Genomic DNA, 72089 nt, shown 5'->3' with positions numbered 1-72089 from the left:
TCCATATCCTTTTCAACAGTAAATACTGATGCAAAATATTCATTTAGTATCTCCCCCATTTTCTGTGGCTCCACACAATGGCCGCCTTGCTGATCTTTGAGGGGCCCTATTCTCTCCCTAGTTACCTTTTTCTCCTTAATATGTTTGTAAAACCCCTTTGGATTCTCCTTTATTCTATTTGCCAAAGCTATCTCATGTCCCTCCTGATTTTGCCCTCCTGATTTCCCTCTTAAATATACTCCTACTTTCTTTATACTCTTCTAAGAATTGACTCGATCTATCCTGTCTGTACCTGAAATATGCTTCTTTCTTTTTCTTAACCTAACCCTCAATTTCTATAGTCATCCAGCATTCCCTATAGTTACCAGCCTTCCCTTTCACCCTGACAGGAATGTACTTTCTCTGTATTCTTGTTATCTCATTTCCGAATGCTTCCCATTTTCCAGCCATCCCTTTATCTGCGAACATCTGCCTCCAGTCAGCTTTTGAAAGTTCTTGCCTAATACCGTCAAAATTGGTCGTTCTCCAATTTAGAACTTCAACTTTTAGATCTGGTCTATCCTTTTCTATCACTATTTTAAAACGAATAGAATTATAGTCACTGACCCGAAAGTGCTCGCCCACTGACACCTTAGTCACCTGCCCTGCCTTTTTTTCCCAAGAGTAGATCAAGTTTTGCATCTTCTCTAGTAGGTACATCCACAAACTGAATCAGAAAATTGTCTTGTACACACTTTAAAAATTCCTCTCCATCTAAACCTTTAACGCTATGGCAGTCCCAGTTGATGTTTTGAAAGTTAAAATCCCCTCCCGTAACCGCCATATTATTCTTACAGATAGCTGAGATCTCCTTACAAGTTTGTTTCTCAATTTCCCTCTGATTATTGGGGCGGTCTATAATACAATCCAAATAAGGTGATCATCCCTTTCTTATTTCTCAGTTCCACCAAATAACTTCCCTGGATGTAATTCCGGGAATATTCTCCCTTAGCACAGCTGTAATGCTATCCCTTATCAAAATGCCACTCCCCCTCCTCTTTTGCCTCACTTTCTATCCTTCCTGTAGCATTTGTATCCTGGAACATTCAGCTGCTAGTCCTGCCCATCCCTGAGCCATGTTTCTGTAATTTGTATGATATCCCAGTCCCATGTTCCTAACCATGTCCTGAGTTCATCTGCCTTCCCTGTTAGGCCCCTTGCATTGAAATAAGTGCAGTTTAATTTATTAGTCTTACCTTGTCCCTGCCTGCCCTGACTGTTTGACTCGCTTCTGTTCTCAACTGTAGCCGTCTCAGATCGATTTCTTTCCTCACTATCTTTCTGGGTACACACCCCCCCCCCCCCCACCCCCACCTCACCCCCACCTTAGTAGTTTAAATACTCCCAAGCAGTTCGAGCAAATTTCTCTGCCAGTATATCAGTCCACTTACAATTTAGGTGCAATCCGTCCTTCTTATACAGGTCACTTCTACCCCAGAAGTGATTCCAATGATCCAAAAATGTGAATCCTTCTCCCATGCACCAGCTCCTCAGCGATGCATTCATCTGCTCTATCCTCCTATTCCTGCCCTCACTAGCTCGTAGCACTGGGAGTAATCCAGATATTAATCCTTGAGGACCTCATTTTTAAAATTCTACCTAACTCTCTGTAATCTCCCTTCAGTGACTCAACCATTCAGAGACACAAGAACAGAGCACTGCAGGACACCACTCAACACAGGCATCCAGGCAGAATGCTTAACATCTACAACCACTCTCTTCCTTCTGTCAGCCAGCCCATTCTGAATTCAGATAGCCAAATCTCCCTGCATCCCATATTTCCTGATATTATGAATGAGCCTACCAAAGGGAACCCTATCAAATGCTTTGCTTGAAGTCCATATACACCATATCCACTGCTCGACCATCGTCGATCTCTCTTGACCGGTCCTCAAAGAACTCAATAACATTTGTGAGGCATGACCTGCCCCTCACAAAGCCATGCTGACTTCCTTTAATCACAATATGCTTTGCCAAATAGTCATAATTCCTCTCCCTCAGAATCTTTACAAAACTTTGCTGACCACAGATGTAAGACTGGCTGGTCTGTAATTGCCAGGATTTCCCTATTACCTTTCTTGAAAAGAGGACCAACTTTCGCCTCCTTCCAATCTTCTGGTAAGACTTCTGTGGAGAGTGAGGAGGAAAATATCCTCGCCAGCGGATAAGCAACCTCCTTTCTCACTTCCCGGAGCAGCCGAGGAAAAATCTGGTCTAGCCCTGGAAACTTATCAATCTTAATGTTTTCCAAAATGTCTAACACATCAACTTCACCAGTCTTGATCTGGTCAAGACTGTATCCCAGGTCTCTAAGTTTTCATTTACATCAAGTTCCATTTCCTTGGTGAAACCCGAAGCAGCAAAATCATTTAGGTCATTCCCTATCTGCTCAGACTCCACACCCAAGTTCCCTACGCTATCACTGATCTGCCCTCCCTTCTCCCTGATCATTCACTTATTCCTCACGTATGACTTCCATTGGCTGGGGTACCAATCCATCGAACACCGTCGTCCCAAGCAGCCTACTCTCCCCCTATTGGTTGAAACCTTCCATCAATCATTCGACTCCTGCAAGCTCAGGCATGCACAGCACTGATTTCATCCTGGAATGTCTGTGCACCTGTGTGGTTGTTATTTCAGCAGCTTCTTCAAAGCTGTGTTTGGGTCTTGCCTCCAGTTGTACCCATTAGTTAGAATGGGTTGGAGATAATTATTCAATATTTTATTGTGATTTTACAGCAAGAATGATTGCGGGAGAGAGCGGTTCTGGGACAGGGGTTTATAATTTAGGAAGTACAAGATGAAAAAGTCCGCAGAAACTGGAATTGTCCTTTTCTGATTTCTCTGCTTCACTGTCAGTGAAGAGATTTGACATCTCCTGTTGCAGAGACGAGAAGAAGAACGTTTGGATCATTAACCCCAACGAACCATCGGGTCAATCAAGATCTGATAGAATCACTCCAACATCAGGTCGCCGAACATCACCGACCCCTGATTGTGAAAGGAGGAATGTTTGTTCATTTTGTCTGAAGACAAAGATTTCAAACACTGGTGAGAGTGGAAAAGCACTGAGATACTGAAACACATGAATGGGAGTGTTCCAGTGAAGTGACTGTGGAAAGAGCTTCCACCAGTTACACAGACTGACGAAACATTGCACCACTCAGAGGAGAAATTGTACACCCGTTTCCTATCTGGATAAGGATTGAACTGATTCTTCAATCTGACGTTGCACGAAGATACTGGGTCTACGAGAAAAAAAATGTAAAGGTTTGGAGTGCAGCAAGGGATTCAGATTTCCATTCAAGTTGAAGGTTCTCACCGCAAACACTCTGGGTAGAAACCATTTAACTGTTCCAAGTGTGAGAAATGATTTGCCAGTTATTAACTTTAAAAATAAACCAGTGTTATCACGCCGGGAAGAAATCGTTCATTTGCAGCACATGCGATGCCACATTCATCTGATTTGCATTCAAAGCAGAAAGTTCACACTTAGGAGAAAAAATTCATTTATTTCTGAGTATGGCAAAAGTTTCACTCAGTGATCCCAAATAGGTTCACACCAGACAACTCACACTGGAGAGAGACCATTCTCCTGTCCCGCATGTGGAAAGGGATTAATACCGTTATTCAACTTTCATCAACACCAGTGTTATGAAGATGTAGAAGTGTACTGTACCTCTAAGTCGATGAAGGACTTGGCTAGCACACCAAGTGCTGGAGAATGTACAATGTAACACTTGGTTCAGAACAGATTTGTGTTGCTATGAAACAAAAATAAATTTGAATTCCGTCAATCAGTTTAAGTAAAATACTAAATTCCAATCATGTTTGAATTTGACAGTCTTTAAACCCAATGACACATTCCGATGCTTTGGGGATATAAGACCATGGAAGATTGAAGATTTGGGAGGAGAACTGCCAAGCTACCAGCGCACAAAGAATACCTGAAAGGTAGCTATCTTAAAGGTACGTTTATCGATGAAAACCTTTGAAGCAGAATCCCCGAGAAGAAGAAAAGCAGATAGGAATACAGAGAAGAACTGGAAGCTGCCTGGTTTCGAGATAAGAACCCTGTTTTTAAAACCTTAACCAGGGGTTTTATCGGACTAGTATTATAGAAGGGGACGTAAAAGATGAATGATTTGCAACTAGTTTCTAGTTAATCTTTCTTTGTTATCATTTAAGAAAAAAAGTTGTTAATATCTATTTTAATTATTTTTTGGCCTCTTGAAATTTTACGGAATGGTATACTGGATAAATCTGTGTTGCTGGATAATAATGAGCAGGAGGGTTTACTCCATGTCGTGAAATTCTGGGGGCTCGGATCAGTGATTTGAACTGATTTAGACATATTTGAATAGAGTTGAAGGTACAACGATTCCCAGCAGATGTAAATACTTGCACGATAGAGTCCGACATCTTTAATAAAATGTAGGTGAGGCGATTTGTTTAACATCAGCAACTTGTGGTTGATTAAATTAGAAGTGAAATGAATTGGTTCTTAAAATTGCTAAAGAGGGTCTGAGATTTAAAACATGATTCTCAAATTTGCCAGCAAAGATTAGGAGGAAAGAAAAAGGCCATACTTTTCGAATTAACAAATAAGTCAGATTTAGATTTAACCAAGGACAAAAGAAAAGCTGAAACTATCAGGGAATTACGCAAGCACTTAAGCGAGTTACAGAAACAGACAAGTGCAGTAGAGGTAGAAAAAATAAATTGCAATTGAGGAACATGGCCTTCGAAGATAAATAGAGAGAGACAGAGTTAAAAGATAGAGGGAGACAGAAAGGGAAAGAGAGCGAAGAAAGCAAAAGAGAGCAAAGGGAGGAAGAAAGGCGAAAGTGAAGAAAGGAAGAGAAAAAGAAGGAGAGGAAGAGAGGGAGGGAGGGGGAAGAGAGAGAGAGGGAGGAAAAAGAAGGAAGTTCATGGCTGAGCAACAAGAGAGAAAAATTGATCTTCAGAAGTTGCGACTTAATCAGCAAATTTTAGCTGACAGGATGGAGAAGGAAGTCAAAACTCTGCCACATTTTGATGAGAACTATGTTGAAGCCTTCTTTAATTCAAGAAATGAATCGGCAGATGGAGCGTTCCAAAGATTTATGGGTAATGTTAGTTCAGATTGAACTGGAAGGCATAGCAAGTGAGGTATTTGTCGCACTGGCAAGAACTTACATCCGGATAATAAAATAAACCCAAGAGGTTCTCAAGGAGGTAAAAGGCGTCTGGTGTTTCGACTGTTTTAAAGTGGGAAACGTAAATTCATAGTGCTGATCGTTAAAGAAAGGCTTTTTAGTAAAAGATGCGGTAGCATTTAAGCCTCTGACATTAATGAAGGTTGTAAACTATACCCAAGAATATCGAGGAGCTGCAGGAGAGTGCAGAGCTTTGGCAAGTGCTGGATGTGGAAAGAACTCGCCTATGTGGGTAAACGTTACTCAGAGAGAACATGGGGAGAAGGACAAGAAGTTATAATTTTGAGAGATACACAACCTAACCTGTCCCTGTGAGTAACAGATGACAAAATATGTTTTCTTTCTGATATATTACATGAGAGTATGTAAATCTGTGGGATTATATGGACATAATTTAGCTTTTGCCGATATAAAATCAGGTTGAAGTGCCAACTCAAGAGTGGAAGTGATTGAAAGAGTGATAGTACCAAGAATTCAGTTGGTTCTTGGGAATGATCTGGCAGGATCCAAGGTGGGAGGGGCACCCATTCTTGTGGGAAGCTTAAGGAAGACCAAGAAACTAAGGAGGTAGAACAGAAAAATCCTGGTATTTTCCCAGACTTTGTGATGTACCAATCCCGCTATCCTAAGTCAAGGTCTGAAGTGAGAAGTAAAGAGAAAGATGAGTTGAGGTTCAGTCAGTGGATACCCTATTTGATGTAATATTGCAGGAAAAACCAGAACAGGCAGAGGGTCAGACAAAAGTGTTCAATCCTGGAAGGTTATGAGTCTAGCAGCAGCAAAATAAGATGATAAAATAAATATATGTGGCTGTGTACTCTTAACATGGGGCAGAGAGTATTTAGGAGGGTTATCTGAAAGGGGGAGTCTTAAAATGGATATGGAGACCACAGTTAGTTAGTGCAGTGAGGAACTGGGCCAAATTGCACCAGATTGTCTTGCTGGCAGCATACAGACAGGATCGCACATGAACTATCTGGAGTAGTTCATCCAGGTGTACGAAAGACTCAGACAAAGGTACGAAAGCATTTTTTTGGCCTGGAATGCACAAGGATATTGTTAACTTTTGCTGTCCGTGTCATACATGCCAAATTGTAGGTAAGCCACAGGCAGTAATAAAACCAGAACATTTGTTGCCAATTCACACATTTGAAGAACCTTTCAAGTGGGTTTTAATTAACTGTGGAGGTCCTGTCCCGAGAACTAAAAGTGGGAACCAGTACTTGTTAACCATAATGGATGTGCCTACCAGATTTCTGGAGGCAGTTCCATTGTGGAGTATCAAGGCAAAAAAAGTGGTCAAGAAGTTAGCAGCTTTCTTCACTTGGTTTTAGCCACCCAGAGAGATTCAGTAAGATTAAGGGGCAAATTTTACTCCGAGGCTATTGAAGGAGGTTATGGATAGCTTAAGGATACAGCACTTTAAATCCACTGAGTATCATGCTGAATCCCATGTTGCTTTCGAAAGTTAGCATCAGACCTTGAAGAACATGTTGAAAGCATACTCTCGGGACTACCCGAATGATTGGGATGAAGTTATCCCATTGGCATTATTTGCCATGAGAGAATACCCAAAAGGATCTACTCACTTCACTCCCTTTGAGTTAATAATCGGTCATGAATTGAGAGGCCCGTTGAGTTAATGGAAACAAAAACAATGACAGAACCAGAGTCGGAGATCTCACACTTAATATATGTCTCAGAGGTAAGGGAGAGATTAAATCGAGCAGTTGAGTTAGCTAAACAGCACCGAAAGAGGACACAGTGAGAATACAGCAGGTGGTCGATAAATGATCAGAGACTGACATTTTCCCGAGGGGATAACGTGTTAGTCCTGTTACCAGTGATAGGAGATCGCTTCAAAGCCAGGTTTAGTCCCAGTCAACTCCAGAAAAGTTGAGTGGGATGATCTAACGAGTATAGATGCCAGATAGACGACAAACGTATTGGGTATGTCATGTGAATATGTTGGAACTGTGAATATATTCGAGAGAAAGCATTGGAGAAACAGATGTTCGTTACTCCCCCCAGGGTGATGAATCAAATCGAGATGATGTGAATTTGGAGGTGCCTAAAATAGATTAAAAACTGATGAAGTTCCCGAGGAATGGGATAGGTTAGTGAGATATATGTCTCAGGAGCATAAAACGAAGTTGAAAGATTTGTTCTTTCAGTTGACAGGCATATGTAAGAATCAGATAGGAAGAACTAATGCTATTGTACATGTAGTAGAGGGAGGTAATACTGCTCAGATAAAGTGATACCCTGATCAGCTTAATTCTTTCAAAGCTGGACCAGATCAGATGGCGGTGGAGGCCATGTCCGACGATGACATCATCGATCCAAGGTAGAGCGAGTGAAGTTTGACAATCATTTAGTTCCAAAACTGGACGGGACTCAACATTTCTGATGGATGGTAAGCACCATCAAAAGATCAGACTCATATCCAATTGCTAGATTGGAGGACTGTATCGAGAATGCTCGACAAGCCAGTTACATCACCAAGTTGGACATAATGCTTGATTGCTGGAATGTGCCTGAATCAGCGATGGCAAAAGAAATTTCTGCGTTTGTAACTCCAATGTAACGTATCAGTTTAAAGTGATGCCCTTTGGAGTGACGAACACACCCACCACATTCCAAAGACTCATGGATACAGTTGTGGCTGGATTAACAAACAGTGCAGTCTACTTGGACGATCTTGAGTAACTCCTGCAAAGATCACGTGGTGGTACAGTTGGCGGAGTTCTTTGAGTGACTGCAAGAAGCATAACTGGTATAAACTTAAATAAAACGGAACTCGCAAAAGCTGAATTAATATTCTTGGGGCATAACATCATAGAAGTTACAGAAGGTTAAATGATGTAATGTAAAGACGAAGGCCATCGAGGAATTCCCACAACCAACTTCGAATAAAGAGGTCCTTCAATTTGTAGGACTTAGAGGATTCTATCGAAAGTTCGTTCCACACTTCAGGAGTGTTGTGGCACCGTTAAGTGATTTGCTGAAGAAGAACACAATGTTTCGGTGGCCACAACCATGCCAGGCGGCATACAATCATTTGAAAACCATATCAAGGTTGTCAATTTTTACTTTAAATAGTTATTGGTTTCTCTAATCTTTACAGATTACTGTACGGGATATGTCATTTCTGGGTTGCTGGGTTGAAATAAGCAGGAAGGCTTACCCCGTGTCGTAACATCAGGGAGAAAAAAAACGTTCACCTGCTTTGACTGCTGGAAGAGCTTCGTTCAGAAATCCAAATTATGTGAGCACCACAGAACTCACACTCGAAAACAACCCTTCGTCTACTCTAATTCCAGGATTTGATTCACGAGGTCATTTACTTCACTAAAGCACCAGTTAACTCACACTGGAGAGAAATCGTTCCCCTGCCCAGAATGTCGAAAGGGATTCACTCAGTAAACAAACTTGCTCCAACATCAGAGAATTCACACTGGAGAAAATCCATTCAAATTCTGAGTATGGGAAGAAATTCACTCAATTAGCAAACTTAAAATCACAACAGGGAACTCACAGTGGAGACAACCGTTTATTGATCGAAGTGGAGGAAGGGATTTTCTCAGTCTTCTAAGTTATGTAAGCACCAGCGAACTCATACTCGCGAGAAACTGCTCACCTGCTGTGACTGCGGGAACAGACAAATTCCATTATCTCACCTGCATCAATATCAGAGAACCCAGACTGGATAAATACTATTCACCTGCAGTGACTGCGGGAAAAAGTCACTCAGTCATCACACTTACATTCACACAAGTGAACTCACGCTGGGAAATAAAACCATTCACCTGAAATTCAATAGTTAGAGGAACGCACCAGAGATCCTGCAGTCGCAAATGAGACTTCTGTGTGCTCGTTTCCGGGAGTCAGGGTCAAGATTGTCTCGGTTGAGTTTATTGGATTTTTCAGAGAGAACGTGAGCAAACAGAAGTCATCGTACTAAATGACGTAGCTAGGGAAAAAGGACCAGAAAGAAGTGTGCAGGAAGTTAGGTTGGAAGCTGAAAACAGGATGCATAGAGTGGCAATCTCAGAAATGCTATTGGTGCCAATAGCGAGTGAGACTAAGAAGAGAAAGGGAGTGAATTTGAACACGTGGCTGCGGAGCTGTTTTAGGAGAGAGGGCTTCAGAAATGTGGATCATATCTGCAGGGATGAGACTTGTACCAGGATACCAAATATCCTGGGTGGGAGGCTCTTCGAGCTTTTTGGGAGTGTTTAAATTAGGTACAAATCAGGTGATCAAATGGGCAGTGACCAGCCGGATACAGCGTGCAGAGAGTTTATGAGCAGGGCTAGACAGTTGATAGGGCACTGTGATTGTTTTAATGTGTCTATTTTAACGAAAGAAGTGCCAGTAATAAGGTTAATGAACTTAAATTGGAGACACAATGTTGTGGCCATTACGGAAACTTATATAACCATCGGAGGTCCCACCGTTTTGATGACAGAAAAGAAATTGGGAGGGAGGTAAGAGGTGGGGCAATGACATTGCAAAACAGAAATAGCATTATAGCTGCAGAAAAAAGTCGTTGAGGAAGGTTTGGCTACTGAGACATAATTGTTGACAGTCAGAAACAGGAAAGGAATATTGACATCACTGGGGGTTTCTAAAGACCCGCGAAAGTAACGGAGGCTCGAGTGAACCAATTGGGAGATGGGAAACAGATTTTGGAAAGGTTTAAAATTAACGAGTTTGTTGTCCTGGGTGATTTTAATTTCCCTAATATCGATTGGAACCTCCTTCATGCAACTAGTTTTGACACAGCAGTTTTTGTCACGTGTGTCCAGGAAGATTTCCCAACTCAATAAGTAGATAGGGCGACGAGAGGCGAGAGCACATTGAATTTTCTTGTTGGCATTGAACAATGTCAGATGTCAGACTTCTCGTTTGGAGATCATTTGGGTGATTGTGATCACAACTCCCTGTCCTTTACTATAGTAATGGAGAAGGACATGGGAAAGTATTTAATTGCGGGGGATGGGGTGGGGAAATTACGGCAGTATTAGATAAGGACTGTGCAGCATAGGCTGGGAGCAGATATTGTCAGATAAATGAACGTTAGAAATGTGGAGGGAGCACTTGCTGATAGTGCTGGATAGTTTTGTCCAACTGAAGAAAGGGAGCGATGATTGGTTAACCTTGTATGACAAGAGATGTGTAACATTCCGTACAAAGGAAGAAAGAAGCTTACTTACGATTGAGGAAGCAAGTATCAGACAGGGCTATGAACATTATAAGGTAGCCAGGAAGGAACTGAAGAATAATTTGGAGAGCTAGAAGGGGCATGAAAGAGCCTTGGCAGGTAGGATTAACTAAAACTCCAAGGTGTTCTACACTTATGTGAGAAACAAGAGCATGGCCAGTGATCGGGTAGGGCCGATCATGGATAGTGGAGGGCAGTTCTATGTCGATGTGGAGGAAGTAGGGTGGTTCCATAATGAATGGATGTGACAAAACACATTGCTGAAGTCGAGCAATGGATCTGGTGTATGTGGATTTTAACAAGGCTCCCCATGATAGGTTCATTCAGAAAGTATGGAGGCATGAGATAGAAGGAAATATGATGTCTGCATAACGAACGGGCTTTCCCATCCAAGAGAGAGTGTGGTAACAGATGGAACGTATTTCAGCCTGGAGCTTGGATCGGAGTGGAGTTCTGCTGTGATCTCTTCTGACTCTTCCGATCTTCGTGATTTTTTAAAAAGTGACCTGAATGAGGAAGTGGAATGGTTTGTCAGTAATTTAGCCGATGTCGCAAAAGTTGGTGGAGTTATGGATAGTGTGGAGGGCTGTTGTAGGTTAAAAGAAGACATTGACTGGCTGGAGAGCTGTGCTGAGAGGTAGCAGATGGAGTTGGACCTGTAAAATATATGAAGTTATTCATTTTGGAAGATCGAGTTTGAATGCAGGTTACAGTGTTAAAGGCAGTAATCTTGGCCATGTGGAGGAACAGAGGGATCTTGAGTGTTATAAAGGTGTAGGTGCGTACTGCACCTGTACAAGTGACTGAAAGCTAATTCGGATTTAGAGAGACACACACAGTGTGCTGGAATGATTTAAAGTGTAATACTTGATTGTGAAACCAATTGTGCAGCTGAGTTCCCATAATATGGGTGGCACTTTGGCACAGTGGTTAGCACTGCTGCCTCACAGTGCCAGAGATCCGCGTTCAATTCCCGCCTCAGGCAACTGTCTGTGTGGAGTTTGCACATTCTCCCAGTGTCTGCGTGGATTTCCTCCGGATACTCCAGTTTCCTCCCACAGTCCAAAGATGTGCAGGTAAGGGTGAATTGGCCATGCTAAATTGCCCATAGTGTAAGTTGAATAGGGGAATGGGTCTAGGTGTGTTGCTCTTCGGAGGGTCGGTGTGGACTTGTTGGGCTGAAGGGCCTGTTTCCACACTGTAAGTAATCTAAAATTATAAAAACAACTTCAAATTCGTCCAATCAGTTTACACTATGTCCCAATTACCAACATTCAATCAAGTATGAGTTTAATATTTTGACAACATCAGACCAATGCAAAGAAGCAATGTTTTGGGTATTGAACAGGACATTTTGAACAGTTAGGGAGAGAACTACCAGGAAAACCAGCAAGTATAGTTTGTAAGCCTAATAGCTTTCCGAAATGTATCTGTTCATTTGAAAGTCCTGTGAAGCAAAATACTGAATAAAAGACGACAGAGGAAAATATATACCGGAAGAAACAAAGAGAATATTCTGAGCTGGCTGTTTTTGAAAGTACATTTTTTATACATCTCAATTGTGTTTTTTTTGTCGGACCAGTATTGCTTAGTAGGGAGATAAAAGATGGCTTTCACAGAAAGAAACTGTGAATAATTGCTGGTTTTAATATTCTCTGATGGGCGTATGCAACAAAATAATTAAATTTTACTTTAAATGGTGACCATTGTAATGTCTTTGCCACTCGAAGTTTAACACATTATGGCACGAGGTGAGCTTCTCTCTGTGTTGTGCTTAAATTAGCAGAGCGTTTACCCCGTGTCATAATATTGGGGTCCATGTCCTTACATCCCAAAATGTTGTCACTCAAGTCGATAAGATTGTTAAATATGTTTATGGTGTGTTGGCTTTCAGTAGCATAGGGCTTGAGTTTAAGAGTCGCGACATTCTGCTGCCGGTAGGACCACACTTGTGCTGAGTTCTGGACGCCTTATTAAAGGAATGTGGAAGCTTTAGAGCAGGTGAAGACGAGATTCACCAGTATGCTACCTGAACTGGAGTACATGTCTTAAGATGGAAGGTCGCAGAAATGAGGGTTTTGCTCATTGGAACGAAGAAGGATGAGTGCTGACTTGATAGCTGTGCATAAGATGATGAGAGGCAAAGATAGAATGGATCGCCAGAGACATTTCCCCATTGTTGAAATGGCGATCACTAATGAAAATAATTTTAACAGTAATTTGAAGAAGGTTTCAGGAAAATGTCAGAGATTGGTGCTTTACTCAGAGAGTGGTTCATGTGTGGAATGCAAGGCGAGAAGTTTTAGTGATGTCAGATACATTGATACATTTAAGTGTCTCTGAGAGAGACACATGGGCGATATAAACTTTAAGTATGTTGGTTAGCTTGTTTTTAGAGTAGGATCAAAGGTCGGAAACACATCGAGGGCCGAACACCCTGTGCTGTGCTGTACTGCTCAATGCTTTATGTTAGCTTTGTTGCAGAACTGTGGCTCAGTAGTTAGCACTGCAGCCTTATAGCGCCAGTTACTAAAGTTCAACTCCAGCCTCGGGCGACTGTCTGTGTGGAGTTTGCACGTTCTCCCCATGACTGCGTGGGTTTCCTCCGGGTACTCCGGTTTCCTCTCGCAGTTGAAAGGTGAGCAGATTAGATGAATTCGCCATGCTAAATTGCCCATAGTGTTAGGTGCATTAGTCAGACGGACATGTGTCTGGGTGGGTTACTCTTTGGAGGGTCGGTGTGGACTTGGGCTGAAGGGCCTGTTTCCACACGGTAGGAAATCTAACCTAATCTATGTTCCATGTTCTCATTGCAGAAAAAAAAATCACTCAGTCACAAGTGAACTTGGACTAGAGAAAAAGCGTCCGAATGACTGAGCATAAGAAGACCTTCACTCAGTTATGTCTCTTACGTTCACAACGGAGAACTCACGATAAGCTGCGCTCTGTTGGGAAGATGATATCATATCCAGAGTGAGAGACAGTTGGAGTGAGTAAATAGTTCGGGGAATTTGGAGGCAATGTTGAATTTGGTTCTCGGGACAATAGATGGCTTTTGCTCCCTTTTGAACTTGTTGTTATTTTAAATGATGTATTGATGCCCAGAATGAGCAGTATGCAAAGAGTGAGTCACAGACAAACAAGGTAACCTCATTGGTTGATTATAACTACTAATTTGACTGTCTGCCATAGTTACTTTCAGATTGAAAATAAATAGGGTACATAATTGTAGGCGACAAACGGAAAGATCAATCGGATTTTTTTTTTCCAAAAATAATTAAACAAAGAATGAAGTAAATAAGATGGCAGTGCAGAATCGGGTAATGTGTTGTACCTGTATGATGTGGGACCTAGAAGACACCATTGTGGCTCTTACTGACCACATCTGCAGCAAGTGCTGATTGCTAGTGGAACTGTGGATCAGATTTGATGAGCTGGTGTCTAAGCTTCGAATTCTATGACACATCAGGGAGAGGGAGAGTTACATGGGTGCTGCATTTCGAGAGGACTCACACCTCTTCGACTAGTTCACTCAGTGATCAAGGATGGAGGATATGACCACAGCCAAGGACGGTAGAGGTATCCATGAAGTTAGCAATTAAGGAGGCTGAGCCCTTGACCGCGTTATGCAGGTTTCAAATTCTTGCTCCGTCTGTGGATGAGAGAATGGGGCTGTAAGGAAGAGGTGAAAAGTAACCAAATGGCCGTTCTACAGGAACTATTTAAGATAGGAAACAAATACTTGTAATCAGGGAAAGTATAGTCAAGGGTATAGACACAATAGCCAGGATCAAGAATCCTGAAGCAATGTTTCCTGCTGGTGCCTCATTTAAGGGCATCTTATCTGGGTTGCAAAGGCACACAGGGTGGAATGGGAAAGACACATTTGTCGAGGCCAGTTAGATACCACCAATGTAGTTACAGAGACAGGGAAGAGATTCTGTTGAGGGAGTATGAGGCATTAGTACGCTAAGTGAAAAAAGCAGAACCAAAAGGGTAACTTTGAACAGTGCAGCACATTACAGACCTTTTGAACATCGAAGTTGTCCTGACCTTTTATCATACTCTAAGATCAGAAAAAACTGCATACCCTTCATCGTGATATCTTCTAAGTGCCTTCCCAAGAGTCATTTAAATGTCCGTAGTGTATCTGACTCGACTACCACTAATGACAGTGCATTCTAGGCACTAACCACGCTCATTGAAATGAACCTACTTCTAACATCTCTCCTGAACATTCCTCCAAAAAAGTTAAAATTACGGCCCTCGTGATAGACATTTCCACTGTGGGAGAAAACATCTCTGGCTATCCAGTCTGTCTAAACGTCTCAACAACATGTCCACCACTAAAACGTCACACCTCATCCTTCTTCACTCCAATGATAAAGACACTACCTCCCTCAAGCATTGTTTAGAAGACATGTTCTTCATTTTCAGTAAGTCTTTCCTACATTCCCTCTAAAGCTTCCACATAATGAGGCGAACAGAACTGAACACAATGTAACATAGAACATAGAATATTACATTGTTCTGTGTTCGGCCCTCGATGTTGCGCTGACCTGTGAAATCTATCTGAAACCCATCTGATCTTTCGATTCCATTCTCGTAATACAGGGAGAACTAGCCATTTGGATACAGAACTGGCTCAAAGGTAGAAGACAGAGGGCGGTGGTGGAGGGTTGTTTTTCAGACTGGAGGCCTGTGACCAGTGAAGTACCACAAGGATCGGTGCTGGGTTCTCCACTTTTTGCCATTTACGTAAATAATTTGGATGCGAGCATATGAGGTGCAGTTAGTAAGTTTGCAGATGACACCAACATTGGAGGTGTTGTGGACAGCAAAGAGGGTTACCTCAGATTACAACAGGATCTGGATCAGATGGGCCAATGGGCTGAGAAGTGGCAGATGGAGTTTAATTCAGATAAATGCGAGGTGCTGCATTTTGGGAAAGCAAATCTTAGCAGGACTTACACACTTAATGGTAAGGTCCTAGGGAGTGTTGCTGAACAAAGGTACCTTGGAGAGCAGGTTCGTAGCTCCTTGAAAGTGGAGTCGCAGGTAGATAGGATAGTGAAGAAGGCGTTTGGTATGCTTTCATTTATTGATCAGAGTATTGAGTACAGGAGTTGGGAGGTCATGTTGCGGCTATACAGGACATTGGTTAGGCCACTGTTGGAACATTGCATGCAAGTCTGGCTCCTTTCTATCGGAAAGATGTTGTGAAACTTGAAGCATTCAGAAACGATTTACAAGGATGTTGCCAGGATTGGAGGATTTGACCTACAGGGAGAGGCTGAACAGGCTGGAGCTGTTTCCCCTGGAGTGTTGGAGGCTGAGGTGTGACCTTATAGAGGTTTACAAAATTATGAGGAGCATGGATAGGATAAATAGCAAAGTCTGTTCCCTGGGGTCGGGGAGTCCAGAACTAGAGGGCATAGGTTTAGGGTGAGAGGGGAAGATATGAAAGAACCTACGGGGCAACTTTTTCACAAGGTGTATGGTACGTGTATGGAATGAACTGCCAGAGGATGTGGTGGAGGCTGGTATAATTGCAACATTTAAGAGGCATTTGGATGGGTATATGTATAGGAAGGGTTTGGAGGGATATGGGCCGGGTGCTGGCAGGTGGGACTAGATTGGGTTGGGATATCTGGTCGGCATGGACGGGTTGGACCGAAGGGTCTGTTTCCGTGCTGTACATCTCTATGATGCTATGACTCTATATGCCTACCTATTGACCATTTAAATGCCCGTAAATTTGGCGAATCTGCAACTGTTGCAGGCAGTGTGTTCCATGCCTCGACTCCGCTCTGTGTAAAGACATTATCTCTAAAATCTCTCCTATCTCTATCTCCCCCCGACTTCCCAGCGAATCATCGGAAAGATCCCATTCTTCCCATGGGATTTATCAGTCTTCCCACCTTCTAGAATTTCTGACACCTCGTCCTTGTGATCCTCAATCCTATTTAGTCCAGTCGCCTGTTTCACAGTATTCTCCTCGACAACATTGTCTTCTTACAGTGTGATTGCTGACGAAAAATATTTTGTTTAACGCTTCCCAAATCTCCTCAAATGCCATGCACAATATTCCAAGTGTGATTAAGCCAGGGGTCTATGGAGATGTAGCATAACATCTTGGCTTTTAAACTCAATCTCCATCACCATTAATGAAAGCAAACACACTATACGCCTTCTTAACAATACTATCAACCAGGTCAGTAAGATCCCTCTGTTTCTCCACACTACCAAGATTTCTGCATTTAACAATGTGTTCTGCATTCAAAATCGAAAATCCAAAGTGAATCACTTCGTGCTTTTCTAGGTTGAACTCTATCTGCCACTTCTCAGCCCAGCTGCGCATCCTGTGAATGCCCCTTTACAAACTATACCATCCATCCACACTATCCACAACTCCATGAAACTTCGTGTCATTGGCAAAGCCTTCCATTTCCTCGTCTGAGTCATTTCTAAAAATCACAAAGCGTAGAAGGCCCAGAGCCGATCACTGCTGAAGACAACTGTAACTGAGCTCCAGGCTGAATGCTTTGCATCTAACAGCACCCTCTGTCTTCTGTGGGCCGGCCAATTCTGTATCCAGACAGAGAGGTTTCCCTGTATCCCAATGCCTCCTTACTTACTGAAGAAGTCTACATCAGGAACCTTGTCAAACGCATTGCTAAAATCCATGTACACCGCATCGACTACTCTGCCTTCTTCAACTGTTTTGTCACATCCTCAAAGAATTCAAGAAGGCACGTCATGCATGATCTGCCCACCACAAAGCCATGCTGACCATCTCTAATCAAACTATGATTTTCCAATTAATCATAAATCCTGTCTCGCGGAATTCTCTCCAAGATTTTGCCCATCACAGACATAGGATTGACTGATGTGTAATTCCCAGGAATGTCCCCATTCCCTTTCTTGAACAAGATAATAACATTTACCATCCTCTAATAACGTGTTCGCACACCAGTGGACAGTCAGGATGCAAAGATCATCTTCAAAGGCGCAGGAATCGCTTTACTCACTTCCTGTCACAACCTCGATGGTATCCGATCTGGCCCATATAGTATAGATAAATATAATGTATCTATCCGTATGTTTTTCAAAATCTTCGCCAATCCTCCTTCTTAACATCAACTTGTTCAAGTCTATCAGTCTGTTTCACGAGGTCCTCTGAGGTATCTCAGAGTAGTGAATACTGAAGCCAAATATACATTAAGGGCCTCCTCTACTTTCTCTGACTCCAGGCAAAACTGCCCTCTACTATCCCTGAATGGTCCTACCCTCACTCTGGCCATCCTCTTGTTCCTCAGGTAAGTTTACAACGCCTTAGGATTTTCATTCATTCTACCGGCTAAAGCTTTCTCATGCCCCCTTCCAGCTCTCGTGAGCCCATTTTTCAGTTCCTTCATGGTTACATTGTACCCCTCTAAAGCCCTTAATCTTATGTAAGCTTCTTCTTTCACTTGATTAGATGCCTGACATCTTTGGCACGCAGTTTCTACCATGCCTTCCTTGCCTCAATGGGACAAGCCCATGCTGCAGGTGCTTCCCAAGCAACTTCCACATTGCTGTTGTACGTTTCCCTGAGAACATATGCTCCCAGTTTGGGCGCCCCAGTTTCAGCTTAATTGCATGGTAATTCCCCCTCCCCCAATTAAGTACATCGCCATACTACCAGCTCTGACTCTTATCTTCGATCATAAGAAAGGTCAATACTGGACTGAGGATGGTGGACTTAAATGCATGCAGTATATGAAACAAGGTAAATGAGATTGTAGCAAAGATTGAAGTTGATAGATATAATTTCGTGAGTATAAGAGAGACATTGCTCAACCAGGGTGAGGGTTCAGAGCTAAATTTCCAAGGGTATGCATTCTATGGAAAGGACAACCAATTTGACAGAGATGGTCAGCTTGCCTTGTTAGTGTGAAAGGATACTGATCAAAGAAGTGGATAAACGTATGGATGATAATGGAATAGTGCAGGATAGAAGGGCTGGATTAGTGGTGCTGGAAGAGCACAGCAGTTCAGGCAGCATCCAACGAGCAGCGAAATCGACGTTTCGGACAAAAACCGGTCCGAAACGTCGATTTCGCTGCTCGTTGGATGCTGCCTGAACTGCTGTGCTCTTCCAGCACCACTAATCCAGTATTTGGTTTTCAGCATCTGCAGTCATTGTTTTTACCCAGGATAGAAGGGCAGCAGTTTAGTTTCACAGGTTGGCTCTTCATTGAGGGCTGATGTTCTGTGTTCTATGTTACATATTCTATATACAGTTGGAAGACTAGGAGACTGTATATGTGGAGCTGAGACTGAAAAAACATGTAAGAGTGACACTATTATTTTTATCATATGGACTTCAATTTGGTAAACAGGGAAAATTGGTTTGACAGTGGATCCTACGAAAAGGAATTCGGAGAATGCTCACCGTTTTCTTTGCAGTAACTACTCGCAGAGCACACGAAGAAACAGGCAATTGTGGATTCCGTGATGTATCATGAAGCAGTCTTGAGTAGGTACCTTAACATGAACAAATTCGCCGGAGCAGTCGCCAAAATATGATAGAATTTACCCCGAAGTTTGAGATGGCGAAATTAAACTCAGATGCAACGGTTTTATAACTGAGGGAAATTAAAAACAAGGACATAAGGAAGGAGCTGGCCAAAATTGATTGGAATGTGAAGCTTGTGGGGAGTTTCAGTGATATGATTTTTTTTCTGGTAATTTGGGAGGCACAGCAGAAACTCATCCCACAGACACCAAATTAACCACTCGATCAGATGCAAAGAGGAAAACTGTGGGTCCGTACCTTAATTACTTTTTTCATGTTATTGTAGTAACTATTCATATTTGACCTGCGTCTAACTTTACTCTCTCCGATTTCTACATATTATCAAGACTTCTGACACCATTTATTTTATGAGAAACAGGAATAACAATTCACTCCAATGAAAAAGCACCAAAACAAATTCGAAGAATGGCATGATAAAAATTCACAAAACTACAGAATAACAACCTGAATTATTTGCCAAAATTCCCTCCTTTCCCCCAAGCCAGTTTGACAGACAGGACTAAATGTTGAAAATGGAGCATAGATGTTAGGTTAAAGATAGAAAGATGGGGAGATATGTTGCTGGGTTTAGAATATTTGAATCACAGGCTTCGATCTCCAGATGTGCGAAACCCCTCTGAGCAACACAATGACAATTTGGTGAGAAAAGTGCTGCAACCTTTGAGCAAGTTAGTGAATTGGGTTGGTTTCTTCTTCTCAGCAGCCTCCTCCTATTGACCTACCAATCTGATTCGCTCATCCAACGCTCCTTGCCAAAAACGGTCTTCCAGTTCGACCTTTACTCATCCAGTCCCAGTTATGTATTCTTTTCTTCAGACACTCTCCCTTTGGCTTTTACCAATCGCGCAGTCAGAGCGGGTCTTCTCTCCAGCAGCAATTCCTAAAGCCAGAGATACCAAATGGATGATTTATTATCGAGGACATGGCCTGGGGGTTAAATTATGATCGAACATGATCGTGTTATATGGTGTAGCAGACTCGAATAACCTGGTGGCATATTTTTGGTCCTTGTACAGCGAAATGTCGAATTAGTTATATCTCTCTTACAATCTATCTTTGCTTTCCTGACATTGCCAATCTGAAAAAAAGGTGAAACTTCTCCCAGGCACTGAATGTGCAAAGCATGCCTGATGCCTGATTCTCCATACTGTGAGGAAATCAGAACACAGTTCAGTCGATCAAAAACCCAGTTAATGTTTTATCTAATGAAACTACAGATATGGCTATTTGGAATTCTAATGGCATTTCACACCATTACGCATTTTGTAGCAACAACCTGCCGAAGGCACCACGGTGGTCCAGTATTGAATCTTTCCATTAACAATTTATTTTGGGGTAAATGTCATTTTAACTCCTGCTTTGAATGGAAACAAGAAAATTATAGGGGTAAATAAAACAAAAGAAATCCTCCTTTCCCTGCTGTACTGAATTTTCTTTAATGCCAGATTTTCCATTTAGCAGTGGTTTCATGAAATACGCAAGACTCATATTATTCTGGAAATAGGAAGACCTGCCTATCATGTAGACTGGTTTACCACGGGAAAAGGAGGAATTGAGGGTTGCAGATGCTGTATGGCTGATTAAGGGGTTATGAAAGAACAGTCGACACTCCTGCGCTTCCGATGCTGCCTGACCTGCTATGCTTTTCAAGCATGACTCGTTTTGTCTCGTTACCCCAGGAAATGTCAATTTAAAGAAAAATTTAAATGCCACTTTTCAGGTGGTTGACAGATATTTATCACTTACTGTCAGTATTTGATTCCTCGTCAGATTACCTAAATGCAATGTATTTTAGAATTTAACTATTTTAAGTTTGAGTATAAATGCGGGTACTGTTTACTTGATTTGAAACTTGAGAAATACTTAGATTCCCCACAGTGTGGTGACAGGCCCTTCAGCCCAAGAAGTACACACCAACCCTCTGAAGAGCAACCCACCCAGATCCATTCCCTTACATATACCCTTACAACTAACACTACGGGCAATTTAGAACATAGAACATAGAACATAGAACAAAGATTCGGGGCGGCACGGTGGCACAGTGGTTAGCACTGCTGCCTCACAGCGCCAGAGACCTGGGTTCAATTCCCGCCTCAGGCGACTGACTGTGTGGAGTTTGCACGTTCTCCCCGTGTCTGCGTGGGTTTCCTCCGGGTGCTCCGGTTTCCTCCCACAGTCCAAAGATGTGCAGGTCAGGTGAATTGGCCATGTTAAATTGCCCGTAGTGTTAGGTAAGGGGTAGATGAAGGGGTATGGGTGGGTTGCGCTTCGGCGGATCGGTGTGGACTTGTTGGGCCGAAGGGCCTGTTCCACACTGTAAGTAATCTAATCTAAACAATACAACACAGAACAGGCCCTTCGGCACACGATGTTGTTCCAAACTTCTAACCTAGATTAAGCACCTATCCAAATGCTTCTTAAAGGTCGCCAATGATTCTGACTCTACCAACTCCCACGGGCAGCGCATTCCATGCCCCCACCACTCTCTGGGTAAAGAACCCACCCCTGACATCTCCCCTATACCTTCCACCCTTCACCTTAAATTTATGTCCCCTTGTAACACTCTGTTGTACCCGGGGGAAAAGTTTCTGACTGTCTACTCTATCTATTCCTCTGATCATCTTATAAACCTCTATCAAGTCACCCCTCATCCTTCGCCGTTCCAACGAGAAAAGGCCGAGAACTCTCAACCTATCCTCGTACGACCTACTCTCCATTCCAGGCAACATCCTGGTAAATCTTCTCTGCACCCTCTCCAAAGCTTCCACATCTTTCCTAAAGTGAGGCGACCAGAACTGCACACAGTACTCCAACTGTGGCCTAACCAAAGTCCTGTACAGCTGCAACATCACTTCACAACTCTTGAATTCAATCCCTCTGCTAATAAACGATAATACTCCATAGGCCTTCTTACAAACTCTATCCACCTGAGTGGCAACCTTCAAAGATCTATGTACATAGACCCCAAGATCCCTCTGTTCCTCCACCTGACCAAGAACCCTACCATTAACCCTGTATTCCGCATTCTTATTTGTTCTTCCAAAATGGACAACCTCACACTTGGCAGGGTTGAACTCCATCTGCCACTCCTCAGCCCAGCTCTGCATCATATCTAAGTCCCTCTGCAGCCGACAACAGCCCTCCTCACTGTCCACAACTCCACCAATCTTCGTATCATCTGCAAATTTACTGACCCACCCTTCGACTCCCTCATCTAAGTCATTAATAAAAATTACAAACAGCAGAGGACCCAGAACTGATCCCTGCGGAACTCCACTTGTAACCGGGCTCCAGGCTGAATATTTACCATCTATCACCACTCTCTGCCTTCGACCGGTTAGCCAGTTTTCTATCCAATTGGCCAAATTTCCCTCTATCCCATGCCACCTGACTTTCCGCATAAGCGTGCCATGGGGAACCTTATCAAATGCCTTACTAAAATCCATGTACACTACATCCACTGCTCTACCCTCATCCACATGCTTGGTCACCTCCTCGAAGAATTCAATAAGACTTGTAAGGCAAGACCTACCCTTCACAAATCCGTGCTGGCTGTCCCTAATCAAGCAGTGTCTTTCCAGATACTCGTAAATCCTATCCCTCAGTACCCTTTCCATTACTTTGCCTACCACAGAAGTAAGACTAACTGGCCTGTAATTCCCGGGGTTATCCCTATTCCCTTTTTTGAACAGGGCCACAACATTCGCTACTCTCCAGTCCCCTGGTACCACCCCCGTTGCCAGTGAAGACGAGAAGATCATTGCCAACGGTACTGCAATTTCCTCTCTTGCTTCCCACATAATCCTAGGATATATCCCGTCAGGCCCGGGGGACTTGTCTATCCTCAAGTTGTTCAAAATGTCCAACACATCTTCCTTCCTAACAGGTATCTCTTCTAGCTTAACAGTCCGCTTCACACTCTCCTCTTCAACAATACGGTCCCTCTCGTTCGTAAATACTGAAGTGAAGTACTTGTTCAAGACTTGTTTAGCATGGTCAATTCACGTAACCTGCGCATCCTTGGATTGTGGGAGGAAACTGGAGCACCCAGAGCAAACCCACGCAGACACGGGGAGAATGTGCAAACTCCACACAGGCAGCTGCCCGAGGCGGTAATTGAACCCGGGTCCCTGGCGCTGTGAGGCAGCAGCGCTAACCACTGAATGACCGTGCTGCCCTGGATTTGCCAGACCTGGAACAAATTCAAAATGTAGCTCTGTATTTATGATTAACCTGGCATTAATCTGTGCTGTCCCACAGCATCAAGTTATTCAAGATGGAAGGATTGAACTAGGCATCAGATAATTATTTAAATAGAAACAATTACCACGGTTATAGCGAAAAGGCAGGATTGCAATATTAACTAAACTTTCCCAGTGAGCCTTTGAATCCTGTGATGACTGGACCCCTTTCGCATTGTCAGGATGATTTTGTGGTTTCACAAAGCTGGAATTATTCTTCCTCAGAAAAGATTTTAAAGAATTCTGCAATGGATCCACTGATCAGGATTATTTCAAAATGCCCTAATATTAGTACAATTGCATTTGTATTAAGTTTGATCATTGATCTACGAGGGAAAAAAAATAGAGATAGGAAACAAAAAATAATTGTTAAAACATGTGAGATTGCTGAACATAAACGAATCCTCAGATATGCGTCAATCACATCCAACATTGCAAGTCTCCCAATCAAACATTCGAGTTAACTTGCTACTGCGAAGCTCAATGGAATATTTATGAGGAGATGTTATGCCTGCCGTGATTTTAAGAACAAATCTAATGATTTGTGCGGAAAGTCAGGAGGCATGGGATAGAGGGAAATTTGGCCAATTGGATAGAAAACTGGCTAACCGGTCGAAGTCAGAGAGTGGTGGTAGATGGTAAATATTCAGCATGGAGTCCAGTTACAAGTGGAGTTCCACAGGGATCAGTTCTGGGTCCTCTGCTGTTTGTAATTTTTATTAATGATTTAGATGAGGGAGTCGAAGGGTGGGTCAGTAAATTTGCAGATGATACAAAGATAGGTGGAGTTGTGGACAGTGAGGAGGGCTGTTGTCGGCTGCAGAGGGACTTAGATATGATGCAGAGCTGGGCTGAGGAGTGGCAGATGGAGTTCAACCCTGCCAAGTGTGAGGTTGTCCATTTTGGAAGAACAAATAAGAATGCGGAATACAGGGTTAATGGTAGGGTTCTTGGTCAGGTGGAGGAACAGAGGGATCTTGGGGTCTATGTACATAGATCTTTGAAGGTTGCCACTCAGGTGGATAGAGTTTGTAAGAAGGCCTATGGAGTATTATCGTTCATTAGCAGAGGGATTGAATTCAAGAGTCGTGAAGTGATGTTGCAGCTGTACAGGACTTTGGTTAGGCCACAGTTGGAGTACTGTGTGCAGTTCTGGTCGCCTCACTTTAGGAAAGATGTGGAAGCTTTGCAGAGGGTGCAGAGAAGATTTACCAGGATGTTGCCTGGAATGGAGAGTAGGTCATACGAGGATAGGTTGAGAGTTCTCGGCCTTTTCTCGTTGGAACGGCGAAGGATGAGGGGTGACTTGATAGAAGTTTATAAGATGATCAGAGGAATAGATAGAGTAGACAGTCAGAAACTTTTCCCCCGGGTACAACAGAGTGTTACAAGGGGACATAAATTTAAGGTGAAGGGTGGAAGGTATAGGGGAGATGTCAGGGGTGGGTTCTTTACCCAGAGAGTGGTGGGGGCATGGAATGCGCTGCCCGTGGGAGTTGGTAGAGTCAGAATCATTGGCGACCTTTAAGCGGCATTTGGATAGGTACATGGATGGGTGCTTAATCTAGGATAGAAGTTCGGCACAACATCGTGGGCCAAAGGGCCTGTTCTGTGCTGTATTGTTCTATGTTCTATGTTCTATGTTCTATGATGTCTTATATTATTCGGTCATGAAACCCGACTCGTTGTTGACATTTGTAAAGTTGGAGATTTACAAAAAGACTGTTCCTGAGGTTGAGTAATAAGTAATCCTTTCAAAAATGATCAAAAAATGCTCAACATATGACGAAACAAGGTAAACTTACATAGATCTAACTTTAGTTTAATTAGCTCGATTTGAATAACAAAAACATAAGCTTTGAAATGGAGCGCGGATTTTCATTTAGATTATTTCTGAATTGTGGGACATTTTCAGATATTTGCGTCTGATTCTCCTTGAAAAGAACTCCCATCACAAGGGATATAAAATAAGTCTGTCTCCCATTTTCTGGGTTTCACTTGTTACTTGCTTCATTTTGCATTTAATTACCTTATGTATCTGGGGAGTAAAACAACATCAGCACATTTCTTTGATGAGCACTCCTAAAAAAAACGTTCCTCCCTGGAGAGTACACAGCCGTGTAATCTTTTTAGATATTTTTTGCTGTTTTTGAGTGCACCTGTCAGAATATTACAGAAATTATAGAACACATACGCTGTCAGAAAAAAAATAAAATGGAAAAACCAAGTATTATAGTGGTGTAGGAGATTTACGACCCAATTCTTGCAGGTGAGTCCGTGTGAATTGTTTCTTGTTCTTTGATGTTTCGCATGTCTTCAAGTCAAATTTCTTATCATGTACAATGTGTCCAAGATGTTAGTCAATGTTTCATAATAGATAAGTCCGAAAGAAACTCACCAACTACTTTTATTTCAAAGCTTCAACTTTTCCTTCATCTAAACATCTCTCTGATCTACTCAGTATGTAACTCGGAGTTCATTTCAAAAATGCATGAGAAATTTCAGACAGCCTTGTAATTCAGTGAAGACTGAACAGAACAGCAAAATGTATGGATGGCTATGCTACTATGCCAATCACATAATATCGATTCATTTGTGATATTGTCACACATTTTTCAGTCAGATACAGGAATTTTAATACATTGCCTTGCATACTCTATTTTTATCTTACAGCAAGCTTGATGTCATTTGCAATTCTCTTGCGAGGAAACTGTGGCCTCTCCAGGTGTATCACTGTGTATATGATCACCATGGCAATAGCAGATCTTATTGTCCTAAGCAGCTATGTAATATTGTATTACATTTTGAGTTGCTACTTTCCACTTCTATTCCTGTCCTACACCCCTGTTTGCACCGTCATTACATACATGATTATTCTTGCTGTCATTTGTCTGTTTGGAGTATCATATTCTTCACCTTTGATCGATATGTAGTCATCTGCTGCCAAAAATTTAAAACAAAATTTTGCATGCAAAGAACTGCAACTGTTATTGTAACCAGGATCTCGATTGGCATTGTGTTGAAAAATATCCCTGTGTTGTTTGCATATGAGCTTCAGCATATTATCAACAATGTGCCGTGGGGTTGCCGATCAAGTGAGGCTTTTTTTAAATTCAACTATAGGTACAGCTTTTGTCTGGTTCCATAGCGCCTGGGTAGTTTGGCTTCCTTTCACAAATATTGTCTTGTTTAATTGTTTAACTGTTCCGCGTATTATAGCTTCAAGTCCCACCCGAACAGAACTTAAAAATTGCAGGGGTGAAAATCACAGCGATTCAGAGATGGAGAGCCGAAGGAAGTCCATAATTTTATTATTCTCCATATCCATCAGTTTTATACTGCTTTGGTTGACATTTGTCGTCAGTTTTACGATTACTAGAATGACAAGTACTATTTATTACCAAGGTGACCTTACAGACCCTAAATATATCGCCACTGAAACTGCAGATTTTCTGAGGTTGTTGAGTTGTTTTCTAAACCCATGTATTTATGCAGCGACTCAGAGTAAATTCAGAGAAGAGCTCAAAAATCTGTTATAAACTCCTTTCAGATTACTTCTGAAATGAATTGAAAAAGCATTGACATAATAAAATTTGAAAAAAAAGGCAAATTTTAGGTGCAGAGCCACTGATCTTTGAAAAGCCTTCATTTTGAGATTTCAGAAACGTGCACATATGTTTGGTGTTTCACTGTGTCACACCGTTACTGCTTTCCTCATTATTTCCTGATTGTAGAAATCCTGTTCTGTTCAAAGGAGTACACATCACATTCAGGAATTAATTAGGTAACATGATCAACTTCAGCATTAATATTGGAACGTAAGTTGTCAGGGGATGAATGCACAACAATTATTGACATAGAACTTGCCGTATTAATATAACTAGTATTTGTGTAAGCACAAAAGTGAACTTCTCGTCATCAACTTTTTGTCGGTGATCAGCTTGCAGTTTACAGTGAATATTACAGGCAATGAACTCCATTTCTGGAAAAATGCCTCATTGAGAACATGAAGTCGATTTTTTTTCCTTATAATTACTGTTACTGTATGGAAATTTCCAGATGTCGCCAATCGATACAATGTTGCATATTGACAACTATTCGTCTTCTGTTCATTGCAATATTTCAAATGCCTGTTGTACTCATCACTCAATGATCAAGCTTAGATTCATTAAAAAAACATAAGAATAATGCTACTCTACCCTGATGTTTTTGTTTTGCATTGAGGATTAATTATGAGGTGTTTTATCTTTTATTTAAGTGTGTTTCTGTGTAATCAAAATAAAAATACTTGAGATTTTGACCGAGTTGGGAGGTTATGAGAAGCTGTATGATTATTCGGAATTTAAAAGCATAGTCCGAGAGAGATAAGCATTTTGTTTTTGTCAAAGATGTCAAACAAATCATCGGAAACAATTATCAATTAAATCTAGTTCTTTGACTCCTCTGTCAATTTTGTAGGAACTGGTTAAATAGATTTTAGTAGATTGCATGTAATTCCTAAAAAAAAACAAAAATGCTCCTCGTGCATTCCCGATTATTTCTGCAGCTCATTGAGGGGTGTCATTTAGAAAAAAGTTTGACATGATTGGATGTGATGCAAGAACATCATGGATTCAGAGGTCACATTACTGGAATTGGTAAGAAGTGCATAATACATCAGACAACCAAAACAAAATGGGCATTAGTCAATACAAGCATAACCGAGAGTCACAAGATTGAGTCATCGCAGTCCTGTCAGACTGTAGGGTTGCTTTTTGACCGAACACTGCAGTTTTAACCCAGGGGTCACGATAACTCAGCTGATTTAGGGAATTGATGGCTGGCGTCCTTCTAAGAATTTTCAGCAGGTCCAGGAATAAAACCCGCATTTTTGGCATCACTATATGTGCCAACGCAGCTGTCTAGCAAACATATACAACCAGGCAAAGGATACAACAGTTTATAATACCTGCCAAAAGATTTTAGAGCAGCTTCTCCCCTGCTGATACGTAACACATGGATGGAAAGTTCCTATGCATTAGATGATACTTCTCTGCATTTTCTCTGTGGTTGTTATGTCATATTCTGCATGCTCTTCCATTACCATAATGCATTATATACGTTATAAAGAACAAAGAACAAAGAAAATTTACAGCACAGGAACAGGCCTTTCGGCCCTCCAAGCCTGAGCCGATCCAAATCAACTGTCTAAACCTGTCGGCCAATTCCTAAGCATCTGTACCCCTCTGCTCCCCACCTACTCATGCATCTATCCAGACGCATCTTAAATTGATATACCATGCCTTCCTCTACCACCTCTGCTGGCAAAGCGTTGGAAGCGGCCACCACCCTCTGTGTGAAGTACTTACAGCATAAATCTCCTATAACTTTGCACCTCACACGTTGAAAGAGTGAGCTCTCCTTATTGAATCCTTCACTCTGGGGAAAAAAATCTTCTCTCCATCCAGCCTGTCTATACCCTTCATCATTTTGTAAACCTCAATCAGGGCCCCCCTTAATCTATTTATTTTCTAATGAAAATAAACCTAACCTACTCAACCTCTCTTCATAGCTAGCACGTTCAATACCAGACAACATCCGCGTAAACCTTCTCTGCACCCTCTCCAAAGCGTCCACATCCTTTTGATAATGTGGCTACTAGAATTGTACACAGTATTCTAAATGCGGCCGAACCAATGTCTTGTACAATTTTTGCATGACTTGCCAGATCTTATACTCAATACCTCGTCCAATGAAGGCAAACATACTACATGCCTTCTTGACCACTCTATCCATCAGTGCAGCAAACTTCAGGGTATAATGAACTCCCAGATCACTCTGCCCATCAACTTTTCCCAAGGCTCTTCGATTCATTGTATAATTCACCCTAGAATTAGACTTGCCTAAATGCATCACCTCACATTTGTCTGGATTGAAAACCATCTGCCACTTTTCCGCCCAACTCTCCAGTCTATCTATATCCTCCTGTATTCTCTGACAGTCCCCTATGTTTTCTGCTCCTCCACCAATTTTCGTGTCATCTGCAAACTTGCTGATCATACCAACAGTGCCCTCTTCCTGATCATTTGCGTATATTACAAACCACAGTGGCCCTAACATTGACCCCTCTGGAACACCACTGTTCACCTTTCTCCATTTCGAGAAACTCCCTTCAACTCCCTACTACTCTCTGTCTCCTGATGCTCAACCAGTTCTTTATCCATCTAGCTAGAACACACTGCACACCATGTGACTTCACTTTCTCCATTAGTCTACCATGGGGAACTTTATCAAACGCCTTACTAAGGTCCATGGATATGACATCAACTTCCTTCATATATCAACTTGGTAACTTCCTTAAAGAACTCTATTAGGTTGGTACGGCAGGACGTCCCCTGAAGAAAACCATGTCGCCCATCAATGGTAAGCCCATTCTTTTCTAAATATAAATAGATCCTATCTCTGAGTTCCTTCTCCAGAAACTTTCCGATCACTTCTACAGGGGGACAACGTGAGCAACCCTCCAGTCCTCTAGCACCTCACCTATATTTAAGGATGCTACAATGATATCTGTCAGGGCCCAAGCTATTTCCTCTCTCGCCTCCCTTAGCAAACCCATCCGGTCCTGGAAATTTCTCCACCTTAATAACCACTCGCCTACCCAACACATCTTCCCTACTTATGTCAACGTGATCCAGACTAATCAAACGTCTATCTCTAATCTCAATATTCATGTTCCTCTCCACAGTGAACACTGATGCAAAGTAATCATTCAGAATCACACCCATTCGCTCAGGTTCGACACACAGCTTTCCTTCGTTATCCTTTAGTGGACCAATCCTTTCTCAAGTTACCCACTTTATTCTTATATAAGAATAAAATGTTTTGGGATTCTCATTAATTCTGATCACTAAAGCTATTTGATAACCCCTTTTAGCACGCTTGATTCCTCGTTTAAGACTTGTCCTATTCTTTCGGTATTCCTCCAGGGCCCGTCCTGTCCTTAGCTGCCTAGACCTTATATATGCTTCCTTTTCCTCATGGCCAGTCGTACAATTTCTCCTGTCATCCACGGTTCATGAATCTTGCCTTTCCTGTCCTTTGCCTTCAACGTGACAGGACAATCCTGCACTATCTTTCACCTATTTTTGAAAGCCCCCCCCCCCCCCCCCACCCTCACATCTCAAATGTCGACTTCCCTTCAAACAGCTGTGTCCAATCCAAATTTCCGAGCTCCTGCCTATTTTTATATAATTGCCCTTGGCCCAGTTTAGTACTTTTCCCTTTGGACCACTCTCTTCTTTATCGACGAGTATTCTAAAATGTCCAGAATTGTGGTCAATGTTTCCAAATAAATCCCCACCGCAACTTCTACCACCTGTCTTGGCTCGTTCCCCAGTACCAGGTCCAATATTGCCCTTCCCTCTTCGGGCTATTGACATACTGATTAGTCTGGTTAGCACGCAACACAATACTTTTCACTGTATCTCGTTAAAGGCTGATAAATGTCCAAATTTAATGTATTGGAGGAAGTTGCAGTAAGTAAGGGAGGAAATTGCAAGACCCCTTGGAGTAACATGTGTGTCAACTGTAAGTGTGGTGCCTGATGACTGGAGAGTGGCGAAGGTTGTACCTTTGAGCGAACCCGGGGATGTAATGACTTGTGAACTTCACTTCGAGTTTGGGTAAATTGTTGATTAGGATAGACAAAAATTGATTATGGCTCGTCAACATGATTTTTGTGTGATTTGGTCTTGCCTCACAAACGTGATTGAGTTTTGTTAAGAAATTTACTGAATAGATTAATGAAAGCAGAGCAGTAGACCTTGTTTATTTGTACTTTAGTAAAGCCTTCCAAAAGGTTCTGCTTGGTACATTAGTTCGCAAAATTAGTTCTCATCTAATTCAGGATGAGCTTGCCAATTGGATACATAATTAAGCTAATGGCAGGAGACACAGTGATGGTGGAAGGTTAATTTTCTGACAATAGGCCTGGCAACTGCAGTGTTCTGCAGCAATTAGGTCTGGATCCTGTCTTGTTTGTCAATTATATAAATGATTTGGATGAGTATATAAAACGCATGGTAAGTAACTGCAGATGTCAACACAATTGGTGGCATAGTGGAGACTGTGGAACATTTTCTAAAATTACAAAGAGACCTTGATCATATCGGTCAATGGGCGGAAAATGGTAGATCAAATCATTCTGGTTAAATGTGAGATATTCCATTTTGGTGCAACAAAAAGTGGTAGCGCTGATTAAATTAATGGTTGGGTCTTCAGTCGTGTATTAAAACAGAAGGGGCGCAGGTACATAATTCTTTGAGGTTTCTGTCGCATACAGACAGGGTTTTCAAAAAGGCGTTTGGCACATTGCCTTCATTAATCAGCCCTAGGAGTACAAGAGTTGAGAACTGATGTTGAGTTTATGCAGAACCTTGGGGGTGGGGGTGGGGGCTGTTCTGGAAAGCTGTGCCCTGTTCTGGTTGCCCAGTTACAGGAAGGCTATGGTTAAGCTGGAGAGGGTTCAAAAGAGATTTACCACGATGTTGCTAGGTATGGAATGTTTGAAATATAAAGGAAGGCTGCATTGGCTTGGACGTTTTCACTAGAGCGTAGGAGGTGGAGAGCCGACGTGATAGACAATTATAAAATAATGAGAGATGTGCACAGAGTTAATTTTAGTTGTATTTTCCATAGAATGGGGATTTCAAGACGAGGGAACCCATCATTAACGTGAGAGGAGAGAGATTTTAGAAAGAAAGGACATGAGGGTCAAAGGTTTGCACAGAGCGTGGATGAAAAGTTACAATGTTTAAAGTACATTTGAATAGGAACATGGACAGAAAAGAGTCAGGGACTGGGACAGTCCCAAGCAGATGGGACTAGATTAGTTTGGGGCATGGTTCAGCATGGAATGGTTGTACCGAAGGGACTTTTGTCCGTGCTATATAACTCCATTAATCAAATCAAATCAAGACATCATATATGGTATGTTGCCTCCCAGGTGCAAGGGTAGGTGATGTCTCTGATCGTGTTTTCCGGGTCCTTAAGGGGGAGGGGGAGCAGCCCCAGGTCGTGGTCAACGTTGGCACCAACGACATAGGTAGGAAGAGGGGTGAGGATGTTAGGCAGGCTTTCAGGGAGCTAGGTTGGAAGCTCAGAGCTAGAACGAACAGAGTTGTTGTCTCTGGTCTGTTACCCATGCCACGTGATAGAGACTCGAGGAATAGGGAGAGAGAACAGTTAAATGCGTGGCTACAGGAATGATGCAGGAGGGAGGGATTCCGGTTTCTGGACAACTGGGGTTCTTTCTGGGGAAGGTGGGACCTCTATAAACAGGATGGTGACCACCTGAACCTGAGGGGCACCAGCATCCTTGGGAGGAGGTTTGCTAGTGCTCTTTGGGAGGGTTTAAAAACTACCTCTGCAGGGGCATGGGAACCTGGACTGTAGCTTTAGGGTACAGGACCTTAGGTGTAGGGAGGTTAGGAACAAGGCATCGATCTCGAAGGAGGGTGCCGGTAAACAGGATGGTGGCTTGAAATGTGTATACTTCAATGCCAGAAGTATAAGAAATAAGGTAGGTGAACTTGCAGCGTGGGTTGGTACCTGGGACTTCGATGTTGTGGCTATTACAGAGACGTGGGTAGGACAGGGACAGGAATGGCTATTGCAGGCTCCATGGTTTAAATGTTTTAGTAGGGTCAGAGATGGGGGTAAAAGAGGGGGAGGTGTGGCATTGCTTGTCAAGGATAGTATTACAGCGGTGGAAAGGACGATGGAGGAAGACTTGCCATCTGAGGTAGTTTGGGCTGAGGTTAGAAATAGGAAAGGTGAGGTCACCCTGTTAGGAGTTTTCTACAGGCCTCCTAATAGTCCGAGAGACGTAGAGGAAAGTATTGCAAGGATGATTCAGGAGAAGAGTGAAAGTAGTAGGGTGGTGGTTATGGGGGACTTTATCTTCCCAGATATTGACTGGGAAAGCTATAGCTCGAGTTCGTTAGATGGGTCAGTGTTTGCCCAATGTGTGCAGGAGGGTTTCCTGACACAATATGTAGACAGGCCAACAAGAGGTGAGGCCATACTGGATTTGGTTCTAGGTAAGGAACCAGGTCAGGTGTTAGACTCGGAGGTAGGTGAGCACTTCGGGGACAGTGACCACAACGCGGTGACTTTTACTCTAGTGATGGAGAGGGATAAGTGTGCACTGCAGGGCAGGAGTTATAGCTGGGGGCAGGGAAATTATGATGCGGTGAGGCATGACTTAGGATGTGTGGATTGGAAAAATAGGCTTCAAGGGAAGGACACAAATGATATGTGGAGCTTGTTCAAGGAGCAGCTATTGGGTGTCCTTGATAAGTATGTACCAGTCATGCAGGGAGGAAAGGGTCTTGTGAGGGAGCCGTGGTTTAATAAGGAATTGGAATCCCTTGTAAAAGGGAAGAGGTTGGCCTATGTAAAGATGAGGCATGGAGGTTCAGTTGGGGCGATTGAGAGTTATAAGGTAGCCAGGAAGGATCTAAAGAGAGAGCTAAGAGCAGCGAGAAGGGGACATGAAAAGTCCTTGGTTGGTAGGATTAGGGAAAACCCAAAGGCTTTCTATAGGTATGTCAGGAATAAAAGGGTGACTAGGGTAGGTATCGGTCCAGTCAAGGATAGTAGTGGGAAGTTGTGCATGGAGGCAGAGGAGATTGGAGAGACACTAAATCAATACTTTTCGTCAGTATTCACTCAGGAACAGGACATTGTTGCTGATATGAATATTGAGTCACAAGTGGTTAGAATGGATGGCTTTGAGCTATGTAGGGAAGAGGTCCAGGGAATACTGGAAAGGGTGAAAATAGATAAGTCCCCTGGGCCTGATGGCATTTATCCTAGGATCCTCTGGGAAGCTAGGGAGGAGATAGCGGAGCCATTGGCCTTGATTTTTATGTCGTCGTTGTCTACAGGAATAGTACCAGAAGACTGGAGGATAGCAAATGTGGTCCCCTTGTTCAAGAAGGGGAGTAGGGACAGCCCTAGTAACTATAGGCCAGTGAGTCTCACTTCTGTTGTGGACAACGTCTTAGAGAGAATTGTAAGGGATAGGTATTATGAACATCTGGATAGGAATAATGTGATCAAGGATAGTCAGCATGGTTTTGTGAAAGGCAGGTCGTGCCTCACAAACCTTATTGAATTCTTTGAGAAGGTGACCAAGGAAGTGGACGAGGGTAAAGCAGTAGATGTGGTGTATATGGATTTTAGCAAGGCGTTCGATGAGGTACCCCATGGTAGGCTACAGAAAAATTACGGAGGTATGGCATTGAGGGTGCATTAGAGGTTTGGATTAGGAATTGGCTGGCTGGAAGGAGACAGAGTTTAGTAGTTGATGGTAAAGGTTCATGTTGGAGTGCAGTTACTAGCGGTGTTCCACAAGGATCTGTTTTGGGACCATTGCTGTTTGTCATTTTTATAAATGACCTGGAGGAGGGGCTTGAAGGCTGGGTGAGCAAGTTTGCGGATGATATGAAAGTCGGTGGAGTGGTGGACAGCGAAGAATGATGTGGCAGGTTACAGCGGGATATAGATAAGTTGCAGAGCTGGGCAGTAAGGTGGCAAATGGAGTTCAATGTAGCTAAGTGTGAAGTCAATCACTTTGGTAGGAGTAACAAGAAGATGGATTACTGGGCTAATGGTAGGCTACTTGGTAGTGTGAATGAGCAGAGTGATCGTGGTGTCCATGTACACAGATCTCTGAAAGTTGCCACCCAGGTAACTAGTGCTGTGAAGAAGGCATATGGCGTACTGGGCTTTATTGGTAGAGGAAGTGAGTTCCGGAGTCCTGAAGTCATGTTGCAGTTGTATAAGACTCTGGTGCGGCCTCATCTGGAGTATTGTGTGCAGTTTTGGTCGCCATACTGTAGGAAGGATGTGGAGGCACTGGAACGGGTGCAGAGGAGGTTTACCTGGATGTTGCCTGATATGGTAGGAAGATCGTATGAGGAAAGGCTGAGGCACTTGGGCCTATTTTCATTGGAGAAAAGAAGGTTTAGGGGAGATTTGATAGAGGTGTACAAGATGATTAGGGGTTTAGATAGGGTTGACAGTGAGAACCTTTTTTCCGCGTATGGAGTCAGCTGTTACTAGGGGACACAGCTTTAAATTAAGGGGTGGTAGGTATAGGACAGATGTTAGGGGTAGATTCTTTACTCAGCGGGTTGTGAGTTCATGGAATGCCCTGCCAGTATCAGTGGTGGACTCTCCCTCTTTATGGTCATTCAAGCGGGCATTGGATAAGCATATGGAGGTTATTGGGCTAGTGTAGGTTAGGTAGGCGTCGGTCGGCGCAACATCGAGGGCCGAAGGGCCTGTACTGCGCTGTATTTTTCTATGTTTCAATGTTTCTATATGCATGTTGTGATTCCACTACACTGCAAAAGCAGATATAAAACGGGCAGGAGCCTGATGATACTCTGACACGCCACACATATGATGCTGCTCCTTTAACAAGGTTTGTTGTCCTTTTTTTCAAAAAGGTCGTAAAGTCAGATGTTCTGATATGTATGAACTTCCCTCTTTGAGGAAACATTTATTTTTTTTTTAATTAACCTGTACAATGAAAGTAGAGTGGCCAATTCTCGCAGTTTAAGGTTTGGCTTGGTTTTAGCAAGCAACCATTTCTGAGGCTGCTGGCCAAAGGAACATCTCCACGCTGATTCCTCTCTTCTCGCTCTGACAACTCTCCTGTAAGAAAATATGTTTGCTTTTATCTCTATTTTTGCCAAGGAGGTGTTGATGGGAATGTTCCAATTATTTTGAACAAATCATTATTTGGCAACAGAGTCAATTGGATTTTCAGTTAGGTAAGGTGATTTTAAATTCGGTTTTGTTTTGTTTGTCTGTGAATAAAATCTGTTTTGGTTAAAATTGAGAGGTTTGGCCAGCTGTATCATGGCTGGAATATCCACCATACACCTGCTTAAAAGAGCTTCAAAAGTTAGTGTCTGAGTTACCTTCCTGAAATGATTTAAGTGTATCTGGGCTAGTCCCCAGCAGATTGTGGGCTCTTTGAGGGATTTGTTCTATTGTTCCAAATTGGGATTGGGCCTCTGGACTCAAAAGCAACGAATGGTCGGGTCTGAGTGTCTTTTGTTGCATTTTCTGAGTTCGATTGTTTTTAAATAGCGCTTGGGGTAGTAATGACTCTTCCCGTTACAAAAAGTTTTCGAGTTTTTGAAAAAGTGACTTCGGGGATTTTACAAAAAGTGAACAAGGAAAAGCTGCTGGAATTGGCAATTAAGCTGAAGGTGGAGCTCCCTTCTTTCGTGAGCTATAGCTATAGCTCCGCATTTACATCTGCTGGAAAAGCCATCACAATCTTTCGAGATAGCTACAATTCAATTAAGAATGAAACAGCTTGAGTTATAGGCAAAAGAAAAGGAAAGGGAAGAAGAAATGAAAGTGTTTGAACTACGATTAAAAGCAGAGGAATCAGAAAAAGAACGCAAGACTCTCGAAGAACAAAAAAGAAAATGATAGAATCGTTTTTTAGAAAAACAATTACAAAGAGAGAGAGAGAGACAGAGAAGAGAAAGAAAGATGGAGAGAAAATAGAGACAGAGAGAGACCAAAGGAAGAAAGAGAGGGAGTTTGAACTTCAGAAATTGGCACTTAGACAGGAAGGTCAACTTAAGAGAAGAGAAATGGAGGCTGAAGATAAGCTTAGTGGGAAGAGAGTGAAGAAGAGCAAACCCATGGTAGACAAAAACCTGGTGGGGATTTGTATAAATATATCCAAGCACTGCTGAAATTTGATGAGAAGGATGTCGAAACATTTTTCATTTCATTTGATAAGGTAGCTAAACCAATGAAGTGGCCACTTATAATTACGGTTTTGCTGATCCAAAAAAAGCCTGTAGGTAGAGCTATTCAGGTCTTCACAGCACTGTCAAAGGAGGTATCAGCGTTGTATCAGTCTCAGTTATTAATGAAACCTGAAGCAAAGTTTCAGTTAGGCTTCAGGCTTAACATAGAATATCGAAAGTTACAGCGCAGAACAGCCTCAGGCGACTGACTGTGTGGAGTTTGCATATTCTCCCTGTGTCTGCGTGGGTTTCCTCCGGGTGCTCCGGTTTCTTCCCACAGTCCAAAAATGTGCAGATTAGGGGAATTGGCCACGCTAAATTGCCCGTAGTGTTAGGTGAAGGGGTGAAATTTAGCGGCATGGGTCTGGGTGGGTTCCGCTTCGGCGGGTCAGTGTGGATTGTTGGGCCGAAGGGCCTGTTTTCACACTGTAAGTAATCTAATCTAATCTTGTATGAGTAGGTGAAGAAAGCCATTTGGAGGTAATATGAACTTATTTGAGAGGTGTCAAATGGAGTTTAATGCAGAAAAGTATGAAGTGACTCGCTTTGGAAGAAACAACAGTACTGGGTGATTAGTATGTCTCTTGGTAGTGTCGATGAGCAGGGAGAACTCGGTTTCCATGTATATAGATCGGTCAAAGTTGTCACCCGTGTTGCTAGGGTTATTAAGAAGGCATATCGTGTGTTAGCTTTTATTAGGAGACAGATCAAGTTTCACAACCATGTAGTTATGCTGCAGCAGTACAAAACTCTGGTGCGGTTACACTTGGAGTATTGTGTGCTGTTCTGTTCACGTCATTATAGAAAAGATAGGGAGATCTAGAAAGGTTTAGAAAGGATTTACAAAGATCCTTCTTGGTATGGAGGGAAGCTCTTACGCAGAAAGGTTAAGTGATCCGAGGCTGTTTTCGTTCGAGAGAAGAAGATAGAGAGGTGACCTAATTGAGATATATGGTGGGTTAGATTGCGTGGATAGTGACAGTATTTTTCTGAGGATGTTGATGAATAGCACGAGGGGGCATTGTTTAAAATTGAGGGGTGATTGATCTAGGACGGATGTCAGACCGAGTTTCTTTACTCAGAAGAGTAGTAGGGACGTGGAAAGCGCTGCCTGCAACAGTTGTAGACTCGCCAACTTTATGGGCATTTAAATGGTCAATAGATTGGCATATGAACGAGAATAGAACAGCGTAGGTTAGAAGGTTTCAGATTGGTTTTAAAAGGCGGCACAACATCAAGGGCTGAAGGGACTGTGCTGCGCTGTAACTTTCTACGTTCTATGTTAGGCCTAAAGCCTAACAGGTGAGCAGATGAATACTTTGCCTCAGCTTTCATTAATGACAGAGATCTTAACTTTTTTTTAGATTAGATTACTTACAGTGTGGAAACAGGCCCTTCGGAACCTCCGAAGAGCAACCCACCCAGACTCATTCCCCTACATTTACCCCTTCATCTAAAGCTACAGGAAATTTAGCATGGCCAATACACCTAACCTGCACCAAATTTCTATTAAGTCTTTTGGAGGAATCTGTTCATTAGTGGAAAGATTTGGAGACGGAGCAGAGTAGATTTACCTGGATGCTGTATGTACTAGAGAACATATCTGATGAAGAAAGGTTGAGGGACCATGGACTTTCCTCATTGAAACGAAGAAGATTAAGGAGTGACTTAGAAGGAGTGTAGAAGGTTTTGAGAGCAGGGATAGACTAGATTGGCAAATATTTTATTCCCCATCACATAAATGTCCATCGCAAGGGGCAATATTTAATGCAGTTGGAGGTAGGTGCAGTGGAAATGTCAGAGGTAAGTTCTTGAAACAAAGAATGCTGGATGCGTGGAATGCCCTGCCTGCAGTCGTGGTACAGTCAGATACATTAGAGATATTTCAGCGACTCTTGGATAAGCACAGTATTTTGGTTAGGCCGATTTTAGTGGAAGATAAAATGTCGGCACAGGATTGAGGGCCAGAAGTGCCTGTCCTATGTTCTATGTATACACAGTTAAACATTAAGTAAGTGTTCCCTCATATTGATTCAGGTATCCAAACCGATGAAGGCTGTAGCACTGGGGAACTCAAACAACAACATGACTTATCTTCCCCATCGATGCCAAATATATCTTGACGCATACTAATTTAGGCAACCCAGTTCTTTAATTCATCTGGTAACTTTTGATGAACGAGTTAAAAGTTAGATGGCCTGGTACCCTTAAATAAAACAAGATGCTTTCATCAACAACTTTTAACCATGAGCAATTACTTCTGATCTCTCGGACAGGAGATGCCTGGAAGTAAGTTTCTGACAGTCAGGTCGTTGGGTATGTCCTGGTATGTTGGTTTCAGAGATCAGTTTCCTCGAATTGGGGGCAGGTGGAAAATATCTCAGGCAAACAAATTAAAACTGGATTTCCTGGACGTGGAAAAAAAATGCAAGTACAATTGAGAGACAACATACCATTAAAGTCGCCCTACTCCGACCAAATAACGGATGGTCTGTCATTGAACAGAGGTGACTAGGTGGTGGTAAACCTGAGAGTCACCATGTCTCAGTTGAGGGGATAATTTGCATAGAAGAGTCCGTCTGGGTAGTCTGAACTGGAGGGAATTAACGGTAAGCTTTTGGCATCATCCCTCAGAACAAACGAGCCATTCAGCCAATCGAACATACAGACTCCTAATATTGGTAAATGATATCCTAAACTTTGAATATACCAGAGTGGAAACAGCACACTGAGCAGGGGTAGTCTGCTTTGGAGTGATAGGGACTTTGTGAATTGTGTCATTTACCGTTTTTTTAGGGAAACTTTACAGAGACTAGTTGTACTTTAACAGCTACAAAGATAAATATGATTAAGTGAAAAATTTAAAACTTCTGAACTCTAAGAAGTCATCCATCTTGTGGATAAAGTAAAATTAAAGGGCAATTGCATTAAAGTCGGAACACGAACCAAATCATAGGAATGATTTCAACAAACGTTCTTGCAGTTTCTTTGCGTTGTCAGTTATTTTATGGAGGGTTAAACTCATATTCAAAATTTAATTTTCTTGTTTTTATTTCAGGAGCTGTAAACAGAATGTAGGAACACTGCATTATTTGTGGCACAGACGTGATCATTCAACCAATGATGTTTTAAAGAAGGAAGCATGTGTAAGGTATAGACAGGATAGATCGAATGAATCCTTAGAAGAGTATAAATGTAATAGGAGTATACTTAAGAGGGAAATCAAGAGGGGGAAAATGGGACATGAAATAGCTTTGGCAAATAGAGTTAAGGAGAATTCGAAGGGTTTTTACAAATACATCAAAGAGAAAAGATAAATTGGGAGAGAATAAAGCCTCTCAAAGATCAGCAAGGCGGCCTTTGCGTGGAGCCGCAGAAAATACAGGAGATACTACACAAGTATTTAGCATCGGTATTTAGTGTGGAAAAGCATATGGAAGATTTAGAAAGTAGCGTACTAGATGGTGGCACCTTGCAAAATGTCCACGTTACAGAGGAGGAAGGGCTAGATGTCTTGAAACGCATAGAGGTGAAGAAATACCCAGAACCTGATCAGGTGTAGCCTAGAACTCTGTGGGCAGCTATAGAAGTGACTGCTGGGCCTCTTGCTGAGATATTTGTATCACTGATCGTCACAGGTGAGGTGCCAGAAGACTGGAGGTTGGCTAACGTGGTGCCAATCTTTAAGAAGGGTGGTAAAGACAAGTCAGGGAATTGTAAAAATGTGAGCTAGACATTGGTGGTGGGCAAGTTGTTGGAGGGAATCCTGAGGGTTATGATGTACATGTATTTGGAAAGGCAATGACTGATTAGTGTTACTCAGCATTGCTTTGTGCATGGGAATTCATGTCTTCCAAACTTGATTGAATTCTTTGAGGACGTAACAAAGAGGATTTTTGAGGCCAGAGCGGTCGATATGATCTATATGTACTTGAGTAAGGCGTTCGACAAGGTTCCCCAAGGGAAACTAGTTAGCAAGGTTAGATCTCACGGAATAAAGGGAGAACTAGCCATTTGGCTACATAACTGACTCAAAGGTGGTGGTGGAGGGTTGTTTTTCAGACTGGAGGCCTGTGACCACTGGAGTGCCACAAGGATCGGTGCTGGGCACTCTACTTTTTGTCATTTATATAAAGTGATTTGGATCCGAGCATAAGAGGTGCAGTTAGTAAGTTTGCAGGTGACACCAAAATTGTAGGTGTAGTGGACAGTGAAGAAGGTTACAACAGGATCTTTACCAGATGGGCCAATGGGCCGAGAATTGGCAGATGGAGTTAAATTCAGATAAATGTAAGGTGCTGCATTTTGGGAAAGAAAACCTTAGCAGGACTTATTCGCTTAATGGTTAGGTCCTAGAGAGTGTTGCTGAACAAAGAGACTTTGGAGTGCATGTTCATAGCTCCTTGAAAGTGGAGTCGCAGGTAGATAGATTAGATTACTTACATTCCCCTCTTCACCTAATACTACGGGCAATTTAGCATGGTCAATTCACCTAACCTGCACATTTTTGGAATGTGGGAGGAAACCGGAGCACCCCCACACAGACAAGGGAAGAATGTGCAAACTCTACACAGTCAGTCACCTGTGGCGGGAATTGAACCCAGGTCTCTGGCGCTGTGAGGCAGTAGTGCTTGCCATTGTGCCACCGTGCCAATAGGATAGTGAGGAAGGCGTTTGGAATGCTTTCTTTTATTGTTCAGAGTATTGAATACAGCATTTTGGGAGGTCATGCTGCGGCCGTACAGGACATTGGCTAGGCCACTGTTGGAATACTGCATGCAATTCTGGTCTCCTTCCTATCGGAAAGATGTTGTGAAACTTGAAGGGATTCAGAAAAGATTTACAAAGATTTTGCCGGGGTTGGAGGATTTGACCTATAGGGAGACGCTGAACAGGTTGGGTCTGTTTTCCCTGGAGCGTTAGAGGCTGAGGGTTGAACTTATGGAGGTTGACAAAATTATGAGGGGCATGGATAGGATAAATAGCCAAAGCTTTTCCCAGCGGTCGGGGAGTCCAGAACTAGAGGGCATGGGTTTAGAGTGAGAAGGAAAAGATATAAAAGGGACCTAAGGGACAACTTTTTTACGCAGAGGGTGGTACATGTATGGAATGAGCTGCCAGAGGAAGTGTTGGAGGCTGGTACAATTACAACATTTAAAATGCATTTGGATGGGTATATGAATAGGAAGGGTTTGGGGGGATATGGGCTGGGTGCTGGCAGGTGGGACTCGATTGGGTTGGGATACTGGTCGGCGTGGACGGATTGGACTGAAGGCTGTTTCCATGCTCTACATTTCTATGACTCTATGTGTCGTTTCTTAGTGGAGGTGAGTTGGAAGTCTTCTTTTTCCCTTCAAGTGCCCAGGCATTTTGCTTCTGTTTAGATTTTACTTTCATACTGTGAATTACACGTTATTCGAATTCGTAGCTGAAAGAAAAGCAAATGTGTTCATGCCTGTATTACAGCACGGAAAATACACGATATGTTTTTTCCAATCCCTACCAGCAGTTGCTATGACACACTTATTGACGACTGCTGACAATGATAGATATAAGGATTTCTTCGATTTTCCGCCATTTCCCGTCACTTGGCCAATTGTCCTCTATGGAGAAGGTGAGGAATGCAGATCCTGGAGATCAGAGTCGAAAAGTGCAGCGCTGCCAAAACAAAACAGGTCAGGCAGCATTCGATGAACAGGAGTGCCGATGATTTGGGCATAAGCCCTTCATCAGGAATGCCAGTGGGGAAGGGGCCTAGAGTTTAAATAGGAATAGGGTGGCCTAGGATGATCGACATAATTCTTATTTAGGCTGTAATGGTTATCACATTAACTACTCCATGCCTTCTAGTTATTGATCCCCATCTTCATGGGGATCATCATCTGTATTGCCATCACAATTTTGAACACTTCAACATTATTGCCTTCAGACTTTCTCACAAAAGCGAAGTGAATCAATGTTCATTTATGAGGCACTCTCGATTGACATAATCCTAGTAAATCTCCTCTGCATCTACTTCAATTCCAATCAGAACTTGGCAGGCATGCGCTGACCAGAACGTCACACAGCACTACTGAAATGGCCAAACTAAATTCGAATATGCCAGCCAGGAACCCATCATAAGCTCTTTGCTTTTGTGATCGGTGCCTCAGCTGTTTGAGGGAAATATGTGCATGGAAACAGGGAACCTGGCAAACCAAAGGAGGCTCGAATCAAATGTGGTAGGAAATTATCGACATGAACAATGCAACATTTCTGAATACGAGAAATGGCCTGTCATTATGATGAATAGGGATGGATACTCGTTGAGTTAGAATGCTGCCTTAGAATGTTTTCTGTTGTGGACAAAACCAAGGTTACATCAATGAACGATCTTTGACCAATATATCGAAGCTCCTGAGATTTTGTTTTAAATAATCTATCACATCATATGGCATCACAAGCAGTATACTTTCGTGGGATCATTTAAAAACCTCTGCATTGCAGTGAGCATATTTTATTTATTATTTCTTTTAGTATAGTAAGCCTGCAAACAATCCAATCAAAATGTGTATCACTAAACATAGAACATTACAGAACAGTCCAAGACCTTCAGCCCTCGATGTTATACCAACCTTTTATCGTACTCTTAGATCAAACTATCTTTCATGTCCTACATTTTACTGTCATCCATTTGCGTGTCCAAGAGTTGCTTAAATGTCACTAAAGTAACTTATTGTAGTACCATTTCTAGCAGTGCATTCCACACTTACTGTGTACAGAACACCTGATATCTCTAAACACCTTAAGGTTATATATATAGATTAGATTAGATTACAGTGTGGAAACAGGCCCTTCGGCCCAACAAGTCCACACCGACCCGCCGAAGCACAACCCATCCATACACCTACATTTGCCCCTTACCTAACACTACGAGCAATTTCCCACGGCCAATTCACCTGATCTGCACATCTTTGGACTGTGGGAGGAAACCGGAGCACCCAGAGGAAACCCACGCAGACATGGGGAGAACGTGCAAACTCCACACAGACAGTGGTAGGAATTGAGGTAGGAATTGAACCCAGGTCTCTGGCGCTGTGAGGCAGCAGTGCTAACCACTCTGCCACCATACTGCCCCCTTATGCCCCCTTGTGACAGTTTCTATCTAAACAAAGTCTCTGGCTTTCCACACTCTGGCTATGCCTCTCATCATCTTGTATGCCTCGATAACATTACCTCTCATACATCTTCGAGCCAATGAGAAAAGCAATATCTCCCTCAAGAATTCTTCATCAGATGTGACCTCCATTCGAAACAGCATACTGGTAAAACTCTACTGCACTGTCTCTAAAGTTTCCATATCTCTCCTCTAATAGGGAGACTATAACTGACAAAATATTCCAAGTGTAGTCTTTAAAGAGCTTCAGGGTAACCTTGTGGCACTTCAACTCAATCCCCCTGCTAATGAAATCCAACAAATCATACGCCTTCTTAGCAACCTTAACATCTTGGGTGTCAGTTTTGAGAAATCTATGAACATGGACACAAAGATCTCTTTGTTCTCCCACGCTGCCAAGAATTCTGTCTTTAACCTAGAAATCTGCATTCAAATTCAACATTGAAAAATTAATCACTTCAAAGTTTGCAGTTTGAACTCCATCTGCACCTCGCAGCCCAACTCTGAAGGCTATCAATGTTGCGTTGCCGTCAAGTGTTAAAAGTATCTAAACGATACTGAAAGAGCACTGGCAACAGGATGTATTTACTGAAGCCGTTGGATGCTAAGCTGCATCCGTCATTGGACAATCCACACTCAGGCCTATGACGTGAAAGGAGACAAATCTGCACGAGCATAAACAGACAGGTGTGATGCCGGAATAATTCTGGATTTACTGAGCTGGGACCAAATGCACATCAGAAAATACCTGCATTGGAGTAAACGTGCTGGTGAAGGGGAAATTCAGGAAAGCTGCACAGGCCCAAGCAAGAGAACAGTAAATAAACAAGAGTAAGTAGATATACTGACTTAACACAGTGGGTCAGAAAGGAGAATGCCTGGTGCAAAGAAATTCGTAAAAGTTCTGGACTTTGATTTAGGAGCCGAAGGTTGCACCATGAGTTTCGTAACGGAATGGCAAACAAAATTAATTTAATAAAATGCAGAAGTTTGGTTGAGAACAATGTAGCATCCCTGCAGAATAGGAAAATTTGGCAGTTCCGTCAAAATAAGGATGATGATCATTATTAATGCGCATTTACAATTGGTTTGACAAAAAAAGATCCTCGAGAGGGTATGGCTGATGGATGCAGCTTCTGACGAGTACAGTGAGGACCAAGGGCCAGAATAAGCCTTACACTCTCCTGACTTGTCTGCCCTTCTCCAACGATAGTCTGATTTATTGTACACGGACACTCTCTTTGTACTCTTTTTGCTGGGCAGTGAAGTACTACAAGCAGAATGCAGTCGATACTGTTGGAGCTCTTATTGCTTCGTTCACTTTGTTTTCCATATCAAATAGGTATGTTTCAGAGATGATCAGGAACAGAAACCCAGAAAATGTCCTGCGGCTGGATATTCCTTGAATCTCTTTTGCCTTGTTTAGTTCTTGGCTTCTGGAATCAACGATGAAGCTTTGCAGTGCCAAATGCCAGTGTTTCACCAGCTCTGGGAGTCAATCCAAGGATGTCCCCAGGAACTTTGACAAAGTCAACAGGCGAGGATTCTATGACAACAGTGATGTCAATCTGCTTCATGACCAGACAAAATGGTAAGTAAAGGTAAAACTGGAAAAAGAATGGTCTTAAAAGTTAAATGAAACGGTTTCTAACTGAATGTATGCTGTACTCTGACAGGAAAATTTTGTGGCTTTAATCAACAAATTGAGGGTAAAGCGTATGATTTGAAGTCCATTACTGAGACATGTCTGTAGGGTGACCAATAGCTGGTTCGGAACATCCAGAGAACTCTGCATTTAAGATGTAAGTTTGCATGCTTGCATAAGAGATGGCAGCAGAACTTTCACAAGAGACTATTTTGGGTGAAGCGATTCAAGTCTTGGCTGAGACTTTTTCTAAAGAAGTATGAGTCAGGTCAATTTTGCGTGAGTGATTTTCAACGTGACGCAGAGGGAATGTAGCAAAATTCTGCGTCAATTGCCATTGGAGTTCTCCCAGAAGGAATCGAGTTGTATTTCCACAACATCATACGACATGCAAACCGTATGGTGTCTCGCCATTCAACAGAGATTCTGAAATGAACGGACTCGCTGATAATGGCGCCTCTTAAAAATCCGATTGTGCACCCAGAAATCAGCCTGGATCCGCTCTGTATGATTCTAGACATTGGTCCTGCACGTCGCAGATGGTGAGAAAGTAGTGACACACTTTTATGGATCATATCAGACGGCCTCAAAATGATTTTAGCAAGTGAACGAGGCCCTATATTTTTATTATTAAAGACAAATAAGAAGTGACAGTTCCAGATACTGTTGAACTGTTCAAATTACTCGACATTTAGGAAAACACAATTTATTTAAACACTCTGGTCAAAATAGAAAAAAGGGAAAAGGAGTTTAAAGTAAATTAACTCGACTGGAAAACTTGACTATATAATAAATATTGTAACCAACACTAATTAATTGTTCCAACATAGCAACATCCCAAAAACACAAACTTTGTCAAAAAGTATAACTCAGACACAGTTTCAAACATGCCATTATCCACTCTGGGAGGAAAGAACAGTAAGAGACTACTCTGTCACAGTAGTGTTATGAAGGTGAAGAAGCATATTGTACCTTTAAGAGAGTGAAGGACTTGGCAAGCACAGCGAGTGCTACATAATTTAAAAAGTAACATTAGATTCAGAACAATTGGCACTGACTGAGTTGCTATAAGACAAAAAAAAACCTCGAATTCGTCCAATCAGTTTAGTTTATACCGCAAAAATAACAAATTCCAACCAAGATTGAATTTAGTATTTTGACAATCTTAAAAGCCAATGGTACAATCTGATGCTTTGTGGTTGTAAGACCGGTGAAAATTGAACAGCTGGGAGGAGAACTGCCAAGCCAGCGAGTGGACACTGCCCGAAAAAAATAACTCGATTAAAGGTAACTTTATCGAACAGTAACTTGTGAAGCAGAATCCACAAGAGGAAGAAAAGAAGACAGGAATACAGAGAAGAACCGAAAGCTGCCTCGTTTTGAGATATGAAGTTTTGTTTTGTAAAACTTATTCAGGTGTATTATTGGATTAGTGTTATAGAAGGGAAGAAAAAAGATAATTCTTTCAAGAGGTAACAACTAGGTTAGACCAGGGAAACCCAGTGGATTTTATCTACCTATACTTCCAAAAGGCCTTTGATAAAGTGCCTCAGGGGAGTCTACTGAGTAAGGTGAGGGAACATAGTGTTCGAGGTGAGATACTGGCATGGATTGACGATTAGCTGTCTGAAAGAAGACAGGAAGTGGGATAACAGTATCTTTCTTGGAATGGCATTTAGTGATAAGTGGTGTCCCGCAGGCTTCAGTGTTGGGTCCGCAGTTGTTCAGTTTATATATTAATGATCTAGACGAGGAGACTGGCGGCAATCTGGCGACGTTCGCGGATGATACGAAGTTCGGAGGACAGGCAGGTAGTTCTGAGGAACTGGGGAGGCTACACATATTTTGAGTGTAAGAGAGTGGTCCAATAAATGGTTGATGAAATTGAATGTGAGCAACTGTGAGGCCTTTAACTTTGGAAGAAACAACGCAGGCGTGGACTATTTTTTAAACAGTGAGAAAATTCATAAAGCCAAAGCACAAAAGGATCTCGGAGTGCGAGCACATGATTCTCCAAAGTTTGACTTGCAGGTTGAGTCAGGGGTTAAGAAAGCAATTATAATATTGACATTGCTCTCGGGAGGGTTGCAATATAAACACAGTGATGTGCTACTGAGTCTTGACAAAGCTCTGGTTAAGCCTCATTTAGAATACTCGGCCCAGAATTGTAACCACACATCAGGAAGGACATAATGGCACTGGCGTGTCTAGTGGAGATTCACATAGATGATCCCTGAAATGGTCAGCCTAACGTACAATGAACGGCCAAGGATCATGGGATTGTATTCATTAGAGTTTAGAAGATTGAGAGGAGATCTATTAGAAACGTACAAGATAATTTATGGCTTAGAAAGGGTGAATACTACGAAATTGTCTCCATCAGGCTGGGATACTTGGATGCGTGGGAACTGCCTTAGAATGAGTGGGTGTCAATTTCGAATGGAAATAAGGAAACACTTCCTCAGCTAGAGAGCAGTGGGCCTTTGGAATTCATTGCCATGCGGCGCAGTGGAGGCTGGGAAGTTAAATGCATTCAACACAAAGATTGATAAATTCTGAATCTCGCAAGGAATTAAGCAATACGGGGAGACTGCAGATAAGTAGCGTTGCAATGCCATCAGCCATGATTGAGTGGCAGAGTGGACTGGATGTGCCGAATGGCCTTGGTTCAACTCCTATGTCTGTGGTTTTATTGTCTTACGTGTTAGAGGAAGAAGTTGTAAATACTTGTTAGTTAAATACTTTGTTACACTTCAAAAATAAAGTTGTTAAATTTTTCTTTAAAGAGTTCTCCGCCACTCGAATTTTCACAGATTACTGCACAGGATCAAGCGTTTCTGTGTTGCTGGTTTTCAACTATCAGAAAGGTCAACCCCATTTCATAACAGCAGCAGCGAGGAGACATTCATTGAAGCTTCCAAGTCTGTTGAGACCACAGATTCCTTCTGCTGCTACTGAAAGAAAAACAAAATAAATAAATCCTAATGTGTGAGACGTGGCCACACATATTCGGGTTTTAAATGGAACCAAGACCTCCGAAGCTATTCTTACATCTCCAGCATCATCATACCTTTAAAAGTACAGTCAATACACAAAGATGGTTGCATTTGTAAAAACACTTTGCTTACTGTATCCGGACACTATAATATGTTGACAGTGAATTGACTCTAAGCCTGCTAACATTCACTAGAACAATCTGTTTCAGTCTGTTCTTGATCCCTGCCATCGAACTTCCCCGTCTTTTTTCATCAAAGGCACATTCGCTCATCCTGGGACATGTATAATTTTCAATTTCAACTGCTGGAAAATAATCAACATGTAGCAGTCTGCAATTTTTGTATTTAAGGTTCTCCAAAAACGTTCAGAGGATATGATCAGTATATACAATTGAATCGGACAGATTACAGGCAATATAAATGTTGAATTGTTTCAACACCAACACCGTGCTCAATGCTTCCATTGGAAACATGTAATATCTGCACTGATGATCATTCAACTTTCTTGAAAAAACACCCAGTAGATCCTTGTACTTTCTTCATCGAAAGATCTGAGTCTGGAAAGCACAGCAGTTCAGGCAGCATACAAGGAGTCGTAGAATCTTGTTTCCCCTGCCTTCTATTTTCCAAACAAATTCGCCATATTCTGTTTTTGCGTCCTCATCACTTTCCCTCCTTAAAAATTTGGTAGTGAAGTGTACCGAAATTTCTGTCAGTTCGACACCACTTAAGAATCTGGTAGACTCAATGCGAGACATCCCTGACATTGGCACCCAGGAGGCAACATAATACATTTTGAGTCTCATTCGCGGTCACAGAATCTCCTGTGTGTTCTTCTCATGACTGAATCTCTTATCTCTATCGTTCTGCTCTTCTCCCCCTTTCCTCTTCCTGTTTCAGTCACAGAGCCAGACTCCGAGCCAGAAACCTGGCCGTTGTGGCTTTCCTCTGGTAGGTTATCCTCCCCAAACATATTCAAAACAGCAGACATATGATTGAAGGTAATTCCACGGTTTGTCTGCTCACTTTCCTTCTTCTGATTGTCACCCAGCTGCCTATATCCTGTAACTGAGGCGTGACTACCTCCTTTGACCTCTTCTCTATCATCCTCCCGAAATATGTAAATTTCATCTGGCTGCAGCTCTTGTTCCTAAAGGCGGTCTGTGAGGAATTGGAGTTGGATACACTTCTCCCAGGCGAAGTAGCGGGGACACCCGTGGTGAACTTTACCTCCCACATCCTGCAAGAGGAGCATACGGTAGGAACGTTCCAGGTTGCATCCAAATTCTTCAGTGTATGTTTTTATTTTGGATGCAACTGCTGTAGTTTTTCATCTTTCTGTTGCAATTCAGTTATTTTCCATTTCTCGATTCTTTCTTTCCACAACCATTTGATACAACATGATCTCTAATAATTCCACTTCAACCTCCTTATCTTCATTCTTTGTTTTATTTCCCTGCTTCAGCCAGTGGCTTTCAGATCTTGATCTCACATAGTCAAGAAAAAGGAAATCCAGGCTATATTTCTTATAACACCTCAGTTGCCTGATTTTCTACTCGCTTTTCAACAACAGTGGGCTTCAATCCTACCTGTGATCCAGCTATACCGTGTTCCAGGATAACTTGGATTCTTGGAATCGAAAATTGCCATATTATTCCTAAAATCAGTTGACTGGTTTCACACGACTTTCTTCCCTATTTTATCTAATTGACCATTTTTCACTGAATTCCACTTCATTTCGGGCAAATCTCCTTCTGAATATGCTTCTCCCAATCTCTCACCAACAAACATCGACTTGTTCACATATCTCTTAAAATTTTAGTTTCTTTGCCTACTCCTCCTGGCATATTAGAGTAAACCGTACCCTCACAATTAAAGTTTTAAAGAGATCTGCGATTTTCTTATCCAATAATCCATGACTAGGTTAAACGTTCAGGTGCAGATATTTTTCGCTTCCTCTGTACTTTCTTTTGCAACTTCGACAGTATCAGCACTATGACTTCTTGTGGCCTCCCTGATAGCAATGAAACCATTTGCGTTTTTTTCAATTCTCTTTCCACCTTCATAACTTTTCTTTTAACCGTGTGGCAAACTCCTCGTGCAAACTTCAATGAGATCTCCCTTTCCTTTACCACCCGAGGATTTCTCTTTTCCCCAATTTCTATCTCTCAGAAACTCGTCCAAAGTAACCATCTTTCAAAGAGTGTTCAATGTTTGATTTGCATTTAAATGATCTTATCCAAACATCAAAAAAATTTTGGTTGATCCTTCAAACTAAATATACATTTGGCAAATACTTCTCCTTTGTGTTCTTAAAAGTTGGCTGAATCATCTCGTGCGAGCTCATATGCACTTAAGATAGCGTTTCTCAACTCTTTCTACTGCCCAGATATTAAGTTGAGAGTGTTGCCATTACATGGGCTTATCAACTTTATGTGAAACAACAATATCCACATGGTCAAAGGCCATTTCATTTGTTTAGCCAATTGCTCAATTGAAATGACAAAATTATTCCAAGACTTTGTCTCAAATGAAATGAAATCATTCTCGTTGAAACTAGGCAGCGCTTGCACATATTTAAACAGAAAGGCAAAAGTGAGGACTGCAGACTCAGGAGATTAGAACAAAGAACAAAGAATAAAGAACATTTACAGCCCAGGAACACGCCCTTCAGCCATCCAAACTTGATCCGATCCAAATCCGCTGTCCTAACCTATCGCCCAATACTTAAACATCTGTATCCCTCTGCTCCTCAACTACTCATGCATCTGTTCACAAACACCTTCAATAAATCTACCGTGCCTGCCTCTCCTACTTCTGCTGGCAACGCGTTCCAGGCACCTACCACTCTCTGTGTAAAGCTCTTGCTGTGTACACACCCGTTAAACTTATCCCCTCTCACCTTGAACCCGTGACCTCTCGTTACTGAATCCATGACCCTGGGAAAAAGCTTATTGCTATCAATCCTGTCTGTACCTTGATTTTGTAAACCTCAATCAGGTCCCCCCCCCCCTCCACCATCTCCTTTTTTTCTAACGAAAACAATCCTAACCAACTCAACCTCTCTTCATAGCGAGCACTTTCCATATCAGGCAATATCCTCGTAAACCTTCTCTGCACCCTCTCCAAAGCATCCACATCCTTTTGGTAATGTGTCAACCAGAACTGTACACAGTATTTTAAATGTGGCCGAGCCAAAGTCTTGTACAACTTTAACATGACCTGCCAGCTCTGATACTCAATACACCGTCCGATGAAGGCAACCATACCATATGCCTTCTAGACCATCTATCCACCTGTGGAGCCACCTTCGGGGTACAATGGATGTGAACTCCCAGATCTCTCTGCTCACAACTTTTCCCAAGGGTCTTCCATTTACAGCATCGTTCGCTCTAGAATTAAACTTCCTAAAATAGAACATAGAACATTACTGCGCAGTACAGGCCTTTCGGCCCTCGATGTTGCACCGACCTGTCATACCAATCTGAAGCCCATCTAACCTATATTATTCCATGTACGTCCATATGCTTGTCCAATGACGACTTAAATGTACTTAAATTTGGCGAATCTACTACCGTTGCAGGCAAAGCATTCCATACCATTGCTACTCTCTGAGTAAAAAGAAACTACCTCTGACATCTGTCCTGTATCTATCACAAATGCATCGCCTCACATTTCCGTGGATTGAACTCCATCTGCCACGTCTCCGCCAAACTCTCCCTTCTATCTATATCCTTTTGTACTCTTTGACAGTCCCCTATGCTTTCTGCTACTCCACTGATCTTCCTATCATCTGTAAACTTACTGATCAGACCAACAATGCTCTCTTCCAGATCACTTATGTCTATTAGAAACAACAGCAGACCCAGCACTGATCCATAGAACAACACTGGTCACCTTTCTCCACTTCGAGAATCTCCTTTCAACTACTACTCTCTGTCTCCTGTTGCTCAACCAGTTCTTTATCCACTTAGCTAGAACACCCTGCACACCACGTGACTTGACTTTCTCCATTACTTTACCAGTGCGAACCTTATCAAACACCTTACTGAATTCAATGTATATGACATCGACAGCACTTCCCTCATCTATCAACTTGGTCACTTCCTCAAAGAACTCTATTAAGTTGGCAAGGCTCGATCTACCCCGCACAAAACCATGTTGCCTATCACTGATAAGTCCATCCTTTTCCAACTATAAATAGATATTATCTCTTCAGTACCTTCTCCAGCAACTTTCCCACTGTCAGGCTCACCCGTCTGTAGTTACCTAGAATATTCCTACTAACTTTCTTGTGCAATAGGACACATGAGCAACCTTCCAGACATCCGACACCTCACCTGTGTTTAAGGATGCTACAAAGATAGCTGGTGGGCCCCAGATATTTCCTCTCTCGCCCTATCTCAGCAACTTGGGATAGATCCCATCTGGTGCTGGGGATTTGTCCACTTTAGTATCCTCTCGCCTACCCTCCTTATGTCAACCTGATCCAGAATAAACAAACTTCTACCTCTAATCTCAGCATTTATTACCTTCTGTTCCTCAGTGAACACTGATGCCAAGTAATCATTGAGAATCTCACCAATTTCTCAGTTTCGTCACTCAACCTTCCTTCCTAATCCTTTAATGGACCAACCCTTTCTCTGGGTACCTTCTTGCTTCTTATATAAGAATAAAATATCTTGGGATTCTCCCTAATTCTGCTCGCCAAAGCTATTTCTGGACCCCTTTTAGCCCGTTTGATTCCTCTTTTAAGAATGATCCTAATCTCCCGATATTCCTACAAGGCCCATTCTGTTTTTAGCTGCCTGGACTTTATGTGCGCTTTCCTTTTCCTTTTGACTATTCGAACGATTTCTCCTATTATCCATGGTTCACGAATCTTGCCTTTCCTATCCCTAGTTTTCAAAGAGACATGCCCATCCTGCACTGTCTCCAACTTATCTCAGAAAGCCTCCCACATACCAAATGTGGACAATCCATATTTCCCAACTCATGTCAAATTTTGATGTAATTGGCATTGGCCCAATTTAGTATTCATCCCCTATGATCACTGGCATATCTGCCTACGAGTATTGTAAAACTTACAGAATTGTGGTCACTATTCCCAAAGAAATCCCCCAATGTAACTTTTACAACCTGGCTATGCTCATTCTCCAACACCAGTTCCAATATGACCACTTCCCTTGTAGGACTATTGACTTACTGCTGTAGAAAGCTCTTATGGATGCCGTTTACAAACTTTGCCCCATCCAGAGATCTGACATTAAGTGTATGCCAGTCAATGTTGGTAAAAATAAAATCTCTCATCATCACCACCCTGTTGCCTCTACATCTTTCCATAATCTGCTGTCCTATTGGATCTTCTACCTCACGCTCACAGCTCCACCAATGTAACTTCACCCTTCTTGTTTCTCAGCTCCACCCATAATGATTCATTGCTCAAGCCCTCCATATTGTCCTCCTTTAGGACAGCTGTGACCAGCAGTACAACTCCTCCCCGCCCCCCCCACCCCCCACACACACACCATTTTATTTCCCTCCCTGTCGTGTCTGAAGCATCTATAACCTGGAACATTTATTTGCCAATCATGCTCTTATTTCAACCAGGTCTGTGTGATCGCAGAAACCTCCTAGTTCCAGGCATCAATCCAAGCCCTATGTTCATCTGCCTTACTCATTATCCTCCTAACATTGAAGTAAATGCAGTTTAGGCCGCCAGTTCTTTTGCGTTCATCTGCTCTCTGCCTACTCTTCCCCTTAGTTATGCTACCTTTGTGATCGTTACAGTTTCCAGATTCGACCATACTGTCTAGTAGTCTTCTCGTCTGCCCCTGCCACATTAGTTTAAACCTTTACAACAGCAGTAGCGAAAACTTCCACAAGGCCATTAGTTCAAGTCTGGTTCAGGTGTAGACAGTCCAATTTGTAATATTCCCACTTTCACCAGAACCGATCTCAATGTCCCATAAATCTGAACCACTCCCTCCTAAACCGTCTTTCAAGCCATGTGTTCATCCTTCCTATCTGTTTAAATGTATGGGGAGTTAAAGCGTGGGAAAATATTCAGTTCCTCTTCAGCCTTTCCATCCCAGCACAGATCACCAACAATATGTGCAAAAGTTGTTCTCCTGATAAAAAAGCTATTCGATTGGTGTCCATCTTTGTGTCTGTATGTATGGGATCGAGTGATCGTGGGTGGTGTCTTTTCGTGGCCAGTTGGTGTTCATGGATCTTGGTGGCAAGTTTCCTGCTAGTTTGTCCGATGTAGTGTTTTTATAGTTCTTGTGTGATATCCATTAGATACCGCCCGCGAAACTCAGGCTATCTACAAAATATCATGTTTTTTTTCCTGTGGTTTTACAGTGTTTAGGCCACTTGGCTTCAGTTTACACTAATTTTCTTGTTTAATAATTTAACCATCAGAAGGCGTGCACTTGCTAAAAGAAATTCACATGGGTCTCAGAGTTCAAAGGAATGAGAGACTTAGAAACTCAGAAATGGAAAAGCGGAAGAAATCCAAAATTTTGTTATTCACTGCATCAGTCAGTTTTGAGTTACTATGGTTGACTCATGTCCTGCGCTTCATAATGGCAAAATTGGCATATCCTAATCATTACCGAGGGAATCGTCCAAGTCATGTTTATTTGCGACTGAAACTGGAGTTTTCTTAAAGTCTTTGAAAATCCACACATTTCTGCAGGGAAACAAACTAAATTCAGACAAAAGGCGAAGGAGCTTGCAAAAACTCCCTCGATGTATATTCTGAGTTGTCCTTTAACAAAAAAGGAGGTTGAACAAGAAAATTCTAGTCGTGCAAAATATTGTGAATTCTCAAATACATAACATTCTATTCCAGAAATTATTTTTCCTCAGCTGTGAAAAAAAGGTATTTTTTGTATCTTTTACATTTTTCTGGTTAGCTAATATATAGTTGAAATGTCTATCGTCTTCTCTTCTCATTTTTTCCCTTGAGTAGCGATATCCCATCAAATGGAGCATGCTTGAATTTAAGGAATACAAGGTGAAATGATAGATTATAGCATTATTGTCAGGTCGTTCGGCATGAGAGGAATTCAGAATGTCTGCTGGTGTTGAACTGGTTTGCAATCTTAATACATTTGGTCAGAAATCAATCCATCAATCACGTTTGCACTCCCAATTTCGAACATTGTTCTGAAATTAGGAGGAGATGTCTCGAATGAACAAGATTCCTCATTAGTAAATAGAATGAGGATCATGTAAAGTGATGTGTGCTCAATTAGGGTAGATAATCCATTCTCGTTTGTTCAATGTGACACCTGAGTTATTTAGGAGGAAGTGAGGATTGCAGATGCTGGAGATCAGAGTTGAAAAATGTGCTGCTGGAAAAGCGCAGCAGGTCAGGCAACATCCAAGGAGCAGGAGAATCGACATTTCGGGCATAAACCCTTCTTCAGGAATCAGTCATTTTGCCTGCAACGGAATCTTACATTTAAGAATTTATACTCATCATGCAGCAGAGCTAATATTTGAAATGGATAGACACATGTAGTGGGCGGCACGGTGGCACAGTGGTTCGCACTGCTGCCTCACAGCGCCAGAGACCCGCGTTCAATTCCCGCCTCAGGTGACTGACTGTGTGGAGTTTGCACGTCCTCCCTGTGTCTGCGTGGGTTTCCTCTGGGTGCTCCGGTTTCCTCCCACAGTCCAAAGATGTGCAGGTCAGGTATATTGGCCATGCTAAAATTGCCGTAGGGGTATGGGTGGGTGGCGGTGCGGTGTGGACTTGTTAGGCCGAAGGGCCTGTTTTCACACTGTAAGTAATCTAATCTGTCTCTATTATGAGATGTGCTAATCTTCAACAATGTAGGCATTTGTTTTCAATTCGTTTGAAATGTTTCTCAGTGTTTGCACAGCCTAGAATCAATGTATTATAGAATCATATAGAAGAGGATATTTAGCACACTATGCACTGATAAAAGAAAGCTGCTCTCATTTTACATTTGTCCCACTTTGCAAAATTTGGCCACTACCCTAAAATGTTATGACATTTGAAGTACTCAGCCACGAACATTTTAAAGGTTGAGAGGTTTACCCACCTCAAACAATCGATGGGAATTCGATGAAATCCAAGGTTATACTCAATATATTTTCTAATCACGCCGCTTAGAGATGCCATTAAACTAATCTGGACGACATGGGATTTTAAAATAGATCTCCTAGTTAGAGATGGGGAACTAGCATTACACCATTACTCGTTTGGAAATTTATTCAATGAGGGAAATAAAGTGAGATATACAAAATTTCAAATTTGACACAATTGAAAGTTAAGAAGAAACGAGAGACACTGTGAAGTTTGTTATGCCCGTTATTGCTTGTTGGATAGAAAGATAATACAAACCAACTATTTGTTTCGTGTTTTATGAAAATTGTTAAGACCTTTGGAGAATTTTGGATGGTTTTAAGGCGAATACGTGCTACAACGTGTCGACACACGTGGCAGGATTACCCGTCTTTGAGACAATTGGAGACTACTTTACAACAAAAATTTGATTATTCTCAAAAGTCCTGATGCACAATGGAAGAAAATTACCCAAGAACTTCAAATTTCTCACAATTATCTACATCATGACCCATTCAAAGAAAGTCCCAATTATCAGTCAATGGCATAGACTTTGGAGTATTGTCACTTACGTGAACACTCGGCCTAACAGAGGTGAGAGAGCGTGGAACCACTCTTCATCTGGAATAACTAAGGACGTGTCCTCATCACTAGTCATCGACACTAATATTTCACCCACACTGATGCACAAACTGATCTCACTGCCCTTTCCTCCTAGTGTACGCCTGATAAGCTCGCAAAATCGACCACATGATGGCTCGGCACATGAAAAAGCTCACACTGTCAACCAATGTACATGCGATTTTTATTTTGTGTGTGTAATTCACTTGGCATTCCACATCATCACTAACCTGGTACCTTGCACCTTTAAATGCCAGCTACATAATGCACTAATCCAAACGGTATCCTTCTCCAAACCCCACTTCAATTATCTTAGTTATTTCAAAGTCCCTTAAACGTGGAAAACCACAATGAAAGTTGTAGCATTTCCAAGGACATGGTTTTAAAAGGTTCATCCTGACACACCCCACAAGTTTTGTAGGCATGCATATTGTGATTCAGAAGGGAAGTCCTTTTCGCATAATTTGCTGTACGTTAGTTGGGTAATAGGCATTCTGATCCATATTGGAATATTGGAAGCAAGCATTTACGTATCATCTCTCCAGATCTTGAAAAACTGAAATATTCAGATTTAAAATAGATACCAAGAGAGAATCTATTTGCTTATTGTAGGTTGTTGGATGCTGCTGTACTTGGCACTTGTCGTTTGACTCGCATTCTATTGTACTGATTTGCACAATCTTCAATTAGTAGACCTAAAATAATAAACAAAATGTCAAATTTATCAGTACTTTAATAATCATTTCAGAGTGAGAGCAACAACTACAAAAATGCTTTAAAGCGAATCATTAAAACGTTTTCGACACAGGTCGACCAAGAATCACAAGCTGATAGCACAAATTGAAACTGTAAAGTGTATATCAAAGTGTATTGAAACTGTGTATCAAAATCTCACAACGAGTAATGAATCAATGATTCTATGACGTTTTATTCCTTTATGGGAAAAAAGAAGACTGATGATTGGTAATTTACAAAAAGCGATTCTAACTGAATATTTATGGGGAAGAATTGAAATATGTGATTTCCTAACAGAGATAAATGAAATTTGAACACATAAATTAAATCATAAACATCGAGTGATAAAGCCAATCAAAGGGACACAGTGATATTTTTTCAGTAGTAAACAGATTGTGGAAAATAAAACTTTGGTAAAAGAAAAGCAAATAAGGCATTTCCAATTGGAAAGAAAATACAGAAAAAATGAGAAGCAATGAAGTATACAATGTATATGAAAAACAAGTGCATAAACAAGTGGGTTATGTAATCAATGTAAAAAGGACCTGAGACACTGCAGACAGAGAAACTGATAGAGCTTCGACAGGTTGATGAGAAGAAAATTGTATGTGAGTGGCCACACATAAATGCATGTGCACACGTACAATCAGATACTATTAGACCTGACTGATGAGGGAGTTCTGGCCTGTTGGAGACTCAGTGCTGAGGAAGTGCTACACTGCATAGTCAGACAAGCAAAACCAAACAAGAACTGCAGTAAGACACCAGTAATGAGGGAGTGCTGCAACCAGAAAGCCAGGAATGAGATTGTGCTAAAATGCATCAAGCAGGATTTTGGGAGTGTCGCAGTCAGATAGGCATAACGAGGGAACATAGCAATTGAGAGTGTAGCCATCAGAGAAGTAATGCCTTGCATTCAGATAGCCAGTACTGAGGGAGCACATCAGGAGGTCTCGCGTTCTCTGTACTCTTTCCATATTTCTGTCATCCTCGCTTTCTTTCACACAAGATTAGATTAGATTACTTACAGTGTGGAAACAGGCCCTTCGGCCCAACAAGTCCACACCGCCCCGCCAAAGCACAATCCACCCATACCCCTACATTTACCCCTTACCTAACACTACAGGTAATTTAGCATAGCCAATTCACCTGACTGGCACATCTTTGGACTGTGGGAGGAAACCCACGCAGACACAGGGAGAATGTGCAAACTCCACACAATCGCCTGAGGTGGGAATTGATCCCGGATCTCTGGCGCTGTGAGGCAGCAGTGCTAACCACTGTGCCACCGTGCCACCCCAAACGACATTCACTTCCATCTTTTGTTTTCAGAAGCAGATTCCCAGACTCAATGTTTCAGACTTCTTTTGTTTATTTGGAAACAATGATCCACTCTACCTTTCTTTTCCTTCATGTAATTTCTCAGCTTCTTCGCCACAACATTACCCCTGCTGCAAATGCGACTTGCTCTAGGAAATGTTCCCTGTTCAACAGCAAAAGATATGATGATTATATTTGGAACGGGGCACTCAAATCGAATCGTTAAATCATACTAAGTATAGAGTATCTTAACGGGTCCTACACCTGCAGTGAATGCTGCCAATAAGATTCCGTGTTGAGGGTCAGTTTATCTTCCACAATTAGATTTTGAACTCCGACCTGCGACAATCTTTCCAACTGTCCCAGTATTGTCTTGCTTTTACATGCCTCTTGTCAAAAAGAGTGGCAGAGCAGAAACTTTTTGCATGGAACGTATTGACAGTCATCGTGCTCTTACAATACATTCCACTTGCATCCTCCTGACTCTGCTTTTTTTTTTGGAGAGGGGCCTGGGGAAGGGATTGATTCTTAGCCCACGGAATTGAGACCAGCATTTTCAGTGTTACATTTAAAGTTACATTTAAAGTTACATTTAAAGACCTGTTCATTTCCAATTCATTCCTGTTCATTTCTAATTCACACTGAATATTCAAAGGAAAACGGTTGCCTCCCTTTCCCATTCAGAAACGTGAATATATTTTACCGCCATCCATTTTTGAATGATTTGCAAAGGTGAGTTTGCTATAGTAAATCAAAAAATGAAAGTACTTCGTCCCCCAACTTCTTCTATCAATGCAATAGCCCCAAATGTGTAAATTCTGTAAATCGTGTGAATTATTAATATCATTAATTGCCGGTTATTTCGTCTGTAACTTGAAGCATTTTCATCAGGGCGGAATTGTAAACTCTACATGATCGTGTACATGCTGATTATTTACACTGTATATTGTAAAGCTTTCATCCGTGCCAATTAGTTATCTCTGAACCATACCGTGAATGCACAGTGTCATGAAATGCTGATTATTTGCACTGTACACTGAGGGGTTTTCATCAGCGTGAATTTGTTAACTCTGGAGCATCGTGTGATTGAATCGTACCGTGAAATACTGGTTATGTACACTGTAAATTGGAGAGTTTTCGTCAGCAAGAACTTCCTCTTCCAATACATAGAAGAAGCCACAGGGCGCACACAGTTTCATTAGATCCTGGTGGAATTCGAAACATGAGAGGAATTCGTGAGTGATATAGTTTGTCATCAATACCTCCTCCCACACTGTAATGATGCTTGCCTTGAAATGTTACAGCATTTACTTTTAACAATATGCAGCAACTCGTGTAAAACAATTCTTCTGCACTTCAGTCCATAATTTTCAAAAGTCCCCAAAAAGTGACATCGACATTTATTTGTAATCAATAGTAATGCTTGCTTAGTACAGAAACCCAGTCTAATCGTGCACATAATCTGGGGCCAGATCTGAGGAAATTTGGAGAATTTTGTGTCCTTTTAAAGAGAATTGTGACAACTCTGGAATGAAGACTGAGACTTGATTTCCAGAACGTTACCACAGTTTGAGGTCTCGTCCTGAATTAATTTTGAAGAAGTAAAAATGGGTATTCGGGCACGGGATTGACAAAGAATGCAGAGTCGAGAAAAATACTAACTTTGTGCCGAACATAGGCATGGCACTGGAGATGGCCAAAAATATCCTGTCTTCCGGATCTTTACATACCCAGTTTGATTCAGGGGAGGGTGGCATAAACTGGAGATAGTTTTTTTTTGTCGAGCCCACGTTGTTGAAGTTTATATATTGGCCTGAATAAAGAAGTGGCTGGTGGAGAAAAAAACAGTGAGTGGTGTTCAGCATTTCCTCTTCAGGTTAGTGACCCGGGACCACGGATATGCCACACAATACACGTTGATGACTTGGAGGAAGGAAGTGAATATGCTGCAGTCAAATTTGCAGAAGACAAAATAGATGGAAGTACAGACTGTGGGAGAGAAATACATAGTTTGCTGAGAGACGTTAATACTTTAAATAAATGGACAAAATTGGGCCATGAAGTATAATGTTGAACAATGTAAAGTTTTGTTTTTCATTTTGGAAGGGGGGATAAAGAGTATTATTTCAATGGAGAAAGACTGCAAAAAAACTACAAAACAAAAGACTCAGGGGAGAGTCTAAAACCAGCGAGAACAGTGTCAAAATGAAGGGTTGCCAATTGAAGATTGAGCAGAGGAGGATTTATTTTTTTCTTTCTTGCAGAGTGTTCAGATTCTTACCACGGAAAGGTATGGTTGGGAAGGGAGGGGGCAGGGCAGAATGCATGTCTATATTTAAGGCTGAGATTGATACGTTCTTGATCATTTGGAGAATCAAGGAGTTACAGGTAGAAACACATATGGAAGAAGACGGGTGGACTGTCGCATCAGCAATGATCATTTCAAATAAAAAAGTCAAAACCATCTTCTTGACTGTCGTGGTCAGACTGACGAGAAAACCTCTCAGCTATTACTGTTGATCTTTCTCTGCACTTTCTCTGGGGCTGGAACACTACTTGCTGTCATCTGATCAATTACTTTGATGTACTTATGCCAGGTGTGATTTGTCTGCATAACACACAAAACATTACTTTTCACAGTGTCTCTGTAACTGTGACAATAATTAAATCAAATCAAATCAAATATTCGAAAGGCATTTGAGGCGGTAATCGTTGAGAGGACTGTGATCTACTTACCCGATCACTCTCAAATGCACGATAGATTAAGGTCATTTCAAACTGAACCCTGTTCAGACATGTATGATGAGCGTTGCCACTTGTGTTTTCACATAGCTTTGTCCCTGCGTTCCTATTTTCTTTCTGTACACAAAAGAGGACAACTTGTCCATATCATGCACATTTAACACTATGCGTAAGTGTACATGGCACAGTATTGTAAAAATAAAATCAGACGTCTCATGGCACCAGTTTATAGTCCAGTACTTTTATTTGAAATCAGAAACTTTTACAGTGTCATAAGTCCTACTGCACAGAGACAGGCCATTTGGCCCAAACTGATCCGTGCTGACAAAATACCCATCAACAGTAATCACACTTTACAGTATTTGACCCATATGCTTCTAATCTTTCCTATCTATGTATTTGTTCAAATGCCTTTTAAATGTCATTAATGTACCAGCCCCAATCACTTTCAAGGGCAGCTCATTCCACATGTACCACACGTTCTGATTGCCCCTCAGGTTCCCTTTTATGTTTTCCCCTCGAACGTTGAGCTGATGCTGCCTGGTCTGTGGGTAAAAGACTGATTGCATTTACCTCTTTCATGCCTCTAATGATCTTTTACACTTCTGTAAGATCCCCTCTCAGTATCCTGTGCTCTGAAGGCAAAGGTCCTAGCTTGTCCAATCTCTCCGAATAATGCATACCTTGGGGACAGGCAACATCCCTGTAAATTTAGTTTACACTCTTTCCTGTTTAATGACATCCTTCGTATAACAAGATGAACAAAAGTGAACACAATACTCCAAGTACAGCCTCACTACCGTCCTGTGTAACTAACATATCCTCATAACTTCTATACTCAAGATCCTGACTGATGATGCTCAGAAAGGCAAAAGTCTGCTTAACTGCCCTGTCTATGTGTGATTGCACTTTCAGATAACGTGAACCTGAACTCCAAGGTCTCACTGATCCGCTGCTCCTATTAATCCCTGACAAATCACCATGCAGCTCCTAGCTTGATTTGACTTTCCAAAATGTAAGAATTCACATTTATCTAAATTAAACGACATTTCCCATTTCTGGGTTCATTTCCCCAGCTGATCAAGGTCCTGCTGCAATTTCTTATCACCTTCCTTACTGCCTGTGATATTTTAGTGTGTTCTGTAAATGGACTAATCATGCCTTGTAACTTGTCATTCAAATCTTTGACATTGATTGCACATTACGTGGAGGGGAGCACGCAGACATACAAATTACAGGCGGGTAGATAATTGCAGGATAATTCCAAGTAATCAAGAGTAACAAAACACAGCACTAGTTGTGTCGGTGGACCATCGGCAAGCTGAATAAAACTTCATTGCAGAAGGTAAAAAACATCAGACTGTGTGAGTCAAGTATCAACAGCTGAACGTCAAGTGAAGGGATGATCCAATTAACTGACGCAGACAAATAATTACACCAAGTCAAAAGCAAGGTTGTATTGCAGACAATCCAAATGGCTGGAACAACATGGTAAGTATAACAGTCACATGACGAGAGTCGAACCCAAGTAACAATTAATCCAAAACTATACAAACTACTTAAGGTAGAGAGACCATAACAAGTTATCCAGGTGATTGTGTCAAAATTGAACCATAAAGGAGATTTTTCAAATACACATCAGTGCATTGGGGTTACATGTAGCGTGACATGAACCAAGATCGCGGTTGAGGCTATCTTTCTGGTATGTAAGTTGGCTATCAGTTTATGCTTGGTGAGGCAGTATCTGTTAGCTATAATCAAATTGGCCCTAAAACCCTTCAAGTCAGACCTCTCAGCAGTACGTCTCTTCGCCGCTTTGAAACCAAACAACAAGTAATGCACAACCTTGTTAAAGGAGCAGCAACATCACAGCAACCCCTACAACGACAGCATTGCCCAACAGCCTCAGACTTCAACACCTACAACTGCCAAATTTCCAAACCGCAACCTACAATCCTTCACTTCATCTTCGACAGCAATTACATCACCTTTGACAATCAGCTCTCCATTCAGACAAACAAAATAGCTATGCACAATACATGTTCACCCCAATATGCCATATTTTCATTCACAAATGTGAACAAGAATGATTTGCTGCAGAGGAGTTCTGACCAAATACATCAACGACATTTTCTTTGTTTGAACTCATGGAAAGGAACCGCTGAAATGATAATACAATGATATCAACATGCTTCATCCCACCATCAGATTTTACAACTGTAGAATCTCATTTTTGAACCTACGTATCTCTATCAAGGACAGACACTTCAGTACTTCACATTACCACAAGCCCACAGAAAATCATGCAATGTTACATTTCAATTGCTTCCATCCCTAAGAATTTTAAAGAAGCCATTCTCTGCAGACAAGGCTTGTACACACACAGGATCTGTTCAGATGTGGAGGAACCCGAAGATGCTGAAGACCACCTCAGAAAGTGGCACATGATACCCAAATCATCGATCGCCAGTCCTTTGTGCCACAGAAAGAAACTGTGATGACCTTCTCAAGAGGCAGACACAAGATATGAACGATAGAACACCCTGCATTGTCCAGTTCTTTACCTGAGCAGATAAGCTATGCCAGTTTCTTCACAACCTTCAACATGTTAATGATGATGACAAACATCTCGCGAAGACCATCCCTACGCCTCGACGTCTCGCCTTCAAACAATATCCACACCTTAATGTGATCGTGGTTCACACGAAATGACCCAACCCTCAGCCAAAAGTGACCTCACGATCATGCCACATTGCAGCCATGTCAGATCATCGACCATATTTGGGAACACCATCCACAATTATATGGCAGGTGCACAGGTAATTCGGCCAATATTGTCTATCTCACATCCGTGGGCAAGGATGCCCTAAGGCATGGTACATTAGTGAGACACTGCGACAACAGATCAATTCACACAACACAATTGACAGGCACAAGTGTTCCCTCCAGTCAGAGAACACTTCAGCGGTTAAGGCAACTTCAGCCTCTAATCTTCAGGTAAGCGCCCTCCAAGTCGGCCTTCAAGGTAGAATAATGCAGAATTGTCAAGCCGAAACTGATAGATACGTTCTCTCCCCATAAAGATGGCCTCAACCAAGTTCTTGGTTTCATGTCGCAACACATGTCAACCTACTCAAAATACCATTCTGTACTTGTTACGTCTCCCTTGCTGTTCTGTTCCGACACCACCACCTTAATAACTTTTGACAACTTTTTTACCTTAATTAGTTTACAGTTTTCGATTACTTGTCACTTTGATTCGACCCTCGTCATGGGACTTTTATATTTATCATGTTATTCAACCGATTTGGTTTGTTTCCAAGGCAGCAAGTGTGGTCCTACAGCCCCACAGCAGGTCAGGAAACATTCGTGGAACAGGCGAATCAACGATTCGATGAAGGAATTATGCCCAAAATGTTGATTCACTTGTTACTCGGATGCTGCCTGAGGGGCTGTGCTTTTCCAGCACTGCACACTTGACTCTGACATCTAGCATTTGCTGTGCTCACTTTGTCTTAATTATACATCCGACTCAATTAATTGGATCACACGTTATCACTTCACTCGCCATTCTTTGTTGAAACTTCTCTTCTGCCATCTGATGTTTTTGATCAACTGTAATTACTTGTTACTCAATCTGTAGATGTTCCATTCACACCGTTTGTGCGATGTTTTGACACTATTTATTTTGCAATTATCTCTCCGCCTACAAATTCTGTGCCCAAATGCTTTCCTCCTCTCCAACTGACGAAGGACCAGTGATCCAAAAGCTCATGGCTTCAAATACATCCGCTGGATGATAACCTGGTGCCGTGTGAATTCTGGTTATGTCCACTCAAATCACACAAGGGGACCACCATATCATATCTTAAACAGAACCGGGCAACACAGAGCAACCTGAACAAAACACCCATCCAAGAAAGGGCTTGTGACTTCACTGCTGGGCAGCATTTATTTTATTCAGTCTGTACATGCTCAGCTTTTGTTTCTATTATTTTGCAAATGCTGAAGCACCGAGTGTTGTATCTGTTTTCTTAGCGGCTCGACATAATTTTAGGAGTTTACCTGAGGGAGTGGTGGGTGTGGCAAGGGGAGTCGTGTTTTACTGCAGTCGATGTTTACCTGCATTGTGTGTCGTGCTCATTCACTGCCTATCTATGATTTTATTTTATCGTGCACGAGGGACCGCTTCATGATCATGAGGGGAGGAGTTTCGATTTCTTTTTATATTTCAAGATCAAAGCATAAAAGGCGACAGCGCTGCTCTCACGTTGTAAGGGGACCACTGGTGATGGTTTAATCAGCCAGGTCACTATGCCTCAGGCAAGAGGAGAGTTTGAAAAGGAGATGATATCCTCCATAACGGAATTAAATTTTCACTGTGGGTGTGACTATGCTTCGCAAGCCAGCCAACTATTTCTTTCCAGTCTGAACCCCACGTAAGTATTACAATTCATACCATGGTTTCTGGTTTCGCGAGTAGTTTTTGCTTTTCTGCCATCATTTCCTGAGGGCAATGTAAGTTGGGTATCGACTGAAAAACAGAACAATTTATTGTCAAGATAATTGTTGATGCAGTCTTTCCTTTCTGTGTGTGAATCTTCATGATGAGATTGCAAATTATAGACCATACACCCTCATGTTTGCCTTCCAGCTTAAATTGCTCAGATTATATGGCCGTTTTCAAACTTACTCCATTCTCCAATACTTTCCCACTCTGCCTTTCCATCCATTCCTATGACTCCATCTGCAGTTTCATCAACTCTTTCTGATGCCCCCCCCCCCCCATCACCGATTTCACCCCTCACTCTCTGATTACCCCACTCCGTTATTGATAGCAATACTGGATCATCATATAAATATTTATCCAGACACTTCAGCAACAGTTATGCATCAAAAATGCTTCGAACATGAAGAGGATAATACACAACAAGGCATGTTATCTTGTCCTGATGTGGCAAAAATATTGCATTGAGACCACTTACCCAGCTTTGATCCTCACTGCAGATGATATTTTTGCATTGCGTTACCTGATGACACGAAAGGACTAGCTGCAGATTTCTGCAAGTGACATCGGAAGGTTCAGGACAGGTTTCCTCCTTCGATTCGAGAACTGAGAGAGATTTTAAAAAAACAAGGAAACAGAGTTTCGGTGCTCCAACCTCAAGACTTTGACTCATCCCTTTCTCCAAAACGTCTTCAAACTTTACTTAGTTTTAACCCACTCCAAATGATAATAGACAGCTGCAACCTATTGGCATTCCTTCCTTCAACGGTTCCAGCACCCATGTTAATGGATACTAAATCAGTATTGCGTGGGAGCCTTTGCCAATATCATGATAATAACATCATCTTGCTATTTTTGGCAACATATGACTCACATTTGAATAAATTCGATTGTTGGGCTATTTGGATTAACATATCTGATATTTATCCACCAGGAGAACACAGTAGGCACAAGGTGGATATGTGGACGCCCAGTGCTGGGCAGATTTGGTCTGCAAAAGGCTTCCGAAAGACTGTTTGGACAACAATGAACCCTTAACGTTGTTAAGAAGCCGCTCATAAGAACATGGCGCTTAAAAAAAGAACTTGCAAAACCACAAGGTTTAGAGAAGATCTTGGACCGAGATGCTTCGCGCTGCAGTTGGGGAAAGTGCAAACAGGCGCCTGAGTTGGATTCTAGCCCATGACCAGAATGAATGAGAAAGCAGACTCGAAGAGGCAGCATAGATGGATCCTACTTTCTCAGGTTCTGCGTTGGAAGGTGAACTCTAATTGGAAGAAACACTTCCATGGCTGGTGCCCAGGTTTATGATGACTGACAGTTAACTTGCAGGTTTAATGCCAATTCTGAACCGGACAGGTTGGTACTGTCTGGTCAAAACGTTGAAATAACAAAGTGCTTATTGAATAGCTACAGAAATCATACATATGCATTGATAGATTAGATTCCCTACAGTGTGGGAAACAGGCCCTTCAGCCCAACAAGTCCACACTGACCGGCCGAAGCGTAACCCACCCAGACCCATTCTCCTACATTTACCTCTTCACCTAACACTACGGGCGATTTAGCGTGGCCAATTCACCTGCACATTTTTGGATTGTGGGAGGAAACCCACACAGACACGGGGAGAATGTGCAAACTCCAGAGAGAGTCACCTGAAGCGGGAATTGAACCCAGGTCCCTGGCGCTGCGAGGCAGCAGTGCTAACCACAGTACCACCATGCCGCCCACATATTGTTCGCTGTCTAGGAAATGCTGAATCAATTTGTGCAGCTTCCATGTAAAATGCCAGACCTAAAACTCACAGTGTGCCCCTCGTGATGCTGACTCATTTTATATTTTCTGTTGACTTCTATGTCAGACCCTTAGCACCGATGTACCATGTCCTTTCCCGGGACATCCAGGCACTGACAATTATTTCTGACTAGAGCAAGCCAGATAATTGGGTAACGGGTACGTGAGGGAAGCAGCACGTGGGGAAGAGGTGTCATCGGGAATTAATGACTTCATTACATGACAGTAGTGCAAAAATACCTTGCAAAATAGAACAAACAATTTGCCAAGATATGGCAAAATGCAGCTCTGGATCAATCAAATCTGACATGGATATCTGAAACTCAACAAAGGTGATGAGAATTGCCTGGTTAAAATGGCATACATAACAGAAATCCAATAGCTGGCACACGAACAGTCTGTGTTGGGTACATTTAAGGTGAGTCAGTGGTTGGCACTTGTGCCCCGTAACACCAGTGCCACTCGTTCTATTCCAGTGTTGGGCGACTGTCTGTATGGAGCTTTCACCTTCTCCCCATGGCTGCGTGGATTTCCTCTGACTGCTTTGGTTTCCTCCCCAACCCAAAGTTATGAAGGTTTTGGTCGATTGGCCAGGCTAAATGTACCACAGTTTCGAGGGATATGCAGGCTGGGTGGATTAGCCATGGGTGGATCAGACAGAATTGCCCCTCAGAGAGCTCACTGGGCAGAATGACCTGCCGCCACACTGGAGGAATTCTATGAAAACATAACTTTGTCAGTACTTTGGAAACTAATTATTCCTTCCTGTTATCCTGCATAATTTAAGGACATTAAAGACATGCTTTACGGCTATTTAATGCGCGTTTATTATGATTATACGTCTGGGTGTGTCCACTTACGAACCAGAAATGCAGGAGGTTTGTTATCACATGTCTGCATCGTTCACTCAGTGGGTGAGTTTCGTGTCGAGGGACCTGCCTCATATCCAAAATGCTTGATCTGCTTTCTCTCTGCAGATACTACCAGAGTTTCCACAGCAGTTTCTTTTGGCACTAATCAGTGATTTCAAACTAAACAGATTGAGGCCATTCTAATCAGGTCTCCATTTTCAATTCACAGAACTTCCCACCCTATCTCTCCATTAACCACTTTTACCACATGCCTATCCCTTGTCACCAAATCATACCTTGACACTAAACTTCACATCATTGTGCGGTGGATGGCTCAAACTGGCAGCAGTGGCGTTTCGAGATTGCAGTGCGAACACTAAGCCACTGGGCCACCCAGGTTTCAAACTTCCACAACCTGCAGGATTTTGTGCTGTGTTCAACAGAGGATTCAGCTGTGCATTAGCCACGCTAGTCGCATTATGATCATGTATTCACTCTCTGTGGGCGAGCACTATCTTTAATGCTCCCGGGTTAAATCAATGATTTGTTCTCAAGACCGAATTGTTTTCTTTCCCAACCAAGACCACACTTTTTTTTTTCAGCTTGTGAGCTCCACGTCAATCTCGCAACAGACACATTAAAGAAAAAAAGTAGCTCCAGATTGGCATGGTGGTTCAGCAGTTGGCGCTGCTGCCTCACCGCGTCAGGGTCTTGAGTTTGGTTCCAAGCCTTGGGTGACTGTCTGTGTAGAGTTTGCTCATTCTGTCCCTCCTGCATGTGATTTTTTTTCCCTGAATTTCTAGTGTACAGATCTGGTGAATTGGACGTGCTAAATTGCCCATAGTGTAAGGTGCATTGGTCTGGGTGGGTTACTCTTTGGAGGGTTGGTGTGGACATGTTGGGTCAAAGGGACTGTTTACACACTGCATGGAATCTAATCTTTCAAAAAAAAATAACGTAATGAAAACGTAATGGTGCATTCCAGGAAAATTCAGAGGCAAAAAAAGAGAGCAATGTATGTCCATATGTTTATCAACACAGAGAGAGAGACATGGTCTCTGTTCACCTTGGGATAGGAAACCGTGCAAAGTCCAGCATTCCAAACAAAGCCCGTGATGTCAGAGGATGGAGATTTCAGTCCAGAGCTCACAGCCTGGGAAGGGTCACTGCTTTCAGAAGTGAAAATTATTGCACAAGGATATAAATGGAATGGGTTTTATTTTGGACTCACATAACATTGAGAGCTCGGTTTCGGATCACATTGACTGTGTGCCTGGTCTCTGCTGTTGATCTGCTTGTCATGTTCTGATTGGGTGAAGGACTGTTCACCGAGGGTTTGATCGGCAATTCTGGAGACTGGGTGTCCCACATCGTGGAATCGCCAAAGGGGAATACATTGGACAGATACAAGAATATTGACAGAGATCTAGTCTCACAGTTATTACAGAAACCAGACAACAAACACCCGTGTCACGAAGCAGGAAAACCTTCGATTACACACTGACCAGTAACACAGTATTGCGTTTCCATCAGCTTCAAATCAGTGTGAAGTGATTAAACATTGATTGACAGTGAGTTCTCTGGTAACCCCCGCGCCCTGAACCCACCCAAAGCCCACCATCACGCTGCGAATGTACGAAAGAGAAAAGAAAGTTGCAAAAAGAGGTTAGTATCATACCCAAGGAGAAGCAGAAAAGGGCAAGGAACACAAAGGGAATCATCGCTGCTTTCTGACGATCTGAAAGACACTGACTCAAACTGTTATATAGCAAGCGAACGATTTCATGGTCCAATGACAGCATATCGAGGACAACAAAACAAGAACTATGCGTCCAATAGGAGCCGTGTCTTGTGTTGATCAGAGCTGTCCCTTACTCCAACACACTTATATAATCTGCTCTGTCATTTTTAAAGTTAGTATCACATTTCAGTCCCGGCTTGGGGACTTAATCAGAAAAGTCAAAACGAAGCCATTGAGTTGGCACGTGGTCTTTTCCAGCCATTGACGAGATATGGTGTTTTCTTTCTTACAACGAATTGTGACTGTGTTTGCCTTCTCACCTCCGCTCTGCTTTGCAATGCAGGCTGAATTTTGGGAACCAGCTTAATCTGTGCCTTGCTACAGAAAAGGCCAGTCTTGCTAAAAGGAATCCGATACTGTCAAAGCAACCATCTTTCAGAAAGAGTATATATCCAGGGGCTGTCGAGAAAAGGGGATCACTTTGTGATAGACAATGGGCCAATATTGACACTCAATCGGCCTCAGCAAGAAGTGGAAACCATCTGGCCATTTTCCTCAAAATATACATAATACATACGCACCACCATCACAACTCATTCAACACTTCGTTACAAATCCGCCGTCCAAACCATGTAGGAAGTCAAGGTCAAACGATTTCTATAAGTTCCAAGCGTCACGTAAATCTCAATTGGGATCATCTCGCTTCTGCTTCATTATCCCTAAGTTAAAAACCTGGAAATGAGTCACTTGCAGCACCACGTG

The sequence above is a fragment of the Chiloscyllium punctatum genome, chromosome 35 (genome assembly GCF_047496795.1).
Source record: "Chiloscyllium punctatum isolate Juve2018m chromosome 35, sChiPun1.3, whole genome shotgun sequence".
NCBI lineage: Eukaryota > Metazoa > Chordata > Chondrichthyes > Orectolobiformes > Hemiscylliidae > Chiloscyllium > Chiloscyllium punctatum.
This window is presented reverse-complemented; position numbering follows the sequence as displayed.